The following is a 55,215-nucleotide window of genomic DNA, read 5'->3' on the forward strand; positions in this document are numbered from 1 at the left end:
TTCCCCACCAGCCCAGCCCAGCAGCTCAACAAGCTCCCACAATTATGGGGCAGACACAGGCAATCTCCACACCACTATGGTGCTGTTATGAAGCAGTGCAGCCAGCCAGCCTGCCTGGCTGCACTCAATCTCAGCAAATAAAAGAGCCTCTGGCAACTAGCCTTCATGGTTCACAGGAGATACTGAAGGAGGCCCTCTTCTAGAAATAACAGGCAAGGAAAATGAGGAGAAAAAGCCTGAGAGTGGAAAGAGGCCTCTGTCAGCATGGAGACTGCCAGTGAATAGCAAACATGCAGATGTGCAAATGAACCCCTGTGGAGAAAGCATAGAGAGAGAAAATGAGAAACAAGTGAGAAAGAGAGAGGTAGAAGAGGCCTGTTGATTCTCCATTCATCTTAAGGAAACATGGAAAGACTTAGAGGTCACTGGACACTGAGAAGAAGAGCTTCTTCATTCATCTATTCTCACAAACCACTTTATCCCTGTCGAGGTTGGCAGCAGGTTTGGTGCCACCTGGAACACACATAGAGCAATATACAGTAACCAGTCTATTTATTGTCAAGTACGATGAAAGTATCCAAAGTATAACCATATGGACACAAATAGAACCCACAGGAATTTGCACAGTGATAAAAGGTAAGAATTGATCCCAGGTCTTTAAACACCATTTTACTGTGCGCTCTGCCATCTGCACCACTTTACATGCACTCAGATGTGGTAAATGAGGTAAAATGCTTAACTATGCAGTACTATGGCTCTCTGGGATTAAAATGTAACTTCCCTATACCAGAAAATATTCACAATAAACAAATGCAATTTCTTGCATCTACAACAGTATAGACAGTATGGAAAATGCAAATAAAATAAGAATGCAGTGTTCCTTACATTTACTTTGACTTTTATTTGATTGCAGACAGTTTGAACCCAAGATATTTCATGTTTTGTCTGTTCAACTTCATTTCATTTATTAATAAACATCCATTCCTACATTCCAAAAAAAGTTGGGACAGGGGTAATTTATGGCTGATAATGAAAGGAAAAAACTAAATCAAACAGATGATGTGAACAGGTGATTGTAATCATGGTTTGGTACAAAAGCAGCATCCAGGAAAGGCTGAGTCTTTGATGAGCTAATATGGAAGGAATTTGCATATTTCTCCCTCTACAGTGCATAATATCATTAAACCATTCAAGGAATCGGGAGGAATTTCAGTGCATAAAGGCCAAGGGCGCAAGCTTAAGCTGAACGCCTGTGATCTTCGATCCCTCAGACGACATTGTGTCAAGAACCGCCACTCAACAATAGCTGATATAACCACATGGGCAAGGGATTACTTTGTTAAACCTTTGTCAAGCACTACAATACAGAGTTACATGCACAAATGCGACTGAAAACTTTACTGTGCAGAAAAGAAGCCTTATTTTATAGCAGTCTAAAAGAGTCTGATGTGTTTAACTAAAGCCCTGCTAAGAATTGGCAGTGTCCAGGGTATGCCTGCCACTTTCATACAAACATTTTGAGTGCTAAAATCATTTGCTTAGGCAGTCCTGTTATCAGCCAAAAAATACAGAGTTCTACAAACATCAAAGAGAAGCACAGAGCTGCAGAATGAGGATATGCAGGCTTCCCTAGTCAGCCATAATAACATTCGGTTTTACAAGTGTATAATGTGTGCATGAAACGTTAATGTAGTACAGTGGAAAAAACGACTAGTGCCACATTACAGTAACATAACAGTTGAAATTAGAAATGGAACAGTCAGATAACCATATAGGCCAATAACTGGGCAGGATTACTAGGTTTTCTATGTAATTTAATGTAATTACGTTAAATACAACAAAGGATAAGTGAACAGTATTTAAATTAGAATTTTGAATTTTGTATCTGTGGTGAGTTCAGATGTAAAAATAACAACTCTGCAATAACAACATTATAGTTGTAATAAAAGAAACCTGCTCCTTTCATTCTCTCCTAAATTCATTTTAATGGTTTTAGTTTAATGTTTGGTAATTTATTAATAATAAATAAATTGCCACATCCCTATTATTAAACTAACAACCTCACAACTGTGCAGACAGGATCATACTGTGCATCTGTAATATGTGTATTTTTTTTTATATAAAATTGCATTAAAAATGTACTTTTACCATATATATGAAAATGAAACAAAACATAGTTGTAACTGTTTGCTGTTTTGATGAAATGTTGGTAATTATCAAGCCACAAAATAAATCACTAGCATGAGTATACAAAACACTGAAGCTAATTAAAAACAGATTTAACATGGAATGTATGGAATGAGTTTTTGCGGTCTGGTACAGTGTTCAGTCATGCAGAGACCTTCAAAATAGAATTCCACTGCTAGAAAAACTTTGATTAGAACATTTCACATCTTGTCATTTTTTTTGGCATTTAAACTAAATAATAACTATAACTACATAACTAAACAAAAACTAATGTCATGGTGTACAATGCACATCATACTAGCTGTTTTTAGTCATATTACCATTTGTAACATACACCGATTAGGCATCACATTAAAACCACCTCCTTGTTTCTACACTCACTGTCCATTTTATCAGCTCCTCTTACCATATAGAAGCACTTTGTAGTTCTACAATTACTAACCGTTATCCATCTGTTTCTCTACATGCTTGTTAGCCCCCTTTCATGCTGTTCTTCAATGGTCAGGACTCTCCAAGGACCACCACAGAGCAGGTATTATTTAGGTGGTGGATCATTCTAAGCACTGCAGTGACACTGACATGTTGGTGGTGTGTTAGTGTGTGTGTTAGAGTGGATCAGACACAGCAGCGCTGCTGGAGTTTTTAAACACCTCACTGTCACTGCTGGACTGAGAATAGTCCACCAACCAAAAACATCCAGCCAACAGCGCCCTGTGGGCAGCGTCCTGTGACCACTAATGAAGGTCTAGAAGATGACCAACTCAAACAGCAGCAATAGTATAGCTAATAGTATAGCTAACTAAAAGCAATTGTCTCTGACTTTACATCTACAAGGTGGACCACCCAGGTAGGAGTGTCTAATAGAGTGGACAGGGAGTGGACAAGGTATTTAAAAACTCCAGCAGCGCTGCTGTGTCTGATCCACTCTAACACACACACTAACACACCACCAACATGTCAGTGTCACTGCAGTGCTGGGAATGATCCATCACCCAAATAATACCTGCTCTGTGGTGGTCCTATGGGGGTCCTGACCATTGAAGAACAGGGTGAAAGCAGGCTTAAAAGGTATGTAGAGAAATAGATGAACTACAGTCAGTAATTGTAGAAATACAAAGTGCTTCTATATGGTAAGTGGAGTTGATAAAATGGACAGTGACTGTAGAAACCAGGAGGTGGTTTTAATGTTATGACTGATCGATGTATGTAACATATGTAACAACATGCAAATATTTATTTCACAACATTAGTAAACATGAAAATCACCAAGACCAAAGGCCATGTTATTTTTATTATTTGAAAGTCACAATCTTCAGTAGACTCTGGGACCCTGAGAATGGGGGTGCTAACATCATGAAAAAGACCACCCTATTTAAAATAGAAATCATATTGGTCAGGTGATCCATCAGAATAGATTTTTAGCAGTGACTTTTACTTCTAATAAATGAAGTAAACCAAAAACATCCCACTGACCTCTTAGTTCCACTACTGGCATTACAATAAAAAGAAGGATTTGGGCTTTGTTAATTCTCTTAAACCTTTATTTAACAGACAAAAATAAAACATTTCAATGTTTTACGGATCAACTTCATTGTATTTTATTTATGAAACACATTTAGAATTTGATGCCTGCATCACACTCCAAAAATTGGGAAAGAGGCAAAATAAGTGTGAAAAGTTAATATAAAATTGAATTGCATAAAATACTGAGGTGTTTTGAAACATTTTAAATAAGCAGGTGAATTGGTAACAGGTAAGTTCATTGGGTATTGGGTATAAAAGGAGTACAAGAAATGATGGGTCATGGCTTACTACTGTGTTCCAAACTTTATGAGAAAAATGTCAATCAGTTATAAAAAGAACTCTTCTCAATGCATGATTGCAAAGAATTGTAGGTCTTTTACCATCTACCTTACATAATGTTGTGAAAAGTTTCAAGAAATCTGGAAAGATCTCAGTCCATGTAGGGCAAAAACCGAAACCACTACTGAATGTGCTTGACTTTCGAGTCCTCAACATTGTGTGAGAAACCGTCATGTTACTCAAATAAATATAGCCACATGGGCTCAGGAGTACTTCAGAAAACTGTTTTCACCTAACATAATCCATCGCTGCACCAAGAAATGCAACCTGAAACTCTATTACACAAATAGAAAGCCAAACATCAATTCAATGCAGAAATGCCTTAGAGTTATCTGGGCTCGAACTCATCTCAGATGGACCAAAAGACAGTAGAAACAGATGAGCGCACAGTTCAGCTTGTTTTGGGGAAAATCAGATGTCAAGTTCTTTTTGCCAAAGATGAAAAGGACCATTCAGACTGTTTTTAGTAAAAGGTGCAAAAGCCAACATTTGTCATAGTGACTTGGACCCCTATGGGAAACTTGCATTTGTGTAAAATATGGAAACGTTTTTCATGCAATGCCATTTAAAGGCTCAAACGTCATGCACATTCTACAGTTGCTTTTTTCTTGCATAGACTGAGATCTCTATGAATTCTCTGAATCTTTTCAGAATATTATGAACAGTAGATGGTGGCTAAATTATTTTAAATCTTACAGTAACAAATGTACTTAAAATTTTTAACTGTTTGGCAATTTTTTTCCAGAAGTTTGTGAAGTGGTGAGCCACGACCCATCGTTGCTTGTGAATTTTTATATTTAGTCATGATTTCCTCACCTGTTATCAATTAACCTGCTAATTGTAAAATGCTGTAACTTAAATTTTCTGTAATCCTTTCTCTTTTTTTTGCCTCTGTTCCAATTTTTTGGCATGTGTTGCAGGCATCAAATTCTAAATGTGTGCCGTTGATCAGTAAAAAAACATCTGAAATCATCTTCTTCATTCTACTTTATATTCCAGCGGACTGAATCACTTGCTCAACCCTCTCTGTGCATGAGAGAAAAAGAACTGTCTTGCATTTATCTGATATATCGAGAGCACTGCTAACCCCTCAGAGGAAAGAAACTCTATCAATCAAACTGAACCATCTCTGACCCGCTGTGCTCTCGGCTATCACTGCTTTTTACTCAGCTGCCACAGGGACTCTTGTTAAAAGTGACAGCCAAAGCAGCAGAGTGCACACCAAGCCATGTCATGTGCTTTAAGATAAGTGATAAGCACTCATTGTAGACATTATTATTGTAGGCACATATGCATTTAACCGTAGTGCATTGTAATTTAATGTAAATAACTGTCAAAACAGATATTACTGGTCAGTAACTCTAACTGCATAGTGAATTACTGATTATTAAAAAGATTTACAATATGTGAGTGTATATCAATGAACAGTTTCTTTTTGCACTGGTAAAGTCAAAGGTTTACATGCATTTGTAAGGAACAGCTCAATGCAATAACTGTTCTTTTTGTCTGCTTTTTACATTTAGCAATTTGAATTATTGTTATGGTGACATAAAGAGTGACATGGCCTCCCAATTTGTTCTTAGTGGTTATGATTATAATTAGTCATATTAATTTGTTTTTTGCTCATTACATGGACAAAGCAAAAGATGTCAGACTAAAACTAATTGTCAAATATTGTACAGTTGTTGGCATTTGGTGATGGAGGTTAAACTTATACTCTGCTCAAAATCTTTTCGAAGTACTTTCTGTACATGTCCACTTGCACCTCGCTGCATGCTATTTGTTTCAATGACAAGTTCCACTAGCTTTGCACTGCTCAGAACTCAGCTTGATGCAAATTAATGCAAGCTTGCAGCCAAGCAGAGTCCAGCTGTAAGACATGAATGACCTCTGATTCACCAAACCCAAATAAACCTGATAGATACCCACCAGCAGCTAGTAAAGAGTTTGGTGCCATGCAGACTTTATTTACATGTACATTTTTGGCATTTAGCAAATGCTTTTATCCAAAGCGACTTACAGTTGTGACATTATACTGTCTAAGCAATTGAGGGTTAAGGGCCTTGCTCAAAGACCCAACAGCAGCAACCTGGCCGTGGTGGGGCTTGAACTGGCAACCTTCTTATTACTAGCTACTAGTAACAACCACTAAGCTACAACTGCCCTCTACTAGTAAAGGTTTTCACAAGATTTTAGGAAGTGTCTGTGAAAATTTGCCCATTCATTTTAAAAAGCATTTGCGAAGTCACTGGCACTGATGCTAGTTGGTAAGGTCCAACATGGGAAGCGGCAAAACCGCAAGCCTCGGTGCAAATCGCCGCTTTGCTCAGCGCTTGGCTTGAGCGGTGCAGTAAAACATCATTACAGTTCATCACGCATGAATCTGCATTTGTGTGAAATAATTGTCAAATTCACTCTGAAAGCGTCCACAAATATTTATGTTTAGCTGTATTTACCTCACTGTTTCACTTTTAAACTTGTGTTACAGCTCGGGGTTCTGAGAAATGGTGAGAATCAGCTTTTCCGAAAGAATCTAAAACACTTATTGTTAAAAAAAAAAAGCTTAATGTGGTTTAATGAACTAAAAGAACAACATAGGGACACTGAACTTCTCTTAATTATTACTGCTCATACGTTCTCTCCACTAATGGAAATCCTCACTTATTGTTTTAATACAATAAGTCACGTTAAGTGTTATTCATACTACCTGAGTCACTTTTACCGCTCATTGGAGGCACTTTGAAAAGGTCAGTGGCAAACTGAATAAAATTTCAATCAGGTGAACTTTAGGAGCCGCGGCAAACACATATAAAGCTTAGTGAGGCTAAACGGCACCACCACACTCCATAGAAAACAATTAAACAGGTGGCAAAAAGCGGTTTTGCTACTGCTCATGTAAATGCACTTTTAGAAATTATCCTAATGGTGTTCAGTAAAGAGAAATAAGTCCAGGACTCTGTGCAGGAAACTGGAGATCCTTTTTACCAAACTCATTAAACCCTGTCTCAATGGACCCCACTGTGTGCGCAATTATTCAATATAATTGATTGTATACACCTGCTATAGCAATGAGTGTGGGTGAAACACCTATTGTCAATAATGAGAAGCCATGTAGTGTAAAAACCTGATGTGACAAGGGCTTTAGCCCTGACTTGATTAGCTGCCATCCTGTCATTCAGTGTAGATTTAGTGTGAAATGCTCAGCAGATACAAACATTCCATTAATTCCACCCTTGCACAGAAAGGAGAAAGATAAGCAATGACAAAGGGAAAAGAAAGAGAAATAGAGACCCTCTCAAAAGCAATTTAATGATTTAGCATTCAAGGCTTCACTGAAAGAATGTGCATTTAATTTTCTCCTTCAGAAGATATGAAACTTTAGTAGATAGAGTGGAGGCATGTGGACAGAAAGACAAGCCATTCTTTCTAAAATGATTCACAGTAATTGAGTCAGTGGCTGAGGCAGATAGTCTCAGTTTGGTTGTATTTCATGCTCCTGTGAGCTTGTGGCAGGCTCTCTCTGTCAGACAGGCTGCAACCTACAGCCTGTCGCCCAATTCTCTCCTCTACTGTGCTGCAAAATAACACGCTGAGTGACCTCCTTGTGGCAAAATGCCTAGCTCTGAGAAGAGAAGGTACGAACGCATAAAAAACACGGAGAGGGGGAGGGTCAGCCTCTTTTCACTGCAGAGCACAACAGATAATGAAGCCACTTGCAGAGAAAAACAGTGAAGGGAAAAGAGAGACAAAGCAGCTGGATGCTTTCTCCATGAAACCTGACAGCAAAAATATCAGTAATTTACAAAAAGCCGTGGGGTGGTTGCTTCTACCCACACATGACCACACTCTTATTTGTTTGAATGTTGATGGACCAATAACTTCAAACTGTAAGCCAAATAAACAGATTTAAAATCAGCGTGTCTTGAAAATGGAATTTAAAACAATCAACCATCAAATCACCAAAAAAGTAGTAGTAGTGGTGGTAATAATAGCTATTTTACCACATTATTTTACCACACTTTACTACATTACAAAACAGCATTTATTTTCATGTCTACATAACAAAAAAAATGATCAGTTGCCATGATATATATTTAAAAAGAAGTGTAAATTACCTTTGCCAAGGACACTGATACAACACCCTACCATGACAGACCCTGGCTTTTGGTCTTGTTGCTGATAACAGTCTGAATGGTTCTTCTTGTCTTTAGTCAAGAGCACACGGTGTCAATTTATTTCCCAAAAATACCTGAAATAATGATTAATCTCACCACAATACACTTTTTCACTGTGTGATGGTCCATCCCAGATGCCTCAGGGTCAAGAAAACTTGACGCTGCTTCTGGACATGGTTAACATAGGGTCTCTTTTTTGCACGCTATAGTTTTAAGTTGCATTTGTGAATGTAACTTTATTGTAATGCTTGACAAAGGTTTGCCAAAGTAATCCCTTGCCCACATGGTTATATCAGCTATTGATGAATGATGGTTCATGATGCAATGCTGTCTGATGGATCTGAGATAACAGGAGTTCAGCTCAGCTTAGACTTGCGTCCTTGGTCTTTACACACTGAAATTCCTCCTGATTCCTTGAATGGTTTAATTATATTATGCACTGTAGAGGGATAAATATGCACACATTTGTTGACAAACTGGAGATCCTCTGATCATCTTTGCTCATCAAAGACTCAGCCTTTCCTGGATGCTGCTTTTGTACTAAACCATGATTACAATCACCTGTTGACATCACCTGTTTGAAATCACATCATTATTTAGTTTTTTCACCTCATTACTAGCCCTAAATTTCCCCCATCCCAACTCTTTTTGGAATGTGTTGCAGGCTTAAAATGCAGGAATGGATGTTTATTAATAAATGAAATGACGTTGACCAGACAAAACATGAAATATGTTGGGTTCAAACTGTCTAATAAAAATCTAAGTAAACGTAAGGAACACTGCATTGTTATTTTATTAGCATTTTCCATACTGTTTTAACTTTTTTTCTGATTTGGGGTTGTATATTTCCATACTGTCCCAACTTTTTTTCTGATTTAGGGTTGTATAATGATCAGAGTACTGTTTGCTCATGTACATGCACTCGTTGTTGCTCCAAAGATCATTTGAAATGTATGTTTATTTGCAGCTTTAAGAAATGGCTTGTGGTTTTATTGTGGGTCAAAAAATATTATCTAGTGTCATCATTACAGTAACAGGCAAAGGCAACCATAGTACTAAAAGGTCTCTCACCCTTGATTGCTACAACAGTGATGTCTGAAGGTTGAGTTTTTCCCCTGCATGATAGGCACAGTGACATCACTTATCCAATGTGTTAAAAATATAACCATTCCATTTGCTATTAAAATGAATCAAAGTAAGGTTTATATTTATAAAAAAGCAACTTTTTTATTACTGTTAAAAAAGGTCTTTGCAGTACCAAATCACATTACAACCTATTTAAATGAATTGTTGAATTATTTCCCATATATGGAACAGGGAAATTAAGAAATTTAAGGTGCATTATTTGAAAATAATCTTTAATATTAAAATTCATTGTCTGTCTGGATAACCTCAATCTATTTTCTGCTGCTGACACATAACATATTGCTCCACAATTATTTTTCTACCCTACATTGCACAGATGAATCAGCCAGAGCAGTAAGTATGTAAACCCTTGTAACCCTCATGTACACCCCCTTAACCCAGACATTCCTGCTCATTCTCTGGAAACAGTGTTTGCAGGAACTCCCAGTGTGAGAGGGTGGTGAGGATTTTCCTGTTTGTACAGGTCAAAAGCAGTGCACTGGTGTATTTTTGTTCTGTAAGATGACTGGTAGTTCACCTACACAGCAATGTATCAGATAAATCTTAGACGTTAGTTACTCCACTCTTAGCATATTACTAGATTTATTCATATAGGAAGGGTATCAAAATATATGTATCCCCATGTGACTGGATTGTGATGGGAGGAGGACTGTGTAAAACAGATGTGCTAGTGGAGAGAGAACGAAGTCCAATGAGGCATGAAGAGCACAGACACATAAACCAGTTTCTATCAGGTCTCACTGAAATTACTCCTCTAAATGGGATCACAGAGACCTTTGTCCCAAAGGTCAGATCAATTTAGCAGTGGAAATGTTATTGCTTCTTGATGAATAAGAGTGGAAATCTGTTAGGCGGCTCACACAAACCCAGCCAAATAGGATGCTGCTATTCTTCACTGATTTATGTCCTGCTCCCTCTAAATAAATCATCCAAGAACCAAATCGGACAAGAACTAAATCAGACTAAAACTAAATCAGACAAGAATCAAGCCATACAAGAGCTAAATCACAGACAAGATAACACAATATTTCAAAATTCAAAAAACTCAAAAAAACATCAGCATAGGAAGACAGACTAACAGAGGGAAAGATGGAGGGAGGAGGGGAGAGAAGGAAGGAAGGGCTGGCTGGCTGGCTGGCTGGCTGGCTGGCTGGCTGGCTGGATGGACGGACGGACGGACGGACGGACGGACGGACGGACAGACAGACAGACAGACAGACAGATAGATAGATAGATAGATAGATAGATAGATAGATAGATAGATAGATAGATAGATAGATAGATAGATAGATAGATTACAAAGGCTTTGGGGTGCTTAATTGCAAGTGCCAGATGAACACTATTGTTTCACTTGAACAGCAATGTTTTCTCTTTGCTACCCACCTATGAAAACCATATTTTCTCTTTTGTACTGTAAAATAAAGAACATTAAATTAAGGTAGAACTACAGATTTTAAAATCCTATTATAAGTCTCTTGTTACTTTGCAGGGAGCTTGGTGAAATCACAGCAGATTCAGCATTGATTCAAGTTAACTTTATTAGCAGGTAATGGCTCTGACTGTGCTTTTGTAATGAAACAGAGCTTAAAATGGCTTTGTAACACTTTTCAGACTGATACTTTTCAACACCTGTATACATCTCCTATAACTACATCTCTTATAATTATACAACACTGGCTTTGTTCAATCAACCTAAATTAAATTTGGCGAACTGGATATATAACTAGCTAAGATGACAATTACTTTTTCACAAGGTCAACACTGAACACATGAACAATGCTTAAGTTATGTTTTAATTAAATGTCTTTCATTTAATGTTGTTTTTCCTAATGATCTCAAGTCATTCCCTTGGACAAATATGCAATAACAGAGACTATCAAAAGTGTGAAATTTGGAAAGATGTTTTACCAGGCATACATGATACAGATGTGATGTTTGGGTGTGTAAATAATTGTAGCCATGTAATGTAGATCAGCACTTGTTCCCAAGAGAGTTCAAATAGATGAATGGAGAGATTGCAGACCTCTAACATGAGCAAATTGCCTTGTGGATGACTGTGATTGGTTTTCAATATGTGCCCTAACCTCTGACCTCATGTTGTGGAGACATAGGGGGAGGAGTGATATGGGGATGTAAATAACCAACTGGAATCTTGTGTGTCTTAAGAACTTTTTCTAATGCAATAAAGCAGTATAAATAATGTTACGATGTGTATCAATGACCAGGCATATTTAGGTGTGTGGAAGTGTATGTGATTATATGAGAGGTGGGTGATGGGTGGATGTTTGACTAAATGCTTGTGTGTGTGACTTCGTCCCACTCAGAATTTAGAAGAGACACATACACTTATGGGCAAAACAAATGGCAAACATGATTCATAACACTATTTATTTTAACCAAGTTACCCAGCACTGTATTTATTATCCATGTTTAGTGTACAATTTAGTATGGGCTAGCTTTTCCCTTGTTTATTTGACAAGTCGTCTGAATCAGTGCTGTTTCATTAATCTTTGACTGCTTTCCACAACTACTCAGCACTCCCAAATTTTCTGCCAGACAGTTTGTCCTTAATCTGCACCCATACACTGATCAGCCATAACATTAAAACCACCTCCTTGTTTCTACACTCACTGTCCATCTTATCAGCTCCACTTACCATACAGAAGCACTTTGAAGTTCAGGATCCCCACAGGACCACTACAGAGCAGGTATCATTTAGGTGGTGGATGATTCTCAGCACTACAGTGACAATGACATGGTGGTGGTGTGCTAGTGTGTGTTGTGCTGGTATGAGTGGATCAGACACAGCAGTGCTGCTGGAGTTTTTAAATATCATGTCCACTCACTGTCGACTATTAGACACTCCTACCTAGTTGGTCCACCTTGTAGATGTAAAGTCAGAGACGATTGTTCATCTATTGCTTCTAGATCCTCATCAGTGGTCACAGGATGCTGCCCACAGGGTGCTGTTGGCTGGATATATTTTTGGTTGGTGGACTATTCTCAGTCCAGCAGTGACAGTGAGGTGTTTAAAAACTCCATCAGCGCTGCTGTGTCTTATCCACTCATACCAGCACAACACACACTAACACACCACCACCATGTCATTGTAACTGCTGTGCTGAGAATGATCCACCACCCAAATAATACCTGCTCTGTAGTGGTCCTGTGGGGGTCCTGACCATTGAAGAACAGCATGAAAGGGGGCTAAAAAAGCATGCAGAGAAACAGATGGACTACAGTCAGTAAGTGCTTCTACAGTATATGGTAAGTGGAGCTGATTAAATGGACAGTGAGTGTAGAAACAAGGAGGTGGTTTTAATGTTATGACTGATCGGTGTATATTCAGAATCAGAATCAGAATCAGAATACTTTATTGATCCCAGAGGGAAATTGCAGAAATTCTCTATGGGGTTGAGATCTGGTGACTGACCAGGCCAAAACATCACCAACAAAGAATGCCACTCAAGCTATGTTGTGTTTGCTGTGTGTGCTGGTGCATTATCTTGTTAAAATAGTCTGTTGTCTTTTCTTACCACCATACAGCTTGTTCAGGCTTACTTGACCTACAAAGACAATGTTGGTCAAGTGTAAGTATTATTTGACTTTGACAGGGGAATAATGATGCACAAAATATGATTAAAAAAAGGATATCTTATTTTTCGCCCAGGAGTGTAAAAGAAAACAAACTGACACGTAGCAAGGTGTTTCTTTTCAGCACATTATTATTGACAGTTATCTTTAAATGGCCACACAGTGTGACTCAGCTGTAGGACATAATTGAATTTTTATCTGAAACGTGTAATTATTAATGAATTTTGAAAGCGGTGATGAAGGAACTGTGACTTCCCAGCCCTCTAACACCTACCCACTGTATGATTAAAAAATTCATTCTTGGTAAACAAGATACTCTTGGAAAGCTTAAAATGCATACATAAAAAACAATTAGCTTATCTTATTCACAAGATATCATTAAGACAAAAATAATTCTGATAAATTATACTATTAATATTTGCCTGTATTTGTATCAATATTGGCAATTTCAAATCTAACAAATCACAATCACATTCTATCTATCTGTGTGGGTTTCCTTTTGGTTACCCCTGATTTTTTTCCCCCACCATCTTTCCAAAGTGTATTTAAATCTTGTCTGGAATCCAGAATCCTGAATTCAGAATAAGCAGTTATTATAAAATAAATTCTTAACAGTTTATGCATTTTCTCCCCTTTTTCTCCCTTTTAGCTCGTCCAATTGCCCTATTGCGTCATGCCTCCACTCCACCAATGCTGATCCCTGCTCTGATTGAGGAGAACAAAGCTAACCCACGCCCCCTCCGACACATGGGCAGCATGCCGTATGCGTCTTACCACCTACACTTTGAAGAATGCAGTGCAGCTCAGCGTTGTGTATGGAGAGACACACCCTGAGAACACTCTTTTCTCATCTCTGTGCAGGCGCCATCAGTCAGCCAGCAGAGGCACCAGTCATGAGAGAGAGAGAGACCCAATCCGGCTTAGTCCCACCCATATCTGAACAACAGGCCAATCGCAGGCAGAGCTGAGATTCGATACGATCTATTCGAGATCCCAGCTCTTGTTCCAGCGTGTGTTTTCACCGCTGCACCACCTGAACGGCCCTAAATTATTAACATTTTGAATTAATTGTAAATTATTACAGTTGTACAATATTACTATTTAATTAGATTTGTATATTGAATTTTTCCCTTATTGCTGAGAAATGTGCTTTAACTAATAGCTTCTTGTAAATGACCAGTACTTTCCAGGAAATATTTTTTTCAGCTATATTTATTTGCACAAGCTAAGGTAAAGTCTATTTTTTCATTTCTTTCTCACTTCACTGGTGCAGCTCTAGCCAGAACAAGCCAGACAGGCGTAGCAACAAAAGGCACATAAGGGCCAGGCGTACACACTCCACTCACTGAGACTCAGACACAGATAACTACAGACAAGGACGGCTGCTAGGAGACAAGCGTGGGCGGGTGAGATTTGCGCTCAGGGGGAATTATCAGCTTATCCTTGAGTGCACACACACTCACACATGCACACTCACCAAACAAAGACACATAGCGGCTCAACAATTGATTTTATGGTAAGAGAATGAGAAGAGAGTGGGGAAAAAGAGACAGAAGGTGAATTTGCTGAATAGCCCTAGTAATCTGATTCAAATAATTATGAGCTAACAGTAATTACCAACTGATTTGCACATCACTTTAATCTCATCTCCTACAGGGGTTTAAAGAAGCACGATTCAGAGCTTTTCCTTAAGAGTGCAGGCTTGGTGTATAAACAATATCTACTAAAGCTGTCATCACTGCCCCTCCTTTTTTCCCCCGAACTATCCAACTACAATATAAAGAGGTGTAATCATGTTTAAACAGGAGCTGTTCACCCTGTTAGCAGAAAAATCAGTGTGCAGCATTTAAACACCTCCCTCCTGGTCAATTTGTTACAGAATCTAATGTGAAGTAGCTCAGTGTGAGTCTAACAGAGACATAAAACAGAGAGAGAGCACTGGGGAGGGGCAGTGAGTACTGTGACTGGAGCAGATGTTAAAGCTGTCATTGCCACATTTTCCTATTGAGTGAGTGGCTGAAAGAGAGAGCAACAGAGAGGGATCAGAGAGGGCAAGAGCAATGAACAGAATGAAATGATTTTCCCTCTGGCACTGAATTAGAAATGTTCTGCCCAACTACCAAAGCTTCCCTGCAATCATACAAGTCCACATTTGATAAATATATGTCTCATGTGCTTCATTAATGCATTCAAACCAGAATTCATTAGCACACTATGATACCATGTCATCAAGTTGACATGATTTGTCTCAACATTTCACAGTTCTAATTTATAGCACATGAAATGTAGGCAAAGTGTATGCCAGCTGACAGTTTCTTTCACGAATGTATTCAACATTTAGTCTTAAACTTTGTCTAGCTGCTTAAATAGGCATTTGACTCTAGCTGTGAGGCTGTTGATCACCTCATGCTATGTCTGTCTGCCTAAGTGCTACACTGCAAAACATGGCCGCCGGTCACCTAGCATAGAAAGGAGCAAATGTGCCATCTGGTGGAAGTCTTTCTGAATTATTCAGTAGTAATAATACCAGTAGTAATAAACCCTTGAGAAAACTCATTAAATGGTAACATATTTATTAGTATTTTGCAAGCTATGAACAAAGAAGTGTACATTATATTTTGCCATAGGACACAATCGGGTAATATTAATAAGCTATTAACGATAAAGACAAAAAAAATTAGCTACAAAATTAAAACCAGGGTGAGTTTTTACAAGGGCTTTACACACAGAAATGACTTTCAGTGTTTTGGCTGACTACCTTGTCTGTATATTTGGAAAAAAATGCCAATATAATGCATACAGCACACTGGAACAGTGGCTAAAGGACAGTGGCAAAATAAACATGACAAGTTTATGAAATATTCAAGTTACATAATTTTGAAACAATTCACAATTACTAACAGGTCAAAGTATAATGATTGAGTGTAAAAGCAGGATCCACCATAGGATCTTGCAATAAAATAGGCTGGAGCTCACCAATTTGTGCCAAAACAAACGCTGTTCAGCAGAGCTGAGATCTCGAATACATCGAATTGAATTTTGGCTCTGCCTGCCGGCTGAGGCTGAGCAGCCACATGAACAACGATTGGCCTGTTGTTCAGATAAGGGGCGGGATTAAGCCGGATGGGGACTCTCTCTCAGACTAGTGCGATTATACGACCTCTGCTGGCTGGTTGGTGGTGCCTGCATGGAGATGGGAAAGGAGTGTGGTAGAGGGTTAGGCTCTCCGTACACAGCGCTGTACTGCACTGCACTTGTCAAGTGTAGGTGATAAGATGTTCGATTGCTGTGCACGTGTCGGAGGGGGCGTGGAGCAGCCTCGTCCTCCCCAATCAGAGCAGGGATCGGCATTGGTGGAGAGGAAGCATGATGCAATCGGGCAATTGGACGTGCTAAAAAGGGAGAAAAAAGGGGAGAAAATGCATAAAGTTTGGGCCTTTCACCAACTATCATGTATAATATTGTAAAAAGATTAAGGAAATCTGGGCGGCGCGGTGGCTAAGGGGGTAGCTCTGTCACCAGCAAGAAGGTCCTGGGGCGGCCCGGGTCCTTTCTGTGTGGAGTTTGCATGTTCTCCTCGTGTCCGCGTGGGTTTCTTCCGGGTGCTCCAGTTTCCTCCCACAGTCCAAAGACATGCAAGTGAGGTGAATTGGAGACACTAAATTGTCCAAGACTGTGTTCGATATAACCTTGTGAACTGATGAACCTTGTGTAATGAGTAACTACCATTTCTGTCATGAATGTAACCAAAGTGTCTAAAACATGACGTTAAAATCCTAATAAACAAACAAACAAATAAAGGAAATCTAAAAAAATCTTATTCTGTGTAGGGCAAGGCTGAAACCATCAGATGAACGTGCATGATCTTTGAGCTTTTAGAAAACCACCATGCTATAGTGAGTACTTGGGAGTACTTTGGAAAACTGTAGGCTACATTTATGACTACTCGGGGTAAATTCATACATAATAATTTAACATTATCTTCTTTACAATTAGTACGCTTGAACATATATCAGACCTGAATTGTTGAAAAATAAATTATGAATAAAATGATATTAGAATTTTTTAAAATGGATTATTTATGAGGTATGAAAAAGACACCCACAGTGCCTCTTCTACTTGCTAAGCCTGAGAGGTCTTTTAAACCATTGAAGCGAGTGGGCTGTGAACACTAATAATTCATTGACATTTGATCTTCTTGTGGCCACATGCTGAGTCTCTTAGAGGTCGATTAGTTGATGTTGTAAAAGCCGTCACACCAGCACAGAACACATTAGATACTGCACCACCATTCCAGATACCTGTACAATACACATTTTAATATTACTCACTAGTACTACTAGTAGAACATTTAAATACTACAACACAACATTATAACACAAATTAAAAAACATAAACACTGGAAAATCACTGACAACTTATTCAAGCACACTTAGGGCATTTTCTGTAGCAGTCATGCATAAAACTTTCCAACCACTCAAACCTGCTGCTAATAAATATTTGCAAAAGAAATGGGACCACATGGATTATGAGGAGCATCGCAAGAAGGTACGTGCATGTGTGGGGGATTCCTTAAACAAAGAGAGCATAATATTGCAGGAATGTAATTTTAGCAGCAATGATGATATAGTGATGATATCTTTTAGACTTTAGTGACTTGTATTATGATGAACAGACATGCATAAAGATATGATGATAAAAATGTAAGAAATAAGTTGTGGTACAATAAATGTGTTGTACTTCATTTTTCTTTGACAAAGATTGAAACACGTCTTTATTTGTCCAAGAACACAAAAAATACAAAAAGAGAAAATACATACAGCAGATTTAGTTACTATTTCAGTGAGGTTGAAAGCTCCTTAAAAAGCAACTCTATAACTTTGGCAAATCTTTGTCAAGCACTACGAGACTACGAGTATGAGACTACGAGTTACATTCACAAAAGGCACTTAAAACTTTACTGTGCAAAAAAGAAGCTCTATGTTTACCATGTCCAGAAGCAGCACCAAGTTCTCTGGGTTTGAAGACATCTGAGATGGGCCATCATATATTGTGGTCAGACCAATCAGTATTCCAGATCTTTTTTTGAAAAAGACAGATGTTGCTTACTACAGATCAAAAAACAAAAAAGGGCTATTCAGATCTGTTCTCAGCAACAAGTCCTAAAGTCAGGATCTGTCATGGTATGGGGCTGTGTCAGTGCCCTTGGTAAAGGTAACTTACACTTCTGTGATGGCAGCATTAATGCAGAAAAGTACAATAAAGTTTTAGAGCAAAATATGCTGCCTTCAAGACTACATCTTTTCCAGGGACGTCTATTCAAGACAATGCAAAACTACCTGCTGCACACAGGCATGGCTGCGGAAGAATAGTGTACTGACATGTCCACAATAAAGAATGTGTGGAGAATTTTGAAACAGAAAATACGACAACAACAAACCCAGTACTGTTACACATCTTAAGGAGTATTTGCAGGAGGAATGGGACAAAATAACACCTAAAACACTTCATCGTTTGGTATCCTTGGTGATAAAATTGTTTTGTTTTAAATGTTGTGAGAAGAAATAGCAGTATAATAAAGTGGTAAATGCTTTACTGTCCCAACTTTTTTGGAATGTGTTCCATCCCTGAAATGCAGGAATGGATGTACGTATATTAACAAATGGAATTAAATTGACCAAACAATACAATACATTTTCCATAATGTCAAAACTTTTCTGATGTAGGGTTGTAGTTACAGTCATATAATATATCTAATATACCTAAATACCTAAAATGCCATGTTATACATGTCCCCTGCAAGTGTATGCAAGGGTTTGAATTTAACCGTATGAAGTATTGTAAAATATCTTTAAGCAGTATGCTAATAATGAAAGGGTTTTTTTCATGTTTAGGTCAGGGAAGCAAAACCCACAGTGGACATCAAAGGGATTCAAACACCTACCCACATTCAGTTAAAGTTAAAGAAAGTACAGGTATGTGCACATTCATATTCAGTTTTATTCATATTCAATACTATTTCTCTCCAGTATCTAGTACAACAAATATATGCTATTAATTAGGCATTTTCCACCTTGTAATTCTAACTGTCTGCATGACTTTTCTGTGACAAATTAAATAGGGCTTAATTGACTACACCTGTTATAAAGTACATATAACAAAGATCTTGGCTCTAACAAAAACCTTATCTGACATCTTATTCTAAGAGAAAACTTGCTTGGATGGTTAAATATAATTCAAGAACCATCAAAAACAGGTCTGCCATGAAAAGTTGCTGCTTGAACATGAGACACTGTTAAGTCAAGTGAGCTTTTTATTTCTATGAGCCACTAGGTTGCAGTGCAAAAAAATACAAAACAGTTTTAGTGTGTTATTATTTATGATATTAAACAAATTTTTAAGCTACTGAATTTAAGTATAGTAACAATTTGATAAACACGAGATAAACATCTCCTTTAAACAACATTTTTTCATATGGCTTGGGTATATGTACAAGGTTCAAAAGGAGAGGCAGGCCATTATCAACAGAGATAACCAACTGCTGGAGACCAGACTGGCAGATATAAAAGGCTCTAAAGGACTCATAGACCACAGGAACTTCTATCCAGAGCGCAGGTAACCTTGCACTAGATATTTTATTTCTGACTGGGCAATATATACTCTAAAATTCTTTTTTAATAAAAACTGTTACACAGAGAAAAATTGTGTTTTGCTCTTGTTGTAGATGACAACAATCATTCACTAATGCATATACAATAAACAAATGTAAATAAAAACAAAATAAAACAACTTTTCCATGTAGTCATTGTAAGTTTAAACAACCTAGGAGTATGACTAATCAGGCTGTCCTGGTAAAAGCTTTGTTTACCGCCATTTGTTGTTGTTTATCAGTCTGTTGTTGCCAGTGCACTGTTTTATGCTATTCTCTTAAATTAATTAATCCTATCTATGAATTAAGGCTAATGTGTTTTATTTTTTCCCAGCCTGAATGCTGAGAGAAGGAGGCAGGAACTACATCAGGTAACTCTTCAGAATCAGGCAATATATCAACGAATCACAGCTCAGAAATCAGAATACAGACAAGAACTGTGGGAGGACAATTGGGAAAGAACTTCGCAAAGACTAGACTCCATAGCATGCTATCCTCGAGGAGTGGTCAATAAACAGGTGAGCTAAAAAAATCTACCCAAATGACATTTAGTAAGGCTGAGGACATTTATGGCATTTAGCATACACTTTTATCAGACGTGACTTACAATTGTGACTGATGGGCGTGGCTGGAATCATCAAGCTTCTGATTTCTAGGCCAGTGCCTTAACCACAGAGCTACCACTGACCCTGGGGTTTGGACAATTTAAAACATTACTGGCATCCTTAATTGATTAATATAACAAAGCCAATATCTTAATTTACCAATCATTAGATTAGAATCATTAGAATATGTTAATAGCATGTTCAACAAAAAGTTGCCCTGTCAACATACATGCAGTCATTAAAAAAAGAAACTGTGCATAACATGGTCATGATCAAAGATGCCCTTTCCTAATACTTGATTGCACAAACTATGGCAACAATGACAGCCTCCAACTGTTTTTGTAGCTACCTGTTACCTTTTGGCACCTGTCTGCTGGTGGTTTATTCCACTCTTCCAATTAAACCTAAGTTTCTTACACTTGGGAGCATATTTTGCTGTAAAATGTTCTGATAATCTGATGATTTTATTTTTCCTGGAACACTTTCAAGTCATTCAGTCCCAGAGGCAGCAAAGCAGCCCCACAACATTATGGATTCTCCACCATGTATCACTGTAGGTATGGTGCTAATTAATCATAGGCTAATTAAAGTCATGTGAGCCCTGAGAAGATGGGGACAGGTGACAAATTTGTAACTAATCACAGGTTATTCTATTTTTTCCTTTGTTTCCATAAGAACAAATGGTTCCATTAATCATATCATGGCATTGTTTTAAAATTTTGTATCCTTTATTCTCGCCAAGTTTTTTTTCCTGTCTTGTGCTTTTCTATATATAAGCTATAAGAGTTTATACAAACCCTATTTTTGAAAAAGATCGGACATAATTCTCTTGAAAAAATTCTATTTTGTAATAGTTTTCATTGATCAACTTTTTTGTAAATAGAAACACATTTATTAACAAATATGATGCCTGCAACACACTCCAAAAAAGTTGGGACATAGGCAAAATAAAAGTGAAAAGTTTATAGAAAATTCCACAATAATTAGGTAAATTGCTAACAGGTGAGGGAATCATGATTTTGTATAAAAGCAGGATCCACCAAAGGATCAGTCTTTACAGACAATGATGGATCGTGGCTCACCACTTTGTGCCACACTTTAAGAGAGAATTGCCAATCAGTTCAAAAAGGACATTTCTCAATGCAAGTAATTTTTTTTTTTCACCATCTACTGTTCATAATATTGTGAAAAGATTTGGGGAATCCAGAGATATCAGTTTGTGTAAAGCAAAGCTGGAAATAAAGGTTTAGGAGAATTAACAAATCACATGTTCTTCTTTTTATTGCATTTTACAAAATGTATAATTTCTGGAAATAAGATTTTAAAATTCGTGTAATTTTTAAAAGATACAACTTTCACACTTTTATGCTATTAATAAAATGCAAAATAGACATGCGTTCTGAGACATTTGGTCTGCACTGTAAGTGTGGGAGAATTTGGCAGTCTGAGATTGTCTTTGGATGTTCCTTTGCCAGAAGTTGAAGAAGAGTGTAAAGTTTTTGGGAGGAGTTCCAGAACACAGTCAGAGCTCCTTCAGCTCAACAGAATATGGTGAAACCACAGATGAAGATCTCCAATATTAGTGATGTCTCACTTCTTCTCGTTCTACCAGCTGCTGGTCTACAAACTTCAAATTGACTTGGTGCACCTTGGCACAGATCCCAAATGTATGTAATAAATGTAAATGTCATCCTTGGGTAGGAGGTAGTCTCTGTTATTTCACTATGGGATGTTGGTTTTAAACATAGTGAATTGTCCACCGGATGGCAGCACGATTCTCTTGAATACAAACTCCAGAAATGCAATGAACAGTTACTGTATGTGTTAGGTAAAATCAGCAGGTAAACCTGGGATCAGAAATCTTCAGAAGAACTGAACTGTGGTAATAACCATTTATAAGGAAAATTAACACGTTATAAGGGAGAATATGTTGTGTTTAATAAAGTGTAATTATAATAATGTGGCCATTTAGTGTCCACTGTCTGATGTAATGAATAAAACACACAGTGCTACACTATATGATCCACCACCCAGCAACAGTACGTTGTTTAACACAAGGAGTCAAGTTTTCATTGCTAGGAAACAACATGCTCTTTATTTAAACAGCAACAACAACACCTACAAGCTCTCTAGTGGAACAGGGTGAGATAATACAAGTCTAGAATGGCTACAACAACCTACAGTGCTTAGAATATCACTCTGGTTGCTACACCTAGCTGGTAAATGCACATAATTGCACACAGCACTTATACATGATACTCCGAACATCACACACATCAGACAAATACTACAGGTCAATTTTTACAATTCTACATTAACATACACCGATCAGACATGACATTAAAACCACCTCCTTGTTTCTACACACATTGTCCATTTTATCAGCTCCACTTACCATATAGAAGCACTTTGTAGTTCTACAATTTCTGACTGTAGTCCATCTGTTTCTCTGCATGCTTTGTTAGCCCCTTTTCATGCTGTTTTTCAGTGGTCAGAACTCTCCCAGGACCACCACAGAGCAGGTATTATTTGGGTGGTGGGTCATTCTCAGCACTGCAGTGACACTGACATGGTGGTGGTGTGTTAGTGTGTGTTGTGCTGGTATGAGTAGATAAGACACAGCAATGCTGATGGAGTTTTTAAACACCTCACTGTCCCTGCTGGACTAAGAATAGTCCACCATCCAAAAATATACAGCCAACAGCGCCCCGTAGGCAGTGTCCTAGAAGTTGACCAACCCAAACAGCAGCAATAGATGTCTATGACTTTACATCTACAAGGTGGACCAACTAGGTAGGAGTGTCTAATAGTGGACAGCGAGTGGACATGGTATTTAAAAACTCCAGCAGCACTGCTGTCTGATCCACTCATACCAGCACAACACACACTAACATACCACCACCATGTCATTGTCACTGCAGTGCTGAGAATCATCCACCATCTACATAATACCTTGTCTGTGGTGGTCCTGACCATTGAAGAACAGGGTAAAAGCAGGTTTTAAAAAGTATGTAGAGAAATAGATGGACTACAGTCAGTAATTGTAGAACTTCAAAGTGCTTCTATATGGTAAGTGGAGCTGATAAAATGGACAGTGAGTGTAGAAACAAGGAGGTGGTTTTAATGTTATGGCTGATCAGTGCATAACGCCCTATTTATCATCAGCTACCTGGAGGTGGCGCTAAGCATCCTTGGAGCACCACTTACACCAGTCCAAGTAACCAACCACCCCTTTAAGGACCAACTGACCTGGTGGTTCAACTTTATCCACAGATGGGTACCGTGGTGGTTGCCAATGATGTGATGTCATCTCAGTGATGAGCTGAAAGTCAGCCTTTCAGACCATGGCACATAGCTCTGGTGTTATTACCCCCAGCCACTCACCTTTCTCATGGGGTTGGTGGTGAAGGCAATGCTGTACAGTCCATTCTAGAAGACAGTCAAAACCCAGCGATGATGTCTGGAGAGTCACCTCCAGTCACTTTCTCTCACTGCCCTGTGAGCATCATCACACTCTCACTTTCTCTGTCTCTCTCTATAGAATAATTTAATTTAGCTTTAGATACATTTACAGCATTTTACTAGTTAGTTTATTCATGTACTTAAGTAAATATTGCAATTATACTTAGCTTTTAGCAGGTAATTTCATTTAGGTGGCCATATGTACCTTAAATTAAATTGGGAATTTGTGTACTTCTGCCACCTGTGCTCTGCCTGCGAAATATTTACCAGCATGTCAGGGTCACAGAGGGTCTGGTTCCACCAGGAAACACTGGGTGCAAAGCAGGAATACCCTGCTTCAATGTCGGTGTAGATGCCAGGCCGGCCGACAGTGGTGGACTCATTAACACCTAAGCGCCTTTTACCAGAATGTTTGCTCACAAACTTTAAATGCTTGACAAGTGTTTGATTCTACTAAGCATTATTACAGAAGAAATCTTAAATATTTTCTAGTTAAACATAGTTGTCATAATAAATTAAAATGAATCATTTGTTCTGTCTCTGATACAACAAATGTACCTGCTCATAAAACATATGCTGTTAGAAATTACACACAAAAACAATATCACTTTATGGTATGAAAATGTGTAATCTAGTAGGGAATAGGGTGCAAGAAAAACAAGGCTTCACAAAAGCATAACATTTGACATTTAGAAAAATACATTTATTTGTAAAGGGCAAACAGCCAGAATATACAAACCTTTAAAGTGGAAGACAAAAGAAGTAATAAGTACAACTAAGCCTTTATTAGGATAGCCTTTTATTTATTTCTACCAAAATGGTCAGTGATATGAAATCTGGTGAAGTATGTCAAACACAATTCAAAAGACAGTGTATGTATTAATTAATACAATTAGTAAATGTACTATTAGTTACACTATTATTAAAAAGCCACTTGTTGCACTAGTTCTGACAGTGTTTAATTATTTAGATTGTGACTTGAACATGTTTAGGAAAAAAATACATCTTTACAATATCACTAGTCAGGTATAAGACCTTTAATCTATTGAAATGGAATACCATTTCACTAGTTAGATCATTTTTGTGTTATTCAAATGCCAGTTGGAAACCTAACGTATTAAAACACGTTGGCACATGTTTTTCAGTTGCTAGAAAAAGTAAGTGGCTTATGTTGGTCACAATTATAGACAAACAAAATCTAACTAAACTGTTGGAAGTTGTCTTGCTCATGTCTTTTAGTGAGTAAACATCCACATGGATGTATAAGTGGATGTATAAGTGCAGAATCACAAACATAATCTTGGAGAAAATAGGATTGGTTGTACTAATGCCTGAATGCCCATTGTAGGTGATTTTGATGGTGGACAGGAGTTAGCTTAGGCACTTTGACTGGCCTGCAACTCTACAACCCCATGCACAGAAGGGTTTAGTGCACTTGTGACACATACACCTCATTACCAGTATTAAAATAATCTGCAATTTCAGCCACAGTAGCTCTTCTATTGGTTCAAACCAAGCCCAATATTCCTAGTTTCTTCTGGATGCCAAACAAACTGACTGTACTTTGTGGCTTGTGCCTTTTTGGACCTTTTTGTCAGTAAGTACTTACAACTGCTGTCCGTGATATTTCAACTCAGTCGTGTGGCCATTCTGATTTGGCCCTTATTAAAGTCACTGAGGTCTTTGTGCCTATTATATTTGCTGCATTTATCATGTGTACTTACCATCAGCCCAACCTTTGTTACATCTCAAATCAGAAAAATGTGAGATAGCATGAAAATTGTTTGTTACATTAGGTTTTATTTTATTGCGGACATTATGAACCCAAGGTATTTTATATTTGTTTGGTCGGCTTCATTTTATTTGTTAATATACATCCATCTCTGAGTTTTAGGCCTGCAGAACATTCAAAAAAGGTGGGACAGGGAAATTTAGGGCTAGAAATGAGACGAAAAAATTTAAATAATCATTTGATATTAAACAAGTGATGTTAACAGGTGATTGTAATCATGGTTTGGAACAAAAGCAGCATCCAGGAAAGGCTGAGTCTTTGTTGAGCAAAGATGGCCAGAGAATCAGTAGTTTAGATCTTTTTTTGGAAGAAATAAATGCTGTGTGCTCCAGACTAAAGATGAAAAGGACCATCAAGACCATTATCAGAAACAAGACCAAAAGCTAGGGCTCGTGATGGTATGGGTTGTGTCAGTGATGGCAGCATTAATGCAGAAAAGTACATTAAGATTTAAGAGCAACATGTCTTGCTTTTAAGACAACATCTTTTCCAGGGATGACCATACATGTTTCAACAAGACAATGCAAAATCACCTGCTTCACACATTACAAAGGCATGGCTGTGGAAGAAGAGGGTACAGGGGTACTGGACTGGCCTGGCTATCTACCCCAACAGAGAATATGTGGAAAATTTCGAACCAAAAAATGCAATGACATCCTGGTACTGTTGCACACTTTAAGACATTTGCAGGAAGAATGGGACAAAATAAGACCTGAAACACTAAATCGCTTGGTATCCTCGGTGCCAAAAAAGCTTTTAAGTGTTTTGAGAAAGAATGGCAACATTATAAAGTGGTAAATGCTTTACCATCCCAACTTTTTTATTGGAATGTGTTGCAGGTCTGAAATGCATGAATGGATGTATGTTAACAAATAAAATGAAGCTGACCAGACAAAACATGAAATATCTTGGGTTCAAACTGTCTGCAATAAATGTCAAAGGAAATGTAACAAACACTTTTTATATGCATTTTCCATACTGTTCTAACTGATTTGGAGTTGTATTAAATGTTATCTTATTGTACACATGCTGAATGCAGTAAATATGATCAGCACAAAGACCTCAGTAACTTTAATAAGGGCCAATCACGTACAAGCACCATCTAATAAGGCATTTGAAGGTTTGTTTTGTAGACACCACACTATTAAGAGGGCAAAAAGGGCACCTGCATTATAATTCTCATACTCTTTCTCCTGGCAGGGCTTCTGCACAATTAATAGAAAGGTTGTATCAGTTTGCACAGCAGGCTAAAAAAAAAAGACATATTTTGACCTTGTTTACACAGAAAAAGTAAAACGAGTAAAGATGTTCACTTGATCACTTGATGTAATTATTTTTGCAATACAAACTCAAACCGTGTATATTAGATAACTGTGCTATAGTTAAGAGTGCATGAAGTCACGTCAGTTATACAGAATATCAATACACACCGATATCAATACTGTGGGCTGACAGACATTAGCTATGTCCACCTACATAAAACATGCTTAAGTAGCTTTAAACAATACAATAACACATGGTATTAATACTGTACTATGAAAGAACATGTTCAGATTGTAAACATACATAAATCACAACCTGATATATTTATGCTTTAATAAATTGTATTAATTTATGCATTTATTTATTTTTATTAACGACTATTTCTCTAATCCCATTGACAGTGGATGTGGGCCCTATTCCAAGATCACTGTGCCCATTGTTCCAGATGATTTTAGGTCATTACACACATTCACAAAGGCAATATAGAGTAGACAATACATATAATGGTGTCTTGCCTTACAAAGATGGAAACTGAAGTACCAAGTAGAAAGCCATGGCATATAAAGGGGAATAACTCTATGTGTATAGTAAGTAAATGTGAGGATTAAATCCTGATCTCTGACGCTGTGCACCAGTAATACTAAATAAGTACTCCCACAGTGCAGTCATACTTTTCCTACCCATTACCCAAAATGGTATGGTATGTAGTGTATATACCACATCTACCAATCAAAAGGTCCCCAAAGGGGATACACACACACACCAGTACAGCACACACTGCCATGACATTACCATGTTAGTGTCATTGCAGTGCGGAAAATGGTCCACCACCCAAATTACATCTGATCAGTGTGGTTCATATGTGGGATTGTTTTTTATCTCCCATCTTTTAGCGTGTCCAATTTTTACCCAATTGCATCATGCTTCCTATCTACTGGTGCTGACCCCCGCCCTTATTGAGTAGAGCGAACTGACACACACTCCCTCCGAAACGTGTGCAGTACCAACTGCATCTTTTCACCTGCATGAGGTGAGTTCATATGCAGATCATCCTTGTACATGGCGAACCACACCCTGATCAGCATTATTCCTCGACTCTGTGCAGACGCCATCAACCAGCCAGCAGAGGAAAAAAATTGCATCAGTTATGAGGCCCCTATCCGGCATTTTCCTTCCCTAGGTGAACAACAGCCAAACGTTGTTCATATAGCCGCCCAGCCCAGCCAGATGGCAGAGCTGAAATTCGATACGATGTATTTGAAATCCCAGCTCTGGTGTGCTAGCGTATTTTACCGCTGCGCCACCTGAGCGGCATGTGGGATTGTTTTAATTGATAAATGGGGTATAGGTGGAGACAAAGTATAGAGAACAACAAACAGGCTGGTGTCAGTAATTGTTTACCTACAAGGATCATCTGTATAGTAGGTGTAGCTTACATAATACTCAATGAAGAATCAAACCAGTTAGGTGTACCTAATAAAGTGGTCAGTGAGTGTACGTTTTGCTTGTAACTCAGTAGCTGTAGGTGTTTTAACAATAATATTTGTATTCATGTCCTAGAATAAATAGTAATAAATAGTGTTTACTCCCAAAATTGTAATTTGATCTAAAATAAATTTGATGTGTTGCATTGGGAATGCCAATAAAATTAAACTGTCTGTAGACAAACCAATCAGCCTCTAGAGATGAATACATCTTTGTCATACTTAACAAATAATCAATATTTTCTGTGTCTAGTTTTTACAAATCTTGAAATGTAAATAGATTACCAAGACGACACCCACTAAAATGTAGCTACTGACAACTAGGACCATCAACAACCTATCATAACACCTACTAGTATCAATAGTGAATAAATACTACTAACATTCCACTGGAAAACTCTGGTTGCAATGCAGAAATACTTTAGACAGAGCACCATTCCATTGCAGGGCTTCGGCCGTTTCCCCTTCAACAGATGTAGCCACTTATGTCTGTATTTGCCCAGTCAGCCAATAGCACCACTGATAGTCAAAACTCAGATAATTTTAGAAGTGTTGGGCTAGCGTAATAGACCAATGTGCCACTCGAGTGCTTACTGATATTGTCATTAATAAACAGCAACTAATCGACAATATGGCTAGTAACTGCAATGTGTCTGCTGCTCTGACCACTTGTGCCTGCAACCCATGGCTGTATCTTAAACATTTTATTGTACTTTTGTATAATAAAATGTGTTATACAGCTTTAGTCTTTTGTTAAGTACAATACCCATACTTGAAACAAACCGTTTGTGACTCAGAAATACTCCAAATATAATGTGTTAATGTGCACTGTGTATCAGAATCAGTGGTACAGGAATCACACTGTGCACGAGAAACTAAACAAAACATCTGTGCAGGTTCTAACTCTTGTTTAACTGAAGAAGTCTTTAGAAATTGCCTCCACAAAGTTGGGAGCAGACATGAGTATGCCAAAAGTGCAGAGTATGGTGAAGAAAGTGAAGGCCATGAGACACATGCGATCAATAACTGCTGCTGCAAACTTCCACTCATTACACAGGCTTGCATCTTCATCTTTGTTTTGAAATCTCCTCGCAATGTACCTCACTTCCTCCAGAATCTTTCCTAATTCAGTGACTGAAGTTCCTCCTCCAATACTCACGGTGTCTCCACCTCTGACCCCGACCCCTAACTGAGACACCGTAGCCTCCGGCAGTAACACGTCCTCCATGTTGCCTGCCAAAAAGCGCCTACAAAACAGTGCTGACTCTGCTGGGCTGTTGTATTGAACCCCTTCGGTGTCCCTGAAGCCAATGTAGAGTGTGTTGGGGTTGTTGGACTGTAGCACCCCCTGGCTGACACACAGCTCTACACTGGACACGCTGCTTCTGTGCTGTGGCTTGCTGTGGCAGGCTGATTGGGTGCGGCGTTCACCTGGACGGCGCATGCGCAAAAACCAAGCGCACCAGTTCAGCAGCACCACACGTGTCTGTGTGTACAAAATTGAAGAAGGTTAATCAGGGAATGAGAATAAGAGATGGTGTCTCTTACCCGTTTTTCTATTCATCTTTTTCAAATCAGATTAATACAGTTAACATTTCTTAAATAAAAACTACAAAATATGTTTTAAAAAAGTTAAATGGGTTGATAATATATTAGGGATCTTCAAAAAGTTTCCACATTTTTATATTTTGGTTGGAAACGGTAAGGGTGGGAGGAGTAGTAACTGGTCGTGTCTGAGAGACTGAGAGAGAGCTTATAGTCTGGATTTAGCGCCATCTGATTTCCACCTTTTTGGACCGCTCAAAGAAGCTTTAGGGGGAAGAAGATTTTCATGTGATGATGATGATGTGAAAGCAGCGATGCATCAGTGGCTACACATTCAACCAAAAACATTTTTTGCTGATGGCATTAAAAAGTTGGTACGACGTTGGGAAAAATGAATCGAAAGATGACTATGTAGAAAAGTGATGGAATTTGTTTTTAGAATTCTTATTAAAGTTAAAAAAATTTGTGAAAACTTTTTGAAAAACAAACAAAGAAATCCACAACAGTTAAGATAAATCAGATATTAAGTAAATATTTGTATTATATCTATATAATATTAATTTTCAGAAAAGATCAGGTACATACAAATAATGCAATCTTATAGTCAAGAACTACAACTAATTATACTCAAACTAAACCATACTGATACTTTTGGTCTTCGTTAGGTTTAGTATGATATGGTGTTACATTGTGCATATTTAAGCAAACTAGTTAAAAAGGGGAAAAGTGGAACATATGTGCAAGTGTTTTATTCGTTAGTTAGAATTATGTTTGTCACTGAAAAGTGATAACTGCATAAATATAATAGAAATAAACTAAACACAGCGTACATATGATATGTTAAATAATAAATAAATAATTTAAATTTTTATCTTTTACATTTTTGTTATTACTAATAATACTACTACTACTACTAATAATAATAACGGCAAGAAGCAGCAGTTTTTTTCCTAGCTTTCAAAAACATGCAGGTTGATGCTTTACATCAATCCCTAGATGGAATGCATAAATATGTGTCATTTAGTTACCTTTATTGTGACCTATTGCAATTTGTGCAGTTTAATTGAAAAACAAACTAAAATTAATTAAGAGGGGAAAAAAAAATTGTTTTTATGGTGGCATAAATGTGCACACCCTATTTGAATAGAGGAGGTGACTGTTTAGAATAAACCAATTACATTCAAACTCATGTTAAATATAAGTCAGTGACACCTGCTATCAATTAAAGTGACTCTGATTAACCTCATATAATGTTAATCTGCTCTGGTAGGATTTTCCTCACATTTACTAAGTTGCATCTTACAGCAAAAGCCATGACCCTCAAAGCATTTACAATTCATAAAAGGGATCTCACTGTTGAAATCTATCAGTCAGGAGAAGGGTGAAACATTTTTTCAAGGCATTACATGTAACATGAAACTATATTAAATCTAGCAGGACAGCGTGGAAAAGTTCAACCTGACAAGACCAAAAATTCCAAAAGGTTTGGCACAAAAACAACACAGCAACAATATACCTACAATGAAGCATTGGCTGGAACTGTTACTTTAATTACGGTTGAGGGAATTATGAACAGTTACATACAGTGTATCACAAAAGTGAGTACACCCCTCACATTTCTGCAGATATTTCAGTATATCTTTTCATGGGACAACACTGACAAAATGACACTTTGACACAATGAAAAGTAGTCTGTGTGCAGCTTATATAACAGTGTAAATTTATTCTTCCCTCAAAATAACTCAATATACAGCCATTAATGTCTAAACCACCGGCAACAAAAGTGAGTACACCCCTTAGTGAAAGTTCCTGAAGTGTCAATATTTTGTGTGGCCACCATTATTTCCCAGAACTGCCTTAACTCTTCTGGGCATGGAGTTTACCCGAGCTTCACAGGTTGCCACTGGAATGCTTTTCCACTCCTCCATGACGACATCACGGAGCTGGCGGATATTCGAGACTTTGCGCTCCTCCACCTTCCGCTTGAGGATGCCCCAAAGATGTTCTATTGGGTTTAGGTCTGGAGACATGCTTGGCCAGTCCATCACCTTTACCCTCAGCCTCTTCAATAAAGCAGTGGTCGTCTTAGAGGTGTGTTTGGGGTCATTATCATGCTGGAACACTGCCCTGCGACCCAGTTTCTGGAGGAAGGGGATCATGCTCTGCTTCAGTATTTCACAGTACATATTGGAGTTCATGCGTCCCTCAATGAAATGTAACTCCCCAACACCTGCTGCACTCATGCAGCCCCAGACCATGGCATTCCCACCACCATGCTTGACTGTAGGCATGACACACTTATCTTTGTACTCCTCACCTGATTGCCGCCACACATGCTTGAGAACATCTGAACCAAACAAATTAATCTTGGTCTCATCAGACCATAGGACATGGTTCCAGTAATCCATGTCCTTTGTTGACATGTCTTCAGCAAACTGTTTGCGGGCTTTCTTGTGTAGAGACTTCAGAAGAGGCTTCCTTCTGGGGTGACAGCCATGCAGACCAATTTGATGTAGTGTGCGGCGTATGGTCTGAGCACTGACAGGCTGACCCCCCACCTTTTCAATCTCTGCAGCAATGCTGACAGCACTCCTGCGCCTATCTTTCAAAGACAGCAGTTGAATGTGACGCTGAGCACGTGCACTCAGCTTCTTTGGACGACCAACGCGAGGTCTGTTCTGAGTGGACCCTGCTCTTTTAAAACGCTGGATGATCTTGGCCACTGTGCTGCAGCTCAGTTTCAGGGTGTTGGCAATCTTCTTGTAGCCTTGGCCATCTTCATGTAGCGCAACAATTCGTCTTTTAAGATCCTCAGAGAGTTCTTTGCCATGAGGTGCCATGTGGGAACTTTCAGTGACCAGTATGAGAGAGTGTGAGAGCTGTACTACTAAATTGAACACACCTGCTCCCTATGCACACCTGAGACCTAGTAACACTAACAAATCACATAACATTTTGGAGGGAAAATGACAAGCAGTGCTCAGTTTGGACATTTAGGGGTGTAGTCTCTTAGTGGTGTACTGACTTTTGTTGCCGGTGGTTTAGACATTAATGGCTGTATATTGAGTTATTTTGAGGGAAGAATAAATTTACACTGTTATATAAGCTGCACACAGACTACTTTTCATTGTGTCAAAGTGTCATTTTGTCAGTGTTGTCCCATGAAAAGATATACTTAAATATCTGCAGAAATGTGAGGGGTGTACTCACTTTTGTGATACACTGTACATCAGTCAATTTTGGAACAAAACCTTCAGGCTTCTGCTAAAAAGTTGAAGATGAAGTTTTGGAATGACACAGCCAGAGCCCAGATATGAGTCCAATTGAAAATCTGTAGGGTGACCCAAATAAGACTGTGCACAGGAGATGCCATCACAGTCTGTGATTTAAAGTGCTTTGGCAAGAAAAAGTGGGCACAGGTTACCAATGCACCACGCTGATAGACTCATAGGGTGTGCACAATTATGCAACCATCTGTATAAATTTTTATTTTGCCTCCTCAAAAGATATTAATTAGTTTTTTGATTAAATTGTACAGATCATAGGTCACGTTTAAGGTGGAAAATAATTTATCTTGGTCTTACTTTTTACATCAAAAAAACCTGGCATTTTAACAGGGGTGTGTAGATTTTTTATATCCACTGTATACATAAACTATAATGCATCAATCACATAGCTAAGAACGCTGCCTAACTTCATTAAATGTTTAAAACTTTTAATGACCAGGATGGTCATTTAATGCATCATGTATCTTTACTGTAGCCAGATTAGATTTTACTCACATGTGATTACTGAACTGTGCATCCTATGGTCATAAATCTCTGCATTTTTTCTGCATGTTTCCTTTTATTTAGTTGTTTTATGCAAAAGCTGGTTGCAGAATAACAAACTAAATTATCATGCTCTTCATCAAAGGCACTTGCTTGACAATAATAAAGACCATTAAAGACCAATAAAGACAATAATAATACTTGTCCAATGTGACAAGGAACCATATAGAGCCTAAAGTAAAGTCTGATCTTGAGTTGAGTGCTCAAATCTATATTTGGATATGGATATTATCCTGATCTTTTATATGCATAAAAACTGAGGTAAATGGAATTGCTGGAATATTGCAATTTATATGACTGAATGAATACAAGGTAATTCTGCGGCTAGTTTGAAAGCTGGCATTAAATGACCTCCACACCCAAAGCACATTTATATTCCATGCATGGCTGTGAGAGAAAGACCAAGAGAGAGAAAAAAATAAAGGGAGGAAGAAAATAAAAAAAAGGAGAACTACTTGCCCATTTTGGCATCTTGCCACCATCTGGGTCGTGATGATGGTACTGTAGAACAAGCACTGTAGCAATGACCGAGAGCCCTACAATCACCATAGTAGTGGCAAAGTACTGAGCTGAAACAACACACACATGCACACACAGTCCCATTGAGACAAAATGAAAAAATCCTTAGTACAAGTTTTTGAGGTACTTTACTCAGATATTATAAGGGAAATATCAGTTTTCCTTCAGGTACTCAGTCTTTTCCTTCTCTCCAATTTGTATAATATGGATTTGCCACTTTAAATAGCCAATTAGGATAAAGTGGTAATTAAAGTTAAACAGATTATTAAGTTTCTATCTCGCCATGTAATTACAACTATCTTAGATAATGTACTTTATACACACATGAAGCTAGTCAGCAGAAACCGATGAGCCAAAACATTAGGACCACCATACAACATCAGATCATCTCTGACCCACAAGCTCCACAAGAAATCTGAAAAAGTCCTGTAGTATCTGGTACCAGGACATTAACAGCAGGTCCTTCAACTTATGTATGTTGTAACATGAATTGTCCTAAAGTGCATTCTTGTGCCATCAATGGGTAAACAATGCACACATGCCTTAAGGTTTTACATGATCTGGAAAAAAACAGAATTTGTTGTACCAATTGACCTTCTTCCATTGCTCCAACACCTGCTTAGGTATTGTAGGTGCTTTTGATGGAGGAATAAAGCAACATTTGTAGACACCTCATCACCAGTATTTAAATAATTTGCAGTTTGAGCCACAATAGCCCTTCTGTTGGTCAACATCAGAAGACATAGCTTTTATGTTTTCTAGATTCTTGCCTGCTAATAACCTGTCAGTGGTTCATGGCTTGTCCATCCTCGGACCACTGTCAGTGGGTACTAACCACAGCTGCATTTCCTGCTGTTTCAGAAATACTTCAAACCAGTTGTCTGGTCTAATAATATGACCATAACATTTTATATATCCCTCCTCCTAGTGACTTGACACTTTGTTATGAAATAGGCCTAATCATTCTTATTTTTGGGGGTGGTCCTAATGTTTTAGATCATCAGTGTATTTTTAAACGGTATATTATGTTTCTATGTAGTGCCGATTTCGCTGTCTTATACTAGATTTGTACTTGACACCTTGGCAGGCAGTGTGGCACAAATATTTGGCATTCCTTGAGCCATCAAAGCTTATCTAAAATAGATGATTTTGAAGGGAGACTGCTTAAAATTACCAAGCATTTGTATAAAGATCATGCAGAGAGCAAAATGCATATAAATTGCAACAATGAAGTCAACAGTGTAAACTTAGGCTTGTGACTTTTATCGACAGGAATAGAGCATTAGTGTGATTTAACTCATTGTCTTCTAATGATAATAAGAAATCTTAACTAGTGCACCATCTAAGGGCTGAGAATGACAAAACTCTTAAGACAGCATGACAGCAAATTAGGTTCTAAAAATGACATTTTGAGAGGGTGAAAGATGGGCAAGAAGCTGGGTGGCACAGGCAAACTCTGAAGTGTCATAATGCTTTAGCCATAAATCTATAAAACTTCATTTGTGTTTATATTTACTGTTCATCTTATTAATTGAAGTACTGACAGAATCAATTATATTCATAGCGCTGTAAAACTTATGAACACAAGTGCAATGTTTGACCAATAAAAGAACAGATACTTAATCCATTAAGTTTCATAATGAGTCCCTGACTAATCCATCTTAAAGTAAATGACCGTTGGATGATGATTTAAAACACCCAATGTGATACATTAGCCATGTGGGAACCACACACTTCTGTTTCCTGCCCAACTGGCCTCTGTTAATTACATTCCACTTATTACGACCCTAAATCAGAAAATGTTGGGGCAGCAATACTAATAAAAACGTAGTGTTTCTTAAATGTATTTTGACTTTTATTTAATTGCAAACAGTATGAACCAAATATATTTTTGAACCCAGGATTCTTTTTGTCTGGTCAGCTTTATTTCATTTGTTAATATAATTCTATTTGAATGAAAATAATTTGCATTTTCCATACTGTACCAACTTGTTCTGATTTGGGGTTGTACACTGCCTATTGATAGACCACTTTACTTACCAATAAGAGGCACTGAATCGGATGTTGCAGGCATTATCTCAGCAACCAGAAGCATAAATACAGTCAGTGACAGCAACACTGTAATTCCTAAAAGAAAAGATTAAGGGTTTAAATGATTTCTGAAACTGTTCATTTCCTGACTGAATAATTCCTTTTTTTTTTTTTTTTTGGCATTTTTCACAATTCTCCTCCCAATCTAGTCATATACAATTACCCAATTGCATTAAGCTTTCTCTCTACTGAAGTTGATCTCCAAACTGGTTTAGGAGAGCCCCCTCCACACATGCCCCTCTGACGTGTGCAGTAGCCGACTGCATCTTTTCACCTGCACGAGGCGAGTTCATATGTGGATCAGATTTGTGCACAGAGAGACACACCCTGATCAAAGCATTATCCCTCGTCTATGTGCAGGCACCATCAACCAGCCAGCAGAGGTTGTAAATGCATCAGTTATGAGGTCCTGTCCGGCACCCCCCTTGAACAACAGTTAATCGTTGTTCGTGTACACAGGCGCTCAGCCTGCAGGATGGCAGAGCTGAGTTTAGAACCGACGAGTTCGAAATGTCAGCTCTTGTGTGCTAGCGTGTTTCACCGCTGCACTACCTGAGCACCCGACTGTATCGTTTTTTCATAACCGCATTGTGTGTATGTATTTTTTTAATCCAGTCGATTCTGCTATATTTTTTGCTATTCATTTTTAGAAAAGCCACTATAACCTCATAATGTGCACTGAAAAGCAATAGTTACAATTATTGAAATCCAACCAACATCTGTTAAGAGACCTAAAGATGGCAGCTCACAGATGCTCGCCATCCAATCTGAAGCCTGAGCGAAGCTGTCATGGAAAATGAAATAAAGTGCCCAAATCCAACTGAGCAAAGCTTGTAGATGGACATTGTATTCTCCGGGCCAAGGAGGAAAAGGAACATCCGAATTATGAATGCAAAGTTTAAAAGCCAGCATCTGTTACCAAGCTGGGATATCTTAGTGCTAATGCACAGGAGTTACTTGCAAATCTGTAAAAGAACCATTAATGCTGAGGGGTATGTGGCTTCATAGAAAGGGAGTGCGAGTGCTAGATAGGCATGCATGCAATCCAGAATTGAAAATATGTGGTAAACCATGAAACACAATCCATGACGCCAATTGAGCAGCTGAAGTGTTACATTAATAATCCCATCAATATACACCATGCAGTGTTCAGATGACAATATATTGAAGATTATTGCAGTTTATTAGTATATATTTTATATCTGATGCAAAGTTTATGATCTAAATAAATGATCTCCAACATTCTTTGTAAAAACGTTTTGCAGTATAGTCACTAAACACATCACTACAGGCTGAGCGCTAGCATATGCTTTCTTAGAGATAAAACTACTTTGGACTTCAGCCTGGAGGAAGATTCCAACCGCTCCTCTCTGCATATGTGGACCCTCACATTGATTGAAAGTGGAAAAAGAAAATACCATCACTTGTACACTGAGAAGAGGGCCATCTATGGATGGTCAGACATTGCCAGAGATCAAACTTGTGATCCTCAGGCGATATGTAAATGATTTACTGTTGTTCTAGTGGGCGCTTCCTTTCAAGAACTTTGTTTAATAACCTCAGCTAATCTTTGGAAATTATTCTATTTATGTCCAGAGTGAATATATGTCATTTCAAACTCCAATATATTGGTATAAGACAATAGCTCCTTATACAGAAATACTGTGCTCTTGCATATCCTATTATGGGTTAAGTACTCTGCTGGTGTCTTTCCTTTTGCACTGACATTTATTGGATCATACACTTTTCTGTCATGTTCTTTCTGACTTCTGCTTTATGAGCTCAACTCCTCTTTCCTCCCCTTTATCCTGGTATATCTGTAACCATTATAATCACATTATTTTAGCCACTGAAAACCACATAATCATTGCAAAAATAACCTTTTAAAGGTTATTTCAAAAGTCCTACCATAAAGACACATTTATAATACTAATTCAGGCCCATCATTCACAAAGCTTAAAAATCTGGTGGTTTTTTATTACTTAGGATGGCCAAAAATATCTACTTTCACAGAACTGACATTGATCAGTCTGACTGCAAACAATCAACCATAGACAATTGTTTTTGGGAGGCTTGTTAAAAATCCCCCAATGAAGCATGTTGCTCTGCTAATGAGGTGGCTCTGTGGCAGTCCATATGGATCTTTCCAAGCCAATACACATCTAATGTGCCTTATAAGATAAAAGATCACATTCTTACAATCTCACATTTACAATATTCAGTTTAAAGTAAACAAGAAGCCCAAATCCAGTGCAATAAAGATAATTTAAGATAACTTAAATGTGAATTCTAGAGAGCAAACAGAAAGGACAACAAAAACTCTAAATATACTGAACAACAGAGACAAAAAACAAGGGTTTTCACATGGTGCTAGAGACATCCTCAAGACATTAACTGCCAAGACACTTTAATTAATGTTAGCTACACAGAGGTACCTTTAGTGCTAACAGATGAAGTCAGAAAGGCCCTAAGATTACTGCCAAAAAAAAAAGCCACATGAATCAATTACATCACATTGAAAAATATTTTTAAGATCCTGAAGAAGAATTAATTAAAGTGCTGACCAATTAATCACAACAAAAAATACTCAACAGCAGCATATGTGAGGAAATAAGTTTATACTGTATTAAAATACCAAAAAAAAGATGACCAGAGGAAACATTAATTTACAATCACCATATTTGACACCAGTTTAATTATGTTCAATAAACCCAGACTACAGCATTACACTAAAAAAAGAACTGCTAAATGTATGAATGGGGTTAGAGAAATAGCTTATTCCATAAATAGAAGTATAGCAAAAACACTGTTTCAGTTCCACGGGACAATGGAACACATTAACAGGTTTCCCATACATCTTTATGGAAAAAAGTACCTCAATACTCAATGTCTTTTAAACTCAACGCCACTCCCAGAACCAGTTGACGTTGAGTTTCACGGTACCACTGTATTTAGAAGGCAAAGAAAACAAACAAAATGATCCCTAAACAAATCAGTCTTACCATTTTACTGTAGGTCCAGATAACCAAGGTGAGACTCTAATATTTGGATATATTATGCGGAAAACCAATACATACGAAAAGAGCACTATGTCTGGATAAGATGCTATGCATCTTGTAGACTAAATATGTAACTAATCCAAATCTGAACTGACCACCTATTGCGTTTGAATCATTACCTCTATTTTGCAGTTTACTTTCTATGTCTTTTTTTCTATTCATCACTCATTGCTTGAATATGTATTGAAATGTGCAAAATATGTGCAAACCTCGTACAGAAAGAACCCAGACCATTCCACCTGGGTACTGAACCCAGAACCATCTCGCTGTGAGGGGACAGTGCTACCCACTGAGCCATTGTGCCACTCTGCTGTCCTTCTTAAATAATATAGCATCGTGCTGGAAGCAGTGACATTTCTTTTAAATGAACCAGCTTAACTTTCAGTATGTGTGTGGACAACATGGTGGCATTGCAGCTAGTATAGGTGGTGACAACACTACAGTCTTGGAGAACTGGATGCGAGCCTGGTCAAACTAGGTGATTGTCTTTTCTGATTAGTCTTGGGAGAGATTGGAGTGTTATTTGTGTGTCTTTCCTGGTTTGCTCACATATTCCAAAGCATGAGGGTGGATTGGCTGCTCTAAATGGCTAGGTAAAACTGAGTGAGTGTATAGTGCCCTGAAGTAAATTGGTACCAAGTACAAGGTATATTACTGCCTTACACTTAGTGCTTTGCCCAGTGGATACAGTGTTATTTAAAATGAATTAATGAATGAAAAACAAGAACATGTACGAGTGAGAGTAGATATAATTATTACTGGCTTATAGTAATGGTAATGACTTAGTTTTGTAATAGGTACAGATATATGGACATCCATAATAATTAACTAATCAATACATTAATTTAGCATGTATAATAAGGTGATGAATAAAGGAGAAGCAGAATTTTGGTTGGTGTGTGTGGTCTTACCCAAAGAGATCTTTTCTCCTGAGTCAGCTGGTAGCAGGAACACCAGGAGTGCCAGGGTGGAGATGAGCACACATGGGACTAGTAGGTTCAGGCCATAGTAGAGCGTTCTTCTCCTCATCACTACTGTAAAAGTAACATCAGGGTATGGCTCCTTACAGCAGTCATAAAACCTCTCATTGCGTCGGCCAGGAACCTCTAAGATGAATGAATTAAAAAAACAAATTGAAACAAAGATAGCGAACAAACCATGCATGTCACATAGCAACACATTAAAATGTCTTGGTTGGAAAATAAATTAAACACAGGTGATTTGTTTATGGTTATATTACATTGTTACAATGATGCATGCATTTGCGCTGTTTATTATTATGAGATAATAAACATAAAATTTTCCAAATATGCTTTGTGACATTCAAATTCTCTTTAAATGGATTTCTATTTTTATGTCACAAGTGCAACTTGTGGGCTCAGCAAAACTACTCGCTAACCTCCACACAAACCAATATACAAAGGAAATAATCCAATTTCCCCGGGTGGATGCCTGTATCCCCACATTATTTTCAATTATATCAGTATTATATGGCTCATTGCCTTAGGACACCTGGTCCCCCTCACTTAAAACCTCCCTGATTTCCCAGAGCTAATAGCTGTCCTTAATCTTTCTGCTGACCACCAAGCAGCAGTTTACTCCTCATCCTCATAGGTAAGGCATTACTGTATATGTTGCCACAGAAAGAAAGAAGCCTCCAAAAGGCACAATTCAAATGGTTTTACTCATTGGTGAATGGCGGATGGCAAGTGGTGATTTATGAGGTCCAAGCACAAATTAGCCAAATGTGGCTTAACAAGTGAGTACGGGACCATTCCTGAAAGAGGTTAGTACACAGAAGCACTATGCCAAATTTCACGTCAGTTATTATCTTGCATGTTATAGCAGCACTTTTCTGAGTAGCAAGAATAAAAAAAACAATCCTAACAAAAACAGTAATAAGCAATCTAATATGTAAATATAACCGTTGAACCCTCTGGTTTGTTCTAGAGCAGACACAAGGTAATTGTAACAAATGCTTACTCAGTACATTGTTTAATTTGCACTTGAGCTTCATTTGTTACTTTGTTTAATTTAATTCCCTAAATTGCAGCAACCAAGAGAAATAGCTGACATTTAACTTGGTTAATGATAATCACACACACTTTTAAAAAAATTGCTATCTAGCTGTTCCCATTGATGGCTTTTCTGTAGCACATGGACCTATAGACCTATATATGGCACCTAGATGATTTCCAAGCCGTTTGGGATATTTTTATGAATAGATAATTCAAAAATGCAACCCTTCAGACGAACAATGTCTCTTTATGTCAGTCAAAAAATAAATACAGTCTTTAATATTAAGGAGATTTAACAGTTAAACATGGCAGTGGTAATGTAATGGTGTTGAAGGTGCCGCATCAGGACTACTTGTCATGTTTAAGTGTACAATGAACTGCCTACTTATAGGTTCTTTTAATGAGCTAAAGCTGAGGCTAAGGCATAAGGATGTTAAGAAGCAAAACAGCAATCTAAAAATACAAAAGCAAATCCACAATCATTTCATAGTGTTCAAGAAATCAAACCAACTACAGATTTTTGTCCTGTAATTGTTTTGTTATCATCATTATTTTCACACAAAGCATTAAAGTGCATGGATTCTTTTATGAAAGGAGAAATACAGTATATATAATACCACATGCTAATTAGCAATCATTTTTAATTACTGTACAGAGACAATGTCCACAAATAATGGCTACCATTATCTTTGCATGACATTCTGCATATGCATACAAAACACTAAAGTAAGTGAGTTCAGGCGGCAATAGCTTATTTAAAAATGTTCCATAATTAGTTGTGTTTTAAATTAGAATTTTCTTTAAGGTAGGACATCAGGCTTTAGCTGGGTTTGCAAGTTCAGCTCTCATTGTTTTATCCTGCCTGCAGCTGTCTCATATACAAATATGGACCTGAATAGTCTGTTTAACAGTCTTTCATAAGCTCAGAATCAAGACAACTTACCCACTAGGTCCCACTCCCCATTTGCTATGTAGCCTGTAATGTCTGCCTCCAGCATCTGCAGATCCAGAGACCAGCCACCATAAGTCCAGGAGCCGAACTTCAGATCACACCTTTGCACATCAAAGGGGAACCAGCGCACATCAATGTAGCAGGTGCTTTTGAAGATTCCTGTACGGAATAAAGTCAACACACTGAGTGTAATCAGAAGCCAAGCTTAAATAAAATCACTTAGCCTGAGACATGATTTGCTGCATGATACATATTTCTGTTTTGCACTGGAAAATACACATGTTCTACATACAAAAATAATAAGGCATTGTGCATAGGGGCAGAGTCTGGTGGCATGTTTGGCTAAAAACATAAAGCTTTGGCCATATAGTTTTAAATGACTGGCCGTAGCATTCCTATGAATCTTGAATTAATGATGTAGAAAGAAAAGGCTCCCAGTGTGATATATATGATATATATAATATACTGTATATATATATATATATATATATATATATATATATATATATATATATATATATATATATATATATATATACAGTATATATATATATATAAATATATATATATACTGTATATACATACACACACACCACATATATATGTTGTAGCTAGCCAATTAACATCAATAAACAGCAGTTTATTCTATATGAAAACTACACACAACTAATACCATATGCAACACTTACACTTAACCAAAAGAGTAAATAAACAGACATAAACAAACATCAAACATCATCTATTAAAACAGGACTGCTATTTAATACCAAAGAGGTTTAGAAATATCACTGTTTATTAGAAAGCTATTAGTTTCAGACATGAAATATTATTGGTAGCTTACCTGGTGGTAGATACTGACAGTGGCCTGATGAGTTGACCAATACATTGGTGTGAAAAGTTGCATCAAATCGCTCATCAGCACTGCTCAAAAGTACACAAAAGGCACAAATAAAAAAAAACTGCGTCTGAATCATTCAAATTCTAACATTTGCCTAAGTAAATAATAAATTTGTCTGTGCAGTTTTTGCAAAACTAAGCTACAATCAGTTTCCCCAAAATCATCTTGTAAGAAAAAAAGGAAAAAATGCATTAACCATCCAGCAAAGATGCTACGCAATATTTACACCAGAATCACACATTTAAGGACAGTAGTTTATTGAAATTTTATTCAAAATGTACAAATTTTGCAGTGCCTCATTTTGTAAAAATTTTTTACACCACTAGGTGCTTTGTTTTACTAAAGGAAAACAGTATATAACTGCAATCCAGCTATTTTTCTTACAAATATTTTAACACATTTTAGCATTAGGATTTATCGTTGTATGACTTTTTGAATACAGCTGATTTAACTGAGCTTTTGAAGCAATGCTTACCTGTTATACAGCAAAATATCAGGTCTCCAGATCAGACTATCGGGAAACCTTACATTGGTCACGCCAGGGTAATCGCTCATATTCCACTGCAGATAATAATCTACCCAGTACTAAGGTGAAAAAGAAAGGATAAGGTTATACAAGTAAAACTGTTCTGGAAGGTTCCACAATTAGCAGTTTAACTGGTAACAGGTGAAGTGATAATGAAAAGATATAGGGAATCAGGGGAAATCTTGGTGTGTAAAGGCCAAGGGCAGAAACCACTGGTAATGTGTGTGATCACCAAGCACTCAGGCAAAATTGTTTGAGAAACCGTCATGCTATCGTAACTGACATAGCCACATAGGCAAAATCATTGTCATTTAACACAGTTCCTTACTGCATCAAGAAATGCAAAATGCAACCTGTGTATTATTAAAAGTGTATTATGCAAAGAGGAAGACATATATTAATTTTGCAAAAAAACACTGGCAAGTTCTCTGGGCCCAAAGTAATCTGAGATGGACCAAAATACAGCAATTTAGGGTTGAGATCCTTGCCCATGGGCCCAACAGTGGCATCTTGGCTGTGGTTGGGGCTTGAACCAGAAACCTTCTGACTAGTCAAGTACCTTAACCGCTGAGCTACCACTGCTCTGCATCAGTGGCCACCGCATGGGTGATCTGCATATATGTGAAGGTAACATTGATGCAGATTTCTGTATTTTGCAGAGACTTATGCTGCTGTCAAGGTTATGCCAGGAACTCCATGTCTATTTCAGCAGGGCAATGCCAGGCCTCATTCTACACAAATTACAACTGCGTATTCAAGAAATCTGGATATAAGTAATTTTAAAATTTCTGTCCATGCAGAAAAGCAGAGAATAATACATTCAGATGCCACAGCCAAACACAGTAAACACACAGACCCAGGCTGCAGCACACCAAACGTAATTCCAGGCTAATGTACCTCAGTATTGCACAGTATCAGCAGCAGCTCTGATTGTTATCATATTAGACCTGCGAGTCATGTGCTGTGTAACCTCAAGAATGACCTCACTTTCCTCAGTTATAATCTCAGGGATAATCTTTGGGATCGTTCTGGGCAGTGGTCTGGTCCAAGTAAATTGGTTTACTATTATATCTGATTGTATAATGTGTCTCTGGTATACTGCTTGTTAAGGGGGTCTGGAGAAGCTCAGGTATGTGTGTCAGCTCAAAGTCTGTTCATTCAAACACGTGATTCTTTCATTTAGGCTTTCAGTTTTGTTACCATGTCTTCTGCTGAATGGTTTTAATGTTTACGATACCACCCTGTCAGGATGGATTCTGAAATCTCTTCATTATAGATCATATTTGCCTAGCAGAAGGAGAAACATCAGTATTATACAAGAAAGTAGCAAGTTAAACTTATGACAGAAACCATAAGAAATAGAGTTAGATTGTATATGGAGTTATATAGAGTATTTAACTTTTGGTAACACTTCTGAGAATGGTAATTAAGCTTAAGAGTGAACACCTGTAAAAATCTTGCATTGTTTATTCTAACTCAGTAATAAAAGATCACATCTTGCAGACCAGACCTGGCTTCCTGGTTTGCCACAGTCATCTGTTGGGGGTGTCTTACAAACATATATTAAAGATAGGCTATTAGAGTCTAAGCACAGATAAAGAAACTCTAATTGCTTTATAAAGGTTTTAACAACTTAGATAGAGTATGAAGTCAGCAGTCTAGCAGACCAGCATAATCTCCTAAGTGCAAAAACTTGGGAAGGAAACCAAATTAAAAAAAAAAGGTCTTTCCAAGAATTTGTTTCTGTGTTCTTTGAGAAGTTTCTCCTGTGATCCTTCATTCAATTTCTCAGCTCAGGCTCCAAAAAAGTCTAAAAATAATCACTTAGCCTGCCATACATGGGTCATAAGTGCCAGAGAAAGGGTTACTGGAATTCTCCTTCTTTTGGAGATAATCTGAGTAGGTTTCTTTAGGATATTCTGGTTTTCTTCCTTTGTCCCACAAACAACAATAAAATGGATTGTCCAATCTACATTACCCCTATGTGTAAGTAACTGAGAGAATATAAGAGTGTGTTGCACTGTGATGGACTGGTTCCAGTTTCAGTGTCTATTTCTGCCATCCACTCAGAGTTTCTGCAAACCTAACTTAGTGAAAGCACTTAGTAAATATAAATAAACAAATAAGTTAAAAGTATTAATATTTATGATATAATTAAAATGTATTTATAAGTATCAGACTGCATGCATTTGTTATTGTACAGTTTAGAATTAAAGGATGAATTTTTGAAATAGAGTATGACACTTCTCTGAAACACTATCATTTTTAAAAAGTATTATTGAACTGTGTGAACTTACCAGGTGTAACCAGATGTTGGTTGTTAGAACTTGATTCTTCTCATCCTGAAAAACATAAGGATGGAATTTATCAAATAAAAATCAAGTGAATTCGGTTAAAATCACTTTACCCCAAGTACACAGTGACATCGTTATTTTAGTATGACAGGACTTTTGCAACATCAAGGATTGTAACAAGAGTTGAGTGCAAACTACTGCTATTTCATTATTTTAAAGATGGGTTTATGAATCAACTATTAAAGACCACATCACCCACAATTAAGGCAACCCTTACAATAAAAGCCCTAAATCCCTGCAGTTCTGAACTTTAGGGGGTTGACAACATAGGAGAAAAACATAAAAGCTTGGGTTTAAGCTGCACCTCTCAATTACATTACTTTGGCTGCCAGTAAATATATTAGATTAACTGCATGGATCACCTTAAATAAGCTTTGACAGTTAACACCTTAAAATCTATTTCAAAGACAGTTTCAAAGACAAAAGTGACAGTTCCAAACAGATTCAACTGTGGTGATTAAATTGCAGGTGTATCTGTCACAAAAACTTTTATTTAATGTTTTATTGTCTTTTAAACGTCATGGCAATGTATTCTAAACAAAGACAAACAGCATTAGCAAAGAAGAAAAGTGGTTTCAAGTTGAAGCTTACTGACAGGAGAGACAGGCACTTCGCAGGATAGTTGCCAAAGGGCCTAAAAGTACAGCCATAAAAGTAACCACACAATATACATGAAGCCATTAGACGCATGTTGTGAACCTCACAAAACCATGACATGAACTATGAACCTGAATCTTTTATGGAGATTACTTTATGCTGGCATTTATACACATTACAATGTGTTTACACATATTATACACATACATGTGTGTAGCTGTAAAACATATTGTGTGGTGTGAAATTCAGTGTACTGAAGATGGACCCGCCAGGCAGAACAAGGAGAGGAAGGCCAAAGAGTAGGTTGTGGGAGGACATGCAGGTGGTTGGGGTGACAAAAGGAAAATTTTTTTTATTTTTTATCCAAATATTAGCTATTGGCACTTCATACAAATTCATATTGTACACACTATGTTGTATAGTGTTGCACAGAAAATGTAACACAGGCATGTGACCATGTGTTTTTACTATGCATTCTTAAGTGCTCACTACATGCTACTGTAACTTTGACTGCAATTGGGTTCTATAGTCCAGTGAGACAAAAAGACCTTGTAGTGTAAGGTGGTTTTAGAGTAAAAAGTAGGATGGTTATACAGAAAAGAACCTTATACCCTCTATTAAATGTGACATTTTAGGGATGTTTGTTTTACTAGAAATGCCATTGTTAGGATACAAGGTCTAATGGACTATAAAGTGCAGGGGGGTTGAAATAAAAATCTGCCCCCACCAAGAAGTTAAAATTGTGTCAGGGTTGGATCTTTTGCTTGGGTACCCAAGTTATCTACTGTCTGACAAAAACATGCCTTGTTACTAAAGGTTGTTACTAAAGATAAAAAATGAATATCGCCAGAGCTGTGTCTGAGCAGTGGGGTAGAAAGTGTATATGAGCATATGTATGGTGAAGAAAATAAATGGAGAGAGGGGATGCACAAGCAATATAAATATATTTGTACTTTGCACCCTCATAAATATTCATATTTGTATTCATTTTATTAGTGACTAGACTGCATCTCATATTGAAAGATGTGCTCCATGTCCCTTCACTTCAACCTTCACTGCATCAGTACTGTGGCTGTATGTTATAATGCTGGTGGCAGCCTTGAAAGGCAGTTACAGTAATATCTTACTGAGGCTACAGCATACGTGATTTGACTTCCACATTCAAATCACACACATCTTTCAAGCCAGAGGTTTGCTTGTGTGGACATGTATTTACCTCTGTGCTTCATTCATTAATTTTATCGTAATTAGACAAATAATAGTTACCATTAATAAGCTGTGTGTGTGATGGGCAGCACCTGGGTTGGGGTCTAAAGTATTCATCAGATATTCATCACACTAAACAAGTTTTTTTTGCACACAGTTATTATTTGTGCCTTGTTAGGTACTTGATTGAACATATGTATGGGCCAGATTGAAATACAAATTGGGGCTCAACAACATAACATAAGGAATCAGGTGGAATTTCAGTGCGTAAAGGCCAAGGGCACAAGCTTAAGCTGAATGGCTGTGATATTCAACCCCTTAGACGACACTGCATCAAGAACCGCCACTCAACAATAGCTGATATAACCACATGGGCAATTATTTTACAATTTTACAATACGGAGTTACATGCACAAATGCCACTTAAAACTTTACTATGCAAAAAAGAAGCCTTATGTTAATCATGTCCAGAAGCGGCGTCAACTTCCCTGGGCTCTAAGCCATCTAGGATGGACCATCACACAGTGGAAATGGACGCCGTGTGTGTAGTGCTGGACAATAATTCGATATCAATTTATATATCGCGATAGAAAATGTTTCAATAACGGTGATATGATTTTTAAACAAATTCGATCGATATGCTTACGTCAGTGCGTGATGACGTACGCCACAGGCACGAAGCCAGAGTTAGCGCTCTGATTACACCACCTACAACACGGTGGATATCAGCGGCAAAATGAGTTCAACATCTGTGAGTGAACGAGCATCCACAGTTAAAACAGAAGCAGTACAAATAGTTGATAAGAGAGGAAAGACTAGACTCTTTTTTTCTGTATTCTTTAAGCACAACACCTGATATAGCAAATTCTGCAGCAACTCTTAAGCACTTTTTTATATTCTTTATCCTGGTTGAGCACTTTTATTCGAAAATGTTTACATACAAATAATAATCAGTCCATGTTGTGGATTAAAGTAAGTTAAGACCAGAGGTGGAAAGTAACGAATTACATTTACTCGCGTTACTGTAATTGAGTGTACTTTTTTGTTTTTTGTGTACTTATACTTTTTAAAGTAGATTTCACAGCCTGTAATTTTACTTTTACTTAAGTATGTTTTGTATTAAGAATTGTAATACGCTACATTTTAAATAAGATCCGTTACTGAGTAAAATAATAAACGCTAAAGAAATCGCGTCTGGGAAACTACAGCAGTGAATTCTGTGATGGGGAGTCGAATCTTTTGTCTCGGTTCCTTTAAAGAGCCGTATATACATAACGACTCCCAGAAGCGGTTCCTTTATTTCAGTTTAAAGGGCCGTTCAATAGAATCGAATCATTCTACGACACATCACTAGTGGTTATACAGTTTAAAAAAGTTTTATGGGAAAACTTACACATTACACACCCCTAAATGTTTTAAATGTTGTATCAACATGTTTCTTCTATTATATTTGAATTAAAAACAACTACTGTGAGATTTATATCCACTTGTCCTGTTTGCATTACACAGAAGAGAAATTTACCTTTCTGTGATGATACATTGAGAGCAACATATGCTGTCCCTTTTCCAGGGACATTCATGCATTTTTCAAGAAGACAATGCAAAACCACATGCTCCACACATTACAAAGGCATGGCTGTGGAAGAAGAGATTACTGGACTGGCCTGCCTGCAGTCCTGGCCTGTCCCCAATAGAGAATTTTGAAACAAAAAATTCGAAAACAACAACCCTGTACTGTTGCACATCTTAAGTCGTGTTTGCAGGAAGAACGAGACAAAATAAAAGCTGAAACACTAAATCGCTTGGTATCCTCGGTGCTAAAACATCTTTTAAGTGTGGAGAAAAGGAATGGCAACATTACAAAAATATTTATTTGAAATGTGTTGCAGGCCTGAAATGCAGAAATGGATGTGTCGGCAATTAAATAAAAGTCAAAGTAAATGTAAGAAAGTTTTTTTATTATTGCTGTCCCAACTTTTTCTGATTTGGGGTTGTGCAATGAACAAAATATGCCAAAAGGAAAAAACAAGTGATTGCCAGTGATTTCATTCTGGCATATGGTTACAACAAAGCAGGTGATTTGTCATGTTGTGTACAGCATATGTTTCATATACACTGTAGCTGTGGTCTGTTAGATAAATTAGATGAATATGTGTGTGTGTGTGTGTGTGTGTAAACTGCTACTCACCACATCCATGATCTGCATAAGGCTAAAACTCAAGTGAACAGTAAGGGAGTGAGAGTCGTTGTGCACTGGCCTCTCCAATGGGTTATAGTTTCTCATCAGGTCCTTATATAGACGCCGTTGGTGCTCTCCCTGTAAGGTCACTGTGGCCACACACAAAAAAAATACTTCTTATAATACAATATATCAGTTTAATACCAGTCCTTGGCCCTGAACAAATTTGTTGTATGTTGGAGAAAAAAAGAGTGTACACATCAGAAAAGGCACAGCTTCTGCAGGCAGTCCAGATGGCAACATATTGATTTGGAAATTTCATCAAGCATCTCTCCTGTGTACTCTTCACTACATACGTACATTGAGATATGATGCTCTCTATCTTAAAATGTTGTCAAAAATAATCTGATGCCAAGTGTTATAGATTAGATAAGTATCATTACAGCAATAACAGTCTGTTTGTTTGTTTGTTTATTAGGATTTGAAAGTCATGTTTTACACTTTGGTTACATTCATGACAGGAATGGTAGTTATTACACAAGATTCATCAGTTCACAAGGTTATATCGAACACAGTCAAGGACAATTTAGTATCTCCAATTTACCTCACTTGCATGTCTTTGGACTGTGGGAGGAAACCGGAGCACCCGGAGGAAACCCATGCAGACACGGGGAGAACACGCAAACTCCACACAGAAAGGACCCGGACCGCCCCACCTGGGGATCGAACCCAGGACCTTCTTGCTGTGAGGCGACAGGGCTACTCACTTAGCCACCGTGCCCCCCCAATAACAGTCTGTGTTTTTTCCTTACTAATATACAGTCACTGAACTGAACTAAAGTCACCTTATTGGGTACACCTATCTGCTAGGTACATTCATTATTATTAAAAGCAACAGCCACCATACAGATAAGCTTTGTGGGTATACAACTATCGACTGTAGCCCATCTGTTGCTTTGTCCACTCTGTCACCCCTAATTACCCATAAAAGACACTGCAAAATGCTATAACAAAATGTTAAAAATCTCAACAAAGATGAGCTAGGTCAGGGATATTCAGCCTATGGCCCATGCACTTCAGACATGTGGAATTGTGGTCCACTACCATGTAACAATATTAGAGAATGCAGGGTTAAGAACTTTATGGCTGCTGCTTCTGCTGTTCTTTTCCTGTGACTTGATAACTAGAGCACATACATGTTTGTCCAAAAACAATCAAACCTTAAATAGTTTAGAACTCAACAATAACTAAACATATGCAAACTTGAGTGCACCCTTTACCAATTAAAATCTCTTGACATAATATTGTCTTAGAAGTGTAAGTAAACTTTTAATTTTGAATGTACTGGTCAGTAAATATATGGATAGTGATCAATGAATGAACAGATTGATGAATGGACGAATAAAAACACTGACAACTCTCTTAACAAAATAGCAAAAGAATATGCAAATTTTATGGCGTGCATTTATTATGCTACAATGAAATCTAAATTTTTTATTAGACAACCTCATGCCAAACAATAGCTTATAATGAAATACGATCATTATTTAAATGAAGACAATAGTTGTATTTGTTATAACATAGCAAAAAAGATATTTTATATCGATAATGCAGTTTTAATTAGTGACATTTCTCCCACGTCTGGATTCAGCATTGTAGAGGCTGCATGTCAAATCCTAAGAAAAGAAGTAAGAACGTTAAAACTTACCGTGAATAAAGAAGGCATTAATCACCAAATATATAGTAAAATGCTTCATAACCATGTCCATATGCATGTAATAGATATCCAGAACAATTTAACAATTTAGACCAGTACAACTCTGGCACTACACAGCATGTAAACTGTCTGACACCTCTGGGTCCTTACGAATCACTTCGCAAAGAATGACGAGCATTAACTGTATCACTGTATTAGCGGCGCTCTTCTGTGGGATGCTGGACAGGTTGAAACTGTAGCCCACACAATGTACGCGCCTAAACGGATCATTTTAAAGAATCGGCTCACTAAGTGACTCGTAATTCCAATCACTGGTATGGAACCAGACAGGGTTGAGTTACTGAGACAATAGTTCCCGCAGTATTGTTGTAGTTTATGGGTGACAGTAATCTTGTGTTCCCGATGCTTTATAAACCGCTGCCGTTTCCAAAAAACCAAACCGTAGCTATGAGCGCTGTTCTGAAATTAGTCTCGATGCGGCAATGCAGAGCAGTTTTAAACTGATTTAAATCAGCAACTTAGGAACACAACGCGCATCCAACTAACTGCACAAAATAAAAAAGTGCAAATCTGGGCACATATGTATTAGCTAGGTGCAAGATAGGAGCAACACACCATGCATTTACACATTATCTCACACCTAGGGGCAATCCAAACAACCAATCCATCCGTTTGCATGTTTTGGCAGGTGGAAGTAAACCGGAGTACTACCAGAAAACCCACATGGATAAGGTGAACATGTGAAACTCCTGACAGACTGTAACTGAAAATGTGCTCTCTAAACAATGCTGGGATGAAAACAACCCAACCTGGGTTATTTGGCAACCCAGCACTAAGTAAATATTAGACAGAACACATGCTGAATTATTTTAAACCCAATTTATGCAATTTAACCATTGTCCATTTAGAATAAATAAAAAATAACATGTTAAATTATATATATATATATATATATATATATATATATATATATATATATACTATATATATATATGTTAACATTATTTACACGTACATTTACACTTATTTAAATGTTACATGCGTTTCTTTGATTGCAGCCCACAAATTATTTGCAGCCTACTGTAATTAGATTAAGCATAAATATACCTTTAAGAAAATATGGCATTAAAGCTTAAAGTATGCTTCTAATTAAATTAGGCTACAAATTTGTGGGCTGCAAACAAAGAGTGCATTAATTTGATTATACTATAATATAATACTTAAACAATATATTAATTTTGACATTATATTACCTTATTATTTTATATTGCCTTGGTTCGATCCCCAGGTGGGGCGGTCCGGATCCTTTCTGTGTGGAGTTTGCATGTTCTCCCTGTGTCTGCGTGGGTTTCCCCCGGAAGCTCCGGTTTCCTCCCACAGTACAAAGGCATGCAAGTGAGGTGAATTGGAGATATACAGGTGCTGGTCATAAAATTAGAATATCATAAAAAAGTTGCTTTATTTCAGTAATTCCATTCAAAAAGTTTGTGGGGAGATTCACAAAGAGTGGACTGCAGCTGGAGTCAGTGCTTCAAGAACCACCACGCACAGACGTATGCAAGACATGGGTTTCAGCTGTCGCATTCCTTGTGTCAAGCCACTCTTGAACAAGAGACAGCGTCAGAAGCGTCTCACCTGGGCTAAAGACAAAAAGGACTGGACTGCTGCTGAGTGGTCCAAAGTTATGTTCTCTGATGAAAGTAAATTTTGCATTACCTTTGGAAATCTAGGTCCCAGAGTCTGGAGGAAGAGAGGAGAGGCACAGAATCCACGTTGCTTGAGGTCCAGTGTAAAGTTTCCACAGTCAGTGATGGTTTGGAGTGCCATGTCATCTGCTGGTGTTGGTCCACTGTGTTTTCTGAGGTCCAAGGTCAACGCAGCCGTCTAGCAGGAAGTTTTAGAGCACTTCATGCTTCCTGCTGCTGACCAACTTTATGGAGATGCAGATTTCATTATCCAACAGGACTTGGCACCTGCACACAGTGCCAAAGCTACCAGTACCTGGTTTAAGGACCATGGTATCCCTGTTCTTAACTGGCCAGCAAACTCGCCTGACCTTAACCCCATAGAAAATCTATGGAGTATTGTGAAGAGGAAGATGCGATACACCAGACCCAACAATTCAGAAGAGCTGAAGGCCACTATCAGAGCAACCTGGGCTCTCATAACACCTGAGCAGTGCCACAGACTGATGGACTCCATGCCACGCCGCATTGCTGCAGTAATCCAGGCAAAAGGAGCCCAAACTAAGTATTGAGTGCTGTACATGCTCATACTTTTCATCTTCATACTTTTCAGTTGGCCAACATTTTTAAAAATCCTTTTTTTGTAATATTAAGTAATATTCAAATTTTCTGAGATACTGAATTTGGGGTTTTCATTAGTTGTCAGTTATAATCATCAACATTAAAAGAAATAAACATTTGAAATATATCAGTCTGTGTGTAATGAATGAATATAATATACAAGTTTCACTTTTTGAATGGAATTACTCAAATAAATCAACTTTTTCATGATATTCTAATTTTATGACCAGCACCTGAATACTTGTCCAGGTGTTCAATATAACCTTGTGAACTGATGAATCTCCTGTAATTAATGTAACCAAAGTGTAAAACATGATGTTAAAATCCCAATAAACAAACAAACAAACAAACAAACTGTTCCTATTGCTGCAAATATCGCACCATTTCCAACTGTTAATAAAAGTAGCAAAAAAAGATATAAACAAACTATTGTTAGAGAAATTGGAAATAAATAATAATTAATATTAATGTTAGTGATATTGTGGTTTAATGTATTTAACCGTTTTGCCCACGCTCCTAAACGTTTCCCTCAGGAAAATTCTTATCTCCGCTGTAGCTAGCTAAGTAAGCTAACGTTAACTTGCTTCTAAAATCGTGTATCACAGCTTAGCTGGTTTTCATTATATTGGCCACATACTATCCTATTAAAATTAAAATAACTTAGCTAGCTTTTTTTAATCCTAGGTTAGCTAGCCAGTAGGCAGACAGGCAGCAAGCTACAATTTCCATTCATCCTTATTCATTGCTAAGTTTAACAACTTTAGTATCCCCTGGTGACTTATATTCATGACTTGAAGAGGCAAACTGAATTAAACTAAACATAGGGTTGGTAATATTTTAAACATCTATTTTATGAGCATTTAAAGTATTACAATAAACTAGAAACACTTACCTCAAATGCGCTGCTGCAAATCTTCCAACTGCTATTTATGTGCCGTTACCAGGGTTGCCAGATTGCTAGTGTCATAAACGTATTTCAAAATTTGCCAAAATGCATGCAAAACCGCCCAAACATACATACAAAACAGCCGATGTTCAGCATTTCAACAATATTAAACCAGTTAAGCATGACCTACTACTGCTGATACAAATCAGTGATTATAAATTATAAGTGACGTTTGAAATATTTGTATTTGTAGACCTGAATCCAATCGAACATCTGTGGAAGCTGAAAATGGCTGTGTACCGACGCTCTCCA

The 55,215-nt window shown here is 37.6% G+C and overlaps 2 protein-coding genes across 2 annotated transcripts; one reads left to right on the forward strand and one right to left on the reverse strand.

Moving 5' to 3' along the window:
* The first annotated feature begins 17,420 nt into the window (after positions 1–17,420).
* Positions 17,421–21,802, forward strand: si:ch211-284k5.2 (sperm axonemal maintenance protein CFAP97D1). Its single transcript, XM_062999138.1, has 5 exons — positions 17,421–17,513; positions 18,860–18,940; positions 19,462–19,580; positions 19,949–20,132; positions 21,695–21,802. Exons 1-5 carry the CDS (start codon positions 17,421–17,423, stop codon positions 21,800–21,802), a joined length of 585 nt encoding a protein of 194 aa, XP_062855208.1.
* A 7,191-nt stretch (positions 21,803–28,993) lies between these two features.
* LOC134311432 (neuronal acetylcholine receptor subunit alpha-7) lies at positions 28,994–51,757 on the reverse strand. Its single transcript, XM_062993072.1, has 10 exons — positions 51,703–51,757; positions 50,004–50,143; positions 45,956–46,000; positions 43,608–43,717; positions 43,076–43,155; positions 42,226–42,393; positions 40,176–40,370; positions 36,155–36,241; positions 34,055–34,164; positions 28,994–29,706 (listed from the first exon to the last, which is right to left on the reverse strand). The coding sequence occupies exons 1-10, from the start codon at positions 51,755–51,757 to the stop codon at positions 29,131–29,133; spliced, it is 1,566 nt and encodes a 521-aa protein (XP_062849142.1). The 3' UTR covers positions 28,994–29,130.
* Between the last annotated feature and the right edge of the window lie 3,458 nt (positions 51,758–55,215).

Source organism: Trichomycterus rosablanca, chromosome 1 (assembly GCF_030014385.1).
Source record: "Trichomycterus rosablanca isolate fTriRos1 chromosome 1, fTriRos1.hap1, whole genome shotgun sequence".
Classification (NCBI taxonomy): Eukaryota; Metazoa; Chordata; class Actinopteri; order Siluriformes; family Trichomycteridae; genus Trichomycterus; species Trichomycterus rosablanca.

Bases quoted from the DNA above. Each gene is read 5' to 3' on its own strand.
- si:ch211-284k5.2 (XM_062999138.1), top strand. From the start codon at position 17,421: ATGCATAAAACTTTCCAACCACTCAAACCTGCTGCTAATAAATATTTG. The intron at 17,514-18,859 runs GTACGTGCATGT...TTTCATGTTTAG, and splicing joins ATGAGGAGCATCGCAAGAAG to GTCAGGGAAGCAAAACCCAC. The intron at 18,941-19,461 runs GTATGTGCACAT...TATATGTACAAG, and splicing joins TAAAGTTAAAGAAAGTACAG to GTTCAAAAGGAGAGGCAGGC.
- LOC134311432 (XM_062993072.1), bottom strand. From the start codon at position 51,757: ATGGTTATGAAGCATTTTACTATATATTTGGTGATTAATGCCTTCTTT. The intron at 42,394-43,075 runs GTAAGCTACCAA...TATTCCGTACAG, and splicing joins CTGTCAGTATCTACCACCAG to GAATCTTCAAAAGCACCTGC. The intron at 40,371-42,225 runs GTAAGTTGTCTT...CATTCATCTTAG, and splicing joins TGGGGAGTGGGACCTAGTGG to AGGTTCCTGGCCGACGCAAT.